General features: G+C 39.4%; 1 long non-coding RNA gene across 5 annotated transcripts; it reads right to left on the bottom strand.

Moving 5' to 3' along the window:
• Positions 1–27,459: 27,459 nt before the first annotated feature.
• On the bottom strand, positions 27,460–53,997 carry LOC148393124 (uncharacterized). 5 transcript variants are annotated; one of them, XR_015860348.1, is made up of 5 exons: positions 53,883–53,997; positions 30,463–30,535; positions 29,526–29,556; positions 29,324–29,440; positions 27,460–28,146 (listed from the first exon to the last, which is right to left on the bottom strand). It is a non-coding gene; the product is annotated as an uncharacterized LOC148393124 (long non-coding RNA). The 5 variants fall into 5 exon arrangements; XR_015860347.1 differs by lacking the exon at positions 27,460–28,146 and having other exon boundaries at positions 28,227–29,440; XR_015860351.1 differs by lacking the exons at positions 27,460–28,146; positions 53,883–53,997 and adding an exon at positions 47,924–48,026 and having other exon boundaries at positions 28,227–29,440.
• Positions 53,998–72,089: the final 18,092 nt, after the last annotated feature.

Raw genomic sequence — 72,089 nt, 5'->3', positions numbered from 1 at the left:
AAAGAATGAAAGATATTTCAAAACAGTACAGGTAGCTTACTAAAAATACAAAAAGAACAGCATCAAATAAAAAAGACACAAAAAAAAACTTTAAAAAGAAAGATTTTAAAAATGCTTTAAAACAACTCAAAATATGAGCGGAATAAAAGAACAATTTTAACATGCATTTAAAAACATTCACACGAGTCTGACTTCACTTCTGGTTAAAATTGAAAAAAAGTGTACAGTTTAAATTAAACTATATTGCATTGTATCAAAAATCATTTTATTCAAACTTCAATGAACAGGTGTACCTAATTTAGTGGGCTTTAAGTGTACTGTCTGGTGCGTCCAGACTGTTCTGGCTGGGCCCTGCTGGATAATAATTTACTCATCCTAACCGCAAAAGGCACAGGCAGACAGGCTGTAGAAAAACACAGCAGACAAACACAAGCTCCTGCCAAAACCAGTGGGGTTTGGCCTCCTGCTTTCTCTGAAGAATGAGGAAAATAGGCTCTCCCAGTGATTCACATTAAAGTCAACACAGGATCATCTAGCCTTGTCATTAAAAAGAACACACACACACATGCACATGAACACACACTGCAAAAAAATGACCTGGCATGATACTTTCCCCCCCCCCCCAACTGTATAGCTATTTCTCCAATGAAGAGTATGACCTTAAAGTTTTGCCAGCCATGATCTGTTTTGGTCAAAAAACATTGTTACTTTTCCATTTGAGTTCGATACCGTGCATTGTTTTATTCCCATTTATCGTCTTCAGTCACAGAGAGCTCAGATGAATTCGGACAAAAACCCCGGTCACTGGTCAATCACAGGTCACGTACTGCGGGCAGATGACCTTTCACACTTGTTTTCACACTAAGCGGGAACTGAACCCACGCTGCTAGCATGGAAGTCAGATAAGTGAAACTGCACCATCAGTGATTCATGCATCATAGAGTGGATATATTTATTACGTTTAATAGAAAAAGAGTTATTTGGAAATACTGAAGCAAGAAATAATAGATTCCTCCTGGTTGTTTGTCTGATTTCACCATTAGTGTCTTTTTGTATCAAATTCTGGCAGAGTTCCTATTTTTATTTCTCTTTGAGGGTGGTCACGTGAAGGTTGTCAGGTGTGAATGACCATCTTGCATAAGGAGTGGTCATGCCTGGTGGCAAATTGCTCATTAGTGGAAACTTTCCCCAGGTTGCATGACAATCTTTGAAGGAAGAGATGTCAGGATATTGTTGTAAACTGATGACAGGTGATGGCTGCAAATCTCCTCCTCTGTTTAGAGAGGGCCTTTCTAGTATAGCATGACACACAGGAGTTGGCTTCCTTCACTTCCCTCTCAAACGATTGGTCCTTTCTGTCCACAATTCTGACACAATTGTCCTCCAACGAATGTTTTTTCTCTTTGAAATGCAAATGGACTGCTGACTCTGAACCAAAGAGGGTGGCCTCATTTGTTGTGCCATGAAAATTCACAATAGAGAAGCTCCTCATTCCACTCGTCAGCAATAATGACCACACTACCAAAAACAATGCCGTACATCTAGCTGCTGGTTTAACTGCTCCCCACAACGACAATAATGAAATGTTCAGGTGTCGCCTGTGGAGCTTCCGTCTGTTCCACTCTCGATTTAGTACAATCCGTTGGTATTTCCAATTTGTTGGAGAATATCAACCGCCAGTCCAGTTTGGGGTTCTTTTCTGAGGACATGCCTGTCCATGTTGTTCCGTTCTCCTTATTATATATGGTGTAAATAGTATATCGTCCATCTCCGTCCACCTCTTTCCAAAAGAACACCTTCCTTTTAAATTGGTGCAAGCCAGAGTACCTGTCTTGATTCAAGCTGAGAAAAAAATAGTTCAAATGAAAATTTAGGGCTTGCGCTCGGCGTACAATCGTGTGAAATTTAATTTTGTGCTGGTGCAAGTCAGTGGCGGGTCCCAGGTAATGCCTCTCTGGACATATCGAGAGTTGATTCACCCCCAACCTGCCTGGAAATTTAGCAACAGAAAGTACTAAGCGCTAAAAATGAGCGTACAGTAACATACAGGCAGTTACCACTCATATTTTCCATTGGCTGAATATCAATGATGAACAATGTTTTAGGTTTCACTGAGTATCCATTAATAAATCAGGTGAATGCCTGCTGCTGTGCATGGCATACTACACTGATGAACTCTTTTTGCAAAGTCATTTCTGCAGAAAATGCGGTAAATGATTTATTAGGAATTGCATTGCCAGAGTAACAGCGCACCCAACAAATAACTGTACATGATGCGTCTGTTCGGTCAAGACAGTGTTAATATATGCACAATTGCAGAGATGTGTTTGGAATGTCACTAGAACAGTCAGTTCATTAATGCACTGCAGTTGTCATTTTGTGTTATTAGAAGCAAAGTCTCTAATTAATATATGCACCCAAGAGCAAGATCACACCTCGCCAAAGTATGAGACGGTGCACTTGTGTGCTGCATATGTATGTGTGTGTGTGTTAATGAGATAGCATTACACTTTGTTCCAAAGTGTGAACTGTGGATATGTAATCTGATTCACAGTGGAAATGAAAGGAGATTCGTATGAAATAAGTGTCCCAAAAAAAAATATTTTTTTCGTATGACACCAATGTTTTACTTCCGCGCGAGCATAAACAAACACATGTATGATCAGGAGTTGTCAGGGTGACACTTCACAAGCAGCTGCTAGGACACTGTGGGAATCTAAAACACTAATTTTCCCCAGTGGCCTTCTCCCACCTCTGCCCTTCATATGCAGACATTTCCATAAAGTGCTCCCCCTGGGGAACCAACAATAATAAACAGTTATTAGTAAATGCATTATACCAGCACGTCCCTTTTGCCCTCTTGCCTCTCCTCAGTAGCCAACCTACAAATACAACAGCTTCACCACATCTCCCAACCGAACCTGAAACAAGTGTTTGCATGTTTCTGACCCATTTCACAACAGAGCAGCATCATTGGTAAGGGAATTGGGCTAATGCTTGTAATAATGTCAGTCATTATAGCAAAAAGCTTTGAATGCTGTGTGCCTGCCAAACTCAGAACCATTTTGATTTCACGTGGTGCTTTTAGATCTGAAATATTTCCACTTTGGCTTTATTCATCCAGTTATTTTGCAGTCTCCATTTGAGTGGGCTAAATTGCTTTGATTTAAAATTCTGTTTTATCCCTGGTGATCAGTAATTCAACACCTAGTGATCAGTTGTTTGTATAATTACGGTTACCTATGGTTAGCCCTGATATAGTGTTAATACAAATAAATGTATGTTAATTTGCCAAAAGATAAAGATTTAGGGTTGGACTCATGTTCTGAGTTGGTGTTCTGTTTAAGGTTGTCACAGATTTACCATTCTAAAATCTGCAAGAACACTGTGACAGCCTCTGTTGCACATGCAGGGATGCAAACAACATTTAATTTCCATCGATGAACACACAAGCGACCTTCATGGACAAACACGGAGCAGGTGAACTGGCCAGCTGCACCAAAATAGATTGGATGAGATGGGAGGGAAGGGAATGGAAGGACAGGGGGAGGTGAAGAGGGAGCTGGGTACTCAACCAACACTTGCCATGCCTTTCCATGGTTTCTTCTAATAACATTAACATAGTTACAGCACAAGCTATTGATTACCACAATAAAGTCCCATATTTTTTTTTGTGAGTATTGATCACTTTTTCCCACTCAATCAGACCTGTGCCTTCTGAACTCTGGATGAATGTTAAAATGCACATTGAAGATCGACATCAGTGCTTTATTAGGTGTGAGAAATCGTTGAAACAATCAAATGTTCAATGCTAAAATTTGATACATAGTATGTAATATAAGCATGCAGGCACGCACAGAGGCTTGAACACTATCTCTCTCTCACTCACACACACACACACGCACACACACACACGCACACACACACACACGCATGGCGTCTCTCCCCGTGCAAGCCTTCATGTACGTATGTGGTGAGCTTCTCTGTGTGGTCTGCCAACAAAGATATACCACAGTGTCCTGTTCATGCTCTACTCGAGTGTGAGCTCTGCCACGTGCAGAAATACTCAGATGACATTTGTGATTGTTGGCGGTGTAGATTGTGGACAGAAGCCTGGTGGAGGAATTTGGAATATGTCACAGGAAAAACAAGCCAAAGACTTCTAAAACCAGAGAGAAAGTGCTGGAACAGGCCCCTTCTTCACCTCATTTTCATCAACAGTATGGAGGTGTGCAAACACGTACTAATACTAACTTGCATATATATTTTTTAATAAATAAAATAATAAAAAATAAATAATAATATAAATAAATAAGTAAATAAATAATATTATTAATAATGATAATAATAATATTATATTGGTCAGATAACAGACACTATCCACAGGAATGGAAAGCAGGGATATTCAGCCATTCATATCAATATGTACACTTGAATACTTTTTAGAGGAAGTTAGAGGAAGTGAGAGACAGATGGAAAGGGAGTGGTGAGATGCAGACCTTGCCCATAAATGAATGAACAGTGGGGAGGGGCAGAGGAAGAGTGAGAGAAGAGTATAATTTGTACCCAACTGTTCACGAGAGCAGGCTAATTACTGGCTGAACAGGGCAGGCACAGGCTGCTCATGTCAAAAAGGACAGAGACACTTTTTAACCATCAAAGTGCATTCATATCACAGCACAAAGGAGATCGGGGCCGAGGGGACTGCCAGAGAGACATGCAGTATGTGGAAATGGAGGGGGCTGGCTAATGAAAGATTTTGAGATGTATTGTGGGACACTCTCCTCAGGCCGTGCTTCTGTTTAAGGGAAGACTTAGGTACTGCAGTTGTGTGGGCAGATGGCCCGCTGTAGTTGTATTGAGAGATAAAGGAGAAGTGCAAGTCAGATCAAAATAAAAACATTGACAAAAGGTCACAATCTCTGGGCTATGACGGGGATAGTTTACCATATTTGAACTTCCGAGACTCTCACGTAAGTGTGCGTAAGTTCCAAAGATACATTGGAAAAACAACCACGAATGACTAACAAAATAATAGGTTGCATAAATAAGTAGTACTGCTATGGACAGTGGCAGAAGCAAACTATGTATGTGTAAATTTTCCATCGCTGTTAGATCATGGAGGCCAGGCACTTATTATCTTCAAGGCCACCAGACTCCTGTAGAAAATACTATAATTTCACAATTTAGATCACAGGATCTATTTTTGATAGATCTATATTTTGTTGATTAGTCATATGTACAATATCTTCTCTTGACATGACAACATTTTGGACCAATATATGAGGCATCCATCTTCATGAGCTGATGTAGGGGTTGGGTGTCAAATGTATTAGTGCAATGAAAAGTGAAACCTGTACGAAATGTCCACTAATGTCTTAAACGTGCTGGGTTAAAAGCAACCCAATTAGGGTTCAAAATTTTAAACCCAGCACTTTTAGGGTCGCATGCAGTTTGGTAAGCAGGACTACCACAGCATTCTCAGTCACAAAAAAATTATTGCTTAACCCCCAGTGGCCCCATGCTTGGACTCTGGCCTACAGCATCGTTGGAACGTTTATTAGAGAGGATGCTGAGCACCATGGGCTGTGTTCCAGGCTTGTGGAATGTACCCGTACCACAGCAGATTATAGTCTAGAGTCATCTGCATGGAATGGCTTCACATTTCTGTTTCTCATGTGTATAATCAGGAACACTTGTGTAGAGTGCTTGTGAAGTCAACATATTGTATTCTCTGTACGGCGGGTGTGCTGAATTTTTTTCTATCTTGAATGCACACCACATTTATAAAAGTGAGGTTGCGGAACTGTGAGATATGAAATAACATATAATTTATTTGCACAATAATAATTTAAATCGTACCAACACAACTGTCAATGCTTAAAATTACATAAAAACATCTTCGTATTTGCCACATGACCATTGTTAACAATATGAAATAAATTAGAACATTTACACACTGTAAAAAAATATTTTACTTAAATTGTCTGGCTGCTGGGTTAACAGAAAAAAATCGGTTAAAAAAGTTGCACCGTAAAATAATTCACAGAAAAATGTGTTTGAGGAACTTAAAATCACAAGTTATCAATAGTTTTTACAACAACCTTAATCTGTGCATATTCCACGAACGTCATGTTTATTGTGCAAACATAGACGTTACTGAATAAATTGCACAACAATGTATTATTGTTTTCATGCTTGCATCATTATACTATTATTGAGTTTTGCAGAATATTCCTGGCATCAACCGATAAATGCAATTAACTCAATTAACATCCGTATACGTTTTATATTCTGTCTGTAATGTTCCAATTTCATGGTCAAAGATATTAGCAAAAGGTGAGGGCAAAGAAAATGAGAATATGGATGAATTAACTCATTATGCCAATTCCACTTTCTCTAACAGCCTGACAAAATGCTGCTTGTCAAGTATATCGTTGTGTTTGCCTTTGCCTTCTGATCTCACCCGCTCAAACACATCCACTATCCATTATAATGCATTATGGAAATTCAGTTGTTGTTTTTTGGTGTATTCATTGAAGGTCTTATTTCGGCAAATTATGTTTCTCACTGCGCTGTTTTTACATGATTTCTTTGATATAAAAGAGTTGGGCTCGAGAAAATGGAAGAGAGGGAAGTATAGTGTTAGAGGGGGTGAAAGGAGAGTGTACAGGTCTTTATTCAAGGTTACAGCAGGCTGGAATTTGAGAAGTACCTATGATAGCTACACCTTTCAAAGGAAAATTGGCGCCGTCTACCTTTTAAGGACAGCATGTTAATGTCAAAGAGGCTTTTAGTCAGGACAGGGCCACTGAAAAGGTTGTTGTGTTACATTCATACAGCATAATGTGAATTCACATTCAAGCAAAATGCTGATGGAAAATTCTTTTTTTTTTTTTATATATGACTAAAATTTGAAGACGAGGCGATTTTACATGTGAAAACACAAGAAGTATAATATAATCCTGGACATGAATTCATTATTTATTTGGGCTTTTGGCATTGATGTACGCACAAACTGAATGGTGAGTTGAATGTTGATAATTGAAAAAAAAAATGCAAAGTACATCTTTTACTGTATGTGGTTTGATGTCATTCATTGACTTAATTTATTAAAAAATGCTTTTTCATCAATACACCCATTTACGGACATGCTTGTGCACTCCAGTTAACATTTTTGGTCAAATTGTATTTTTCATTTCTAACAGCAGGCATATACCCATATCACCAACTTTGAAGGCAAAAAGCCACTATGAGGAAAAATGTCACATCCACTTGTTTTGTTTCTTTTCAGACTCCCCTCAGTCAGGTCTTCAGCCAAGACCAATGACTCCTATTAGGGAGTGTGGCAGGCCATCTGACAGGCTAGTCAATATCCATGAGAAGGCCACTTCATTAATGATCCCTACCTGCTCAGAGAGATGAAGGGGGCAGTGAATGTAGCCTCTAACAGACCAGAGAGAAGCACAAAGTTCACATTCATCATTTTCATCCAGACACAACAAAACATTTCAAGTGCCTTAGAGTCACTGTTGATTGCCTGATAGGGGATTGGATATGCAAAATAATAAGTAAATTCATGCAATTCATGCAGAGCGGGTCTTGTACAGGTTGCTGTTTGATCAATTTGTTTGTATTTAGTTCCCCGCTTTCTATCACCCTTTGTTGAATTGTTGTCACGTCATGTCATGTTTCTTGTAGTGGTGAGTGTTTAGTTGCCTGGTGTCTCTTTGTCATTTTGAGTTAAAAAAAAAAAATCCCCGCACTGCAATTGCCTTTTATTTTATTTTTTTTAATATGCACAAAACAAAATCTGATACACCATTTTAGCAAATAAATGATTTTGGTACTGTAAGTATATTAAATAGGTGTGTCTTCACTCACACACACACACTCATATGAACACATGTAATTCTAATACACAGCCACTTGTTTTTAGTCCTTCCCGTCATGTTTTGGTGCTCATCAGCAGGTGTGCATTCTTGGCGAAAAGATGATTCTGCCCTGGATGACATGGGAGAGCTATCTGTATAATAGAATTAGCTGGAGAAGCCACTCCAAATTAACATAATATGGTCTCAAAATGTAAATTATCTTTCTGTGAAATGTAGCGTGCATGTGAATCTGCTGTCGTCCTCCTCTCTGGCTTTTATCAGTTTCACTCATACATATTCACACAGAGACAAGGGTGGACTGGCCCATGGAGGCACCGTGAGTTTTCCCCGGGCCGCACACAAAACCACCGACCTCATCCAGGGATGCCATCAGGAAAATGGGCTCCCCTGTAATTAGTTTCCTTGTAATGTTGGCATTATTATAAGCATGCATTTGTGCGTCTGTTTGTGTGAACAAAGACATTGGTGATGTGCCAAATGACATGGTCAGAGCTTCACAGCTTGTAACAATGGCTACTGGACACAATTGAACTCTGTTTTGTAATACATAATTATTCTGTTTTCTGAACAGTTTGATTTTGAAAATTAGTCGTAATGTAATTAGCCATAATTGACTAATCTTGTAGTTGTGAAATAGAAAGGTCAACAAAACTGCCCTCAGACATGGTTTGTGTTTTGTTTGTTTTGTTGTCGAGATCAGATAAACAATACCTGATAGTCATATTTGTTGTTGATGTCACAATCGAATAGAATATTGCAATACAAATGCAGGAATACATTTGGACCAGGTAGCAAGCTGATCTTGAGCAAAATGTCCTTTTCCATATTTTAGTCCCACTCCTTTGTACGTACGCACCTTCACATTTCCTGTGGCTGGTAACTATTTAAAAAAAAAAAAAAAAAGGCAGAGCCACACACACTTCTCCACACACCTCTCCACATTTTGGGTCCAAAACTTGAGAGGTGTGTGTTCCGCTGACACGTGTGAAGCTAAATGCCAACGTACCATTTAAGAGAGAAAGGGCACCAGCACATCCAACCTTTGTAGTGTGTCATTCAGCAGTGTTCAGGGCCGTTCATATATATAAAAATGAGGTCTCTTGTGTCCTAGGGAGCAGCAGCTCTCTTTCACCCCATCAGGCAAAGAAGAAGAGGCGATGTTAACAACCATTCAGACATCTGCTGAATAGAAAAGTGGGGATGACACGATTTTTTAAATTTTTTTACATTTCCTTGTTTTAATCCAATCGTGTAGAAAATAAATCTTACCTGCCTCTCTTGCAATGTTTATTCCAATGTTTTTCCCTTATTAAACCTTGCTCTTGCCTTTTTGGTAATACTTTAATGATGAACATTCATATATCGTATTTATCTATTCAGAGAGTTTGATAAAGCCCCGTTCCCTCCCTCCATCTTGGAATTACGCAGTCAAGGGAAAAGGCCACCTCTTTTGTCATTAAATGCCTCTTCCATTCATTCGCATGACACAAAGTAGTATGTCTTTTCCCACTGTAAAATGCCAGATTTGAAAGCCCTCTATTTGATTAATGTTTTGAGTAAGGTTGTATGCTACACTTAATCCAGGAAGAAATTTACAGTAAAATAAATCTGCGTAATTTAGAGGTGGCAAGGCATTTTTGCTGAGAATTTCAGTTTATTTAAAGGGAATTTTGATAGTTCTTAATGGACAAGTAATCAACTTCAGAATGTGAAGTTTATTTAAATTTTTCAAATATTTAAAGAGCGATTTAGACACCAATCCAGGTTGTAACTCATCAATTGCCCAAAGTCAGTTAAGTTGTTGAAGTTGTGAGAATTTTTCAATTGGCCTTCGTGTTAATTTACTTTGAGTCTAATGTTGCAAATTCCTCAAGGTATTTAGACCTATGCTGTCTTTTGAATTCCAGTGAAATGTTTCAGCCACTAATCTATTTTTTTGAAAAATAAAAAACATATACAGTGATTTTTCTCAATTGTATACTGTATGTATCAACTGTAGAGTGATTGAAAAAATAACCAAGGAACCTTGAGTGGTGTTTTTTTCCATCAACTGCCGTCATCCCGCATTTCAAAAACATTTTAATAGTTAAATGTAACATTTACATTCATGAGTGTTTTAAAAGACCTTGTCATGTCAGACTTGAAGACAATCGATGACGAGCTGACATTAACAACTAATCAATATTAGGGTTTGGCCAATTAGGAAGACTTCATGAGCTTGCTCACTTGCATAAATACGTGGTTTTGACTTGCAAAGTATGGCCGTGCATAATGATGGCAGCACAAGGCCATATTCGGATCACTTCTTTCATCTAATAATACTTAGCTATGGGACTTTGTCACGATCATCAGAAATACACAGCAAAGACTTCAGATTTGCTCTCTCTCAGTACTCAACACTTAACCAATCACTGCTGCTGGTCTTCAGCTCCAATATAAGAGGACTGCTCCAACTTTCCTGGATAGTTGAATCACCTCCTGATACGCTAGACTAGAGGAACCTTGAGTCATTAGTTTTAGGCTAAATTTGGACTCATCTGGTAGTTCACACAGCCCCTGAATGAGCAGCTCCGTCTGTGGTGGCGATGTTACGTTACTGGAGCCACCAAGAGAAGCTACAGTAAGTGTTGTCAAACACAGACAGCATTTGTCTACCAGGTATTTTTACTTGTTTTCAACCTGTTTGATCAATATTCAAGATGTCCCTGACCTATTTTGGATCCTATTATTGGAACAAATTCATTCTTAGCACATCCTAAATCGCAGACTAATCCTATAGGATAGTTTTATAATATGATAGTCTGCAATGTGTCCTCCAGTCAGGAATGGCGCAAAGTCAGGACCAAAAGAGCACAATTATCTTTGAGTGCACCGGGCCTTAGAAGATGTGTGTGTGTGGTGTGCTTTGCTACTCATCTTGAGTACACAACACACAAAAAGAGAAGTAAGAACATCATGTCATTTTTTTCCCCCATATTAAGAGTTGGATAGCTCATGTTTTAGGATGTTAAAAAAATAGGATGTGTGTCACTGGGTTCGCACAGGCCACTTTGGGCCTGTTCTGCCTGCTGTCAGTTCTTTTGGTGGTGGAGAAGATCAAATGCACAATGATGCATTTTTAGCACATTTTGACCACGGGCATTTTAGTACGCTCATTGTGTGGTACATTTGGTTCTTCAATAATTAATTTATTGGGCCTGACAAAAGAACATGGAATGGTAGTGCTTTCAAAAGTTCTGGGAAGCTTTTATGATGCAGTTTGCAGATATAGGAGCCACACAAACTAAAAGTTTTGTGGAAAAATAAATCCATGTGGATTGAGATTGATTTTTTTATTGTGATTAATCCATAGGAAAGAGTAACAGGCTAAACACATGACCCTAAACACATGACCTAGTCTTTTCAAAGGTTAAAAATAAACAATTAAGATTGCTGAGAGCATATTCACCCAAAATACTGATTTCGCAGTTGGTTGGGAGGTGAGTGACACCAGGTGGTGTTTGTGGACCATAGGCATCTGCGGTTCATCACTTTTCATCCAGGTCTCAATTCAGTTCTTGACTCTAGCATTTAGTCCCCAATGCCAGCAAAGGTCAGAGCTTGTGATTTATTGTTTGTCTTTTGAGACGCCATATGCAGACCTGATTTGGTCCTGGATCACAGCCAGCATCCTAGACATCAACATCTTGGCAGCAGCTGAAAGTTTCAGTGCACTTCATGAATTAAATCTATTAAGACTTTTCAGTGTCATCCATTCTTTGGCAAATTGATGGTTAACATTTGTAAATCAACCATTCTACCAGATTACAAAATTAAATCATCTGACAATAAGGGACTGAGATTTCATTTATTTGCAGAACAGGCCAGTTCTGGCAGTAGGATATCTGATAAAGAAGCAGAGATGTAAAGAAAAATAATAATTAAGATGAAATTGCACTGCCAAAGGGTGGGATTTTGACTCATGTTCTTCACTAACAATAATATAAACCAGCTGTCACCATGGTGCTGACCTTTACGATGGCCCTGGGTGACCAGCGCTTTAGCGTCAACATAAACTTGACCCCTGACATTTCCATGGCTCAGTGCAACTGCAGGCTGTGTGAGGAAAACATGGGGAGGTTAACACTCAGTGAATGTGACACTGTGACGTTGATGAAAGAGTTTTGAGATTATGATAGTGATTCCTCTTGTTGTGCACGATAGTACAGTGTTGATAGCAATCATTTGGTTGATTTTCATTATTAGGAAAGGTGCTTTAGTCATTTTATTTCTTCTCGGAATGTTACTGGCGGAGACGGCGACCATGTGCAGCACGGATTTTATCAAATTGGGGGAAAGGGGAAAGCTGGACAACAGGGAGCAACATGAGTAGCATACAGGAAGGCAACATGAGGCAACAGACAAGTAGCATAACAGATAGCAACATGGCGAGACAACAGGTAGGACAATCGTAGGAAGTGAAACAGAGGGCTGGGTGTGCGGGGTTTATATAGGGCGGCTAACAACCTGGGAGCAGGTGTGGAAATGAGCCATAGGTGTAGCCAATCGGCGTAAATGCTGCCAACAGAACGGGAGGGGCAGGAGGGATGAGCTGTCCAGAGTACAGCATTGAGACAAGTGTGACTTGTGTCCTTGCATAATTGTTGATGACTAATGATAATGAAAAAACAAAATATGCCTTCCTCAAGAGATGGCTGCAAGATTTAAGAAGCAATAAAGGTAGAAAATTCAGAAAGAATTAAACTAGAGTGATGAAACAGGTTGTGGGCCCAATGACTGAGATCGACACTGCATAACAAGAAATTAAAGTTGGTCTTCTCAAGAAATACATGAATCACAGTCATTCCTTACAGTGAAAGAAAGGGAGACTGATAAGAGCACGGTGCTGCCTACATGCACATCTTCTTGCTAAAACTCTAAAGGTCTCTCCGTTTAACCAAACTCGAACACTTGGGAAAGGTGACAGAAGGTAATAATTTAAAGAATGAATCAAAAGAACGAGAAGCATACTGACGTACTGAATAGGCAAAGTATCAAGTATGCATTGTACGAATATTGTTGGCTTTTTTATTAAACTGAGTTCAACACTTACATTTTTATATTTGTGTCATATGACCAAGATTGTTACATTTTGTATGCCACATAATTTGGTGATATTCTTGTGTTCACATTCCCTTCCGCCCCACCCCATTCACACTGCACATCAAAAAATAAAATTACTTTGAAACTAAATATCTGAATTGCCACTTTTGGAGTAAGTAGGTTCTATTCAAGCAGCATGCGAAACAAATTGTACCAACCAGCAGAGTGTAAGTTTAAAACAGTTAGCAAGCAATTTCCAGTTTTGTAAATGATTTTTTTTTTCGCTAAACAGTCAATGTCGTTGAAAAGGTGAAAGAGTTTCCACCATACTGTACACTGTAATGGAGCTTAAGGAAATTGTGAACGCCCCAAAGACACCCACAGTGTTAAATGCTAGCGTTCTTACTTTAAACATTATTCATATCCAGAATGTTCATTACAGTCGAAATGGAACACACTGCATATGCACTGACATGTTACAAACGCACACTGAAAGCACATGTCCCCGCTACCCCCTACATTGCTGTGCCAGGTCGTAAAGAGACTTTTTTATTTTTTTCTCTTCCTTCTTGACTCCCTTGTTCCCTTGACTCTGTTCGGCCCTGTTCGGTTGTGAATAAATCTCTGTAATATGAAAGTGACATGGAGGAGATTTATGAAAGTATAAGTGCCCGTTTCTGGTGGAATTTATAGTGCAGAGCAAGGGATATGCAGATGAGAGTGCAAAGGGTGTTGCAGGTACAGGCAGATGCGAGTGTGTGTTTTGTGTGTGTGTGTGTGTGCGTGTGTGTGGTATGACAAAGGGGCAGGCAACACTTAATCTTTCATGTGTTATTGTGAATGCCCTAGAAGTGGCCTAGCAACAGCAGTCGAGAGGAATGAGTGGGAGGTGTGTGTGATCTTTGCTTTGAAATCCTCGCACAGTCCAAGATGATCTCAGTGACAAAAAGTTACCTTCGGAACAGAAACAAACACCGACCGAATTGAAAATAACGATAAAGCAACAAACAATAAATTGCTGTCCAATCTCCTGTGTGGAGTTTGTAGGTTCTCCCCGTGCCTGTGGTTTCCTCGAGGTACTCTGATTTGCTCCCACGTTCCAAAAACATGCATGGTAGGCCGATTGAGCACTCCAGTTTGAATGGTTGTTTGCCTTTGTGTGCCCGCGATTGGCTGGCGACCAGTTCAGGGTGCACCCAGCCTATTACCCAAAGTCTGCTGGGATAAGCTCCAGCACACCCGTGACCCCTGAGAAGTATTTCAGAAAATGGATGGATGGATAACATTGTGGACTTTTTGTGGTTTCCAGATTTTTCAGCAAGACATGGGGGCTCTGAATCTGCCACCGACCAAGTTAGCCAGTCACCGCCTGTGAGGCAGCCGGGAGGATCTCCTGGCCGCAATGCACAGCCAACATGGGGCTCCACGTAGCAGCCAAAAAGCTCTGAGTCCCCCGTTGCGTTAGTCACCGCGGTGAATCAGCCAGGAAGATCTCCGGGACGCATCACCCAGCCGGCCACACCACAAAGAAGCTCCCTGCCCGCCGCTGACTTTGTTCACTGCCATCCATCCAGCCAGAGCAGAAGATGTAGTGGTTCAAAGAAAAATCAATGCTGCAGCTACCCTTGACCTACATTTTAATATACAATCAGTACTTTATCTGTCATCTTGAGAACAATTTTTTACCATAACGGCTTTGACCAGTGATCATGCATTCACAAACAATGTTGAATTATAAATGTTTCCCCAGAAGGCCTGTAGACAGCACATCTTTCTGTTTTTCAGTTCGGGGAAAAGTGACCAAGCTTTTTACGACTCTAGACCCAGGGCGATGTTCAGTACAGTCTCACCTCATGACTGCTTCCGACCCGCACACATGACTTGTTTAATTCTGTGGCTTTATAGTTTGACAGAGGACAACTTTAAAAAATAAATCCTAAATTTGTTTTATTTTTTGCAAACTTAAAGAATTATCAATAAAATGGTAAAATTATTTTATTTCCAACACTTGTGAAAAATAAAATCACGCTATCAGAAGTGAATTAAATACACAAGGAAAGAAAGCTTCACATTGAACAGACTGGATGCTTAAAAAAAAGTAGTAGTGAACCAGATGGCTGCTGGCTTACCGATGTTGATAAGCAGAATCTCTCTCCATAAAGCAGGTATTGCAGTCAGTCATCTGAGAATCAGCGTAATAAAATAAACCCTTTCCGTGTCGCACACAGTTCACAGAATTTCACACAGAGACCTCCTAATAGGGCCTATCTTTACACTTAATGATCGTGCCTTGTATTTGATTCATTAAACATACAAACTTCCAATGTCATTCGAAACTGGCTGTAATCACATTCATCTGTTTAAATAGAGGCATTGAGGGAGTAGGGACTAAGGATGGAAAGAAAAGGCATGCAGAGGGGAAAGCAAGATTGTGGGCATGGGTTATTGAAAGAGACGTATGTTTACTTTGGCTAAGGAAAGTGGGCACAAGAACATGCTGCGATTGGGCACCGTGATTGCAGATTTTTTTTTTTTTTTTAAACTAAACCTATTCATTGTTCATGCAAACATTAAACCTTGAATAAGTCAGTTGGGACAAAAACTGATACTGTACAAATATTTTAAAATGTCTTTGATCCGTCAAACCATCCCGGAGGAACCCGGAAGAATACATCCAGGACTGGATGAAGACCTGGAAGAGAGTCCTCGTAAAGTGTTTAAGACTTTAGGGGTATTACTTCAATGCGGGGGAACTTATAGTTTGAATTTGAATTGAGTATTTTGTGACATCATTCCTGGAACATTTCTGACACCCTTTGTGTGTATTTTTCCATTCACAAAGTTCCCAACATGGTTTTGCAGGTATATTCTAATCATAGGTTCTGGGAAATGAACACAAAATCCCCCAAAAAGTTCCAAGGGGTCCAGTCTTTTTTTGTAAACACTTTGGATAACAATTACATTGTTGTTGGTGCCCTCCTTCTCACCCTCAGAGGGAGAAGATGCCTTTGGGTGAAGAAATGCTAACCTTTCTGCTTGTTTGTGGACTCTGCTGACAGGACCAAGGGATTACAGGAGCAGGGCACTTTGAGAGTGGTGACCTCACTAAAGTTTACCCGGTGCCCCTCTCCCTACAGCTCAAAACTTCTCAGGAGAGTGTTATCTTAGACCTTAATGAGGGACCCAGTGGAATAGTTGGGATGTCACCTCAAAGAGCACACTGATGTTGAGACTTGGTCAGATGAGACAAGTGTGTGAGAAATTATTTTGTTCCGAGAGAACCGATTGGTGTCGTTGAAAAGAAATATTCTTAGTAAGTTAGTTTGTTTCACCGTGCACAGTATGCGACATACTTTTGTGTATCTCTGTAAAATAATTCACAAATTCCAGAATAGGACATTTAGGCATCTGAGTTGTTATTGTTGGAGAATGCAGAATATTGCAAAGTATTTCCTCTTCCTGACGTTTAGCACTTAGTGAAATACTATCCGGTACTGATGTTATGTCACTGATGACATTTAACAATATGAATTAACTTGTCAGTCGTGTAAATGTGGCATTTCTTCAAAGATAATTATCAAAGTCTAGAGAAGAAATGCATTTATAAATTTGTCATATTTATTGTCATATAATAATATGCAAAAGCTCTCCAATGCCCAAATTATTATTAAATTCAAATAAGCAATAAATAATCAGTAACATCAAATCTTTTGCATGGGCCATTTGCCGGATCAATCGATAGTGAAAGCGGTTTGTGCATTAATGCATTCTCATCTTTTAAATGAAAAACAATTTTCTGATTAAAATCTGTTTTTATTATACCCCTAGGTGTTACTCTATGTTTTATACTGTTTGTGCAATACTTTTTTTTCTATAAATGTTTGCAGCTCTCTCTAAACCTGTGCTATGTTGAATATGTTTGTTTTGTTTTAGAATTGTGTTTAAAGAAATGAGAAAATGCTATAAAAAATATAATTTTATGCGTGATGTAATTATAAATGTGATTTCCCATCAAATATCACAAATTGTCACCATGCCTTGTTATATTTTGTGCAATTAAAGCAAAAAATATTTTCTTAAAGACAAGAAAATGCATTTTTATTTAAATTCATTTAAATAATCAAGCCTGAATTTTGCCTATTTGTTTAAAAGAGGTGAAGAGAATGACGTCACATAAGAAAGTGGTACCATCAAAAAAAATACAGCCGTGCGTGTGCCTGTACATCTGAGAATGAGAGAATCTTAAGAGGTCCAAGATGATTTACTGCCTTCCAAGGTTCTCTGTATGCTTCTGACAGGCATTTGAAACGGTGTACCTGCTTGAACTGTACATTTCCTTAATTGCGACAGTACTTGTAACAGGGTAATTGCTAGTTCTACCTTCTGCTTCAAATATCGAAAGACTCTTTCACTCCCTCACCTTCTTGTGAAAGAACCGACGTCTAATAAAGTGCATGAGAAACATGGAATTTGTCATTGGGTGTGGCAACAGAGAAAGTAAGCCGACGCTGGAGTGACCTTCTATGACCATTGATCTACATACAACTGTGCATCAGGTAAATTAATAGAAACATGCCATCTGGAGAGGCATATAATCTTCCTTTTTTTTTTTTTTTTTTTAAATATATATGTATATATCTAACTAATGAATGAAAGCGGGTAACACTATTTGGGATATGCATAACGCACATTGCAGTAGTTAAATGTACAATGTGTTTGTGTGTGTGTGTGTGTGTGTGCGTGTGTGTGTGCGCACGTGTATCACTCAGTGCACCATCGATGGCAGCATCTGCGTCTTAGTGCGAATATCCAGCAATGAGACTGAGGCCCATCGCCCTCACATGCAATTCAGATGAGCTCTGCAAATCCAGCATGAAATTAAATTTACAACTTGGACCAAAACACCCCCCCCCCCCCCCCCCATCCTCCACTCGCACACACACACAGACAGTCTCTTCCCTCTGATGGCTGCCCTGATAACACATAACTATGTGTGTGTGTGTCTATGCATGTTATGTGTGTGCGTGTGCATGAGTGCGTGTGTGTGAATATGTTAATGCTTCCAATGTTAACTCACGTATATGTAGCTTTGCAATGTGTGTCAATATCTTGTATGGTGTGGTACATTGTTACTGATTTATATTTGCTTTAACAGCATGGCGAGTGGTGAGATTATGGATTGATGTTTCAGTTCAATGACAAGTTGAATATCAATGTTTTGGCCTGCATTGACTATGTATACATGTGTGTGAGGGAGGGGGGCAGGCGGGGGCAATGCTTGTCATCCACCTTGCTATTTCTATATTACGTACTGTTTATTGCCTTACCCTTCCCTGCTGAATAATAGAACATTTCCAACAATAATAATGATACTAATGGCTGCCAGCATTACACCGCAATCATGACCACATCTATACGAAGACGTGCGCACACGCATACACACACATTCACATTGCAGTCAACACCAAGTCCGGGCCAATCATGTCTGCCCTGGCTCTCTGCATTTGCATAAAACAATTACCCTAGGTGGACTCAGGGTTCAATGTCGTCTAGACATCATGTTTCACTGTGGTGTCATCAAGGCGTGAGTATGTCTGTATATGTTTATGAGTGAGATGGGGGAACACACTAGGTTGGTTGTAAATTAGCCAGGGTACGGTTTCTCGGGCATTGGCCGAATCGCATCGCCCTCAGGCACATTGGGCAATGGATTTATTTACATAGATATCACATAGCCACATGCAAATAAGGGAACCTGGACAGCTTCACGATGACATTGAGGAGTTGGAGGAAACCAATATTCATATGGGGGCAGAGGGCATTGGGAAGGGCGGTAAAAGGGATTGTTTGTGTGCACATATATACACTTACGATATCGTATGGATCTCGGCTCCTGTCTCCATCACCTTCTCTCCTACTAAGCTTTCACCAAGCCATTATTTTCTGCTACTGAACCAGCTGCAATCAATACACGCAACACATCGGGCATCTGATAGAGAGCCAAATTACTCAACTCAATCTGCCCCTCTGAATGACCACAACATTGGGAGCAATGAAAGGAAAAGAATGGAGAAGCTGTCAAGATATGCATCTAATTGTCCGTTAATGACATCAAATTTATTTGATGAAAGGCCACACTCATGTGGGAAGGGGTTGTTTCATAAAATAAGTTCTTGTTGGTTTGACCTGCAGGACTTAAATGTATATATAAAATACATCCATGTCTGTTATTATATTTAAATTAATATGCCATCCATTAATGGGCTTGCATGTACCAAACATAATCTAGGTGTAAAGTAATACCCAAATACCATCCTTATGTTCTATATTGTAGATTGCTTCCGTACTTCATCATGTCCATTTGTCTTAAGCTATGAAGCTCATTAAGCCCAGCACTGTCATCTTGTCTGGGACTTTTATTATAAATGACCTTGGTAACCACCATTAAATACCAAAACTAAAGAACAAGTAAGGTCTGCCATACTAAATCATAGAGTAAAAAATTAATTACAGACATGCTGCAAACTATTTACCATTTTAATGCAAAAAAATATATCCATAGTTTAATCCAGTTTTTACTAGCTCCTAATATGACATTGTTTAGGTCAGCGGTGGGTACCAATAATTAATTTTGAAAAGGGGCCACATGAAAAACTGGAACATATATATATATATATATATATATATATATATATATATATATATATATATATATATATATATATATATATAGTCTACCATTTTTAAAAAATACAGTGCATATGTATCCTAAAGTTTCAAAACTTTTATCACAGTTTCAGTTTTCAGGGGGAAAAGGCGTATTTGTTTTTCAGAATTAAGACAATGGTTGAGAAGGAGCAAGTGGAAGATGCTGGGAATTGGGGGGGTGATAATTATCCCTAGTAAAAGGGTTGCCATGCTCTGAAAGGGAGGCAGAGTGACAGGCGCTCAGGATAACAGGCCTTTGCCCTCCGCTCACAGACACACACACACACACACACACACACACACACACACACACACACACAAACAGAGCGAGAGGGAGCAAGAGAAGGGGGCAGTAGAAGGAGCAAGAGGCTGTGACATCCCAGACCCAGACTGGAGGATTAATGATGAATAAAAAGAAAAGCACACAAAGAGTTTGGGGGAACGTGGGGGGGCAAAAAAAAAAAAAAAACAGGGATCCATTTTTATTCCATTAGATGGATGAAGTGGTATTGCAAGTTAGACCTCCTAGGGGTAGACAAAACACACACACATGCACAGCGAATGTAAGTATATGCATGCTCAGATGAAAACTCAGGTCATTCCTTTCTCCTTCTATATTGCTGCCACTTTAAATGTAATAGTACTGGATAAACACTCACTCATACATAAAGCTGACGACACACACACATGGCACATGCACAAGTGGAGCATTGTGATTCAGGAGATACTTAATCAATGTCAAAATTCAATCAATAGTCCAATCCCATTAAACAGGGCTCTCCCGCTCCTCTCCTCTTCCACTCGTCTATTTCCTGTCTTCTCCCTTTCTTCTATCAATCTATTCCCCTTTTCATTGCACTTTTTCAGGGACCCAAAGTTACTGTGAATGGCAACCCGCACTATCAGGCAGGAAGACCTTAAAAAAAAAGTTCTCTCATGCATTTATAATTTTTTGGGAACTGTTAGGTTAGATGAAATGTATTAATTTTATTACAAATATTTTGCTCACATAAAACTACTAAGAACTCCCGAGTTTATCTATGGCCATTTTATTTTAGTTCCGCTCCGTACAGGAGACATCTTCATCCACGCCACCTCATTGGCTGCTCTCACAATTTTGCAACACCAACATTTGAAGCGCTTGGTATGGTTCCAGCCCCCCTCCCCAAGTTCATGGCCCCTCTTCCTACCTAATTAACAGAAATTAGTGACATGTGCCTGTGTTTGCTAGGGTTTCATGGTATGCATATTAGCATTAGACTGACAGATTTTTTATCTTAATGGAATCCTATGGGAGTGGTAACAAAATAATTATTTTGGAGAAAAACCCAACATCTAAAAACATGTTGGTTGTTCTTTCATGTCCATCCCTCCATCAACTATCTGAACAAAGAGATTCAGACAGATAGAAGAATATATAAGAAGAGTTTGAATGAAACTCTTCTTTGGATATATGACCTGTCAGCGGTTACTAGATTGTGCTTGTCCATGTTTGACCACATTTGCATGCCGGCATACCCATTTATGTGCCTGTATATTTTTGAGTCAATGTGTGTATATGCGTGCGTGTGTGTGTGTGTGACTGGGTCGCCCCGAAGCAGCAGATTTGATCTTTGCAAAGGCTAACATCTGTCGTCTGTCATTTTGGCAAGATTGATGACAGCTACCAGAATGGTAGCGTGAAGAGAAAGGGGTGAGGCCATGTCTAGGACAACATGGAAGGATGGAGATGGGGTCATAATATGGTGGATTAAACAAACTACAATACCTTGGGGTTGTCAATTGGGAACTGGTAGAGAGCAGTAAATGTTATCAGGGGTGAAGATTTGTGTATTTAAATTACTGAAGTTAGTTTATTGTTTTAATTTGATGCTGATACAAACAGCACCGAAAAGGCCTTTTATAAGTATTTTGAATGGATGGATGGATGGATGGATGGATGGATGGATGGATGGATGGATGGATGGATGGATGGATGGATGGATGGATGGATGGATGGATGGATGGATGGATGGATGGATGGATGGATGGATGGATGGATGGATGGATGGATGGATGGATGGATGGATGGATGGATGGATGGATGGATGGATGGATGGAAGTTATTAATTAAAATTATAAAATGATATATATAAAAGAACTTAAAGAACTAAAAATTCAAATGATACATTTAATAACACACACAAAACTTTACATTGCAATTATCCTTGCTCGATTGTCTTTTCATTAGGCACAATGTGTCCACGGGGAAAATTCTTGACAGCCATACACACAGCTGGCTGAAATAAAAGATGGCAGCGACCTAATTAACTCTGGGGTAGAGATATCCAAACAGACTGAGAGAGAGTGAAGTTACACCGGTTTAATGCTCAGTTAGCACAGGTCATGCTCTATGAATTATTCAAGCTGGCCTGCAGTTCGCAGAGTGAGTTTTAAGTGGACAATGACCCAGTGCGCACTCATTTAGCCTGCATCTCTGCTAACAAGGCTAAGTATTCACCGACTCTTCAGTATCCTCCACTAAGAAGCTAATGGAATTTCAATCAAGAGGATGCACTGAATGGCTTAGCATGGCTGAGCGTTTCTCCAGCCATCTACACGCGTATCAATATTCAATTAGATCGGTGAGTTTTTCAGACAGCCTTGTTAAGTAAGAACTTGTGCTCAGGGAACATTTGCAAAGGCAAAAAGACTGGTTCTAAACAGAATCAATAACTTTAATAGTTGCCTGCAACCTTCCCTGTAATCACAACCTTGTCACAGATTAAAAAACATTTCAGAAAATGTAACAGCACATAATAAAATGATGAGTTCAGTTACCTTGAGAAATTACAGGGCAAATATGCTACAGGCAAGAAAAAAAAAATCCATTCCATAACCATTTGGAAAATTGTCATGGGAAGGAATAGTGATTGTTTTACATTCACCCAAAATTTTGAATGTTTTGTATGCCACTGAAGCAGGTCGGAACACACTTGAATACCGAAAGAAAGCCCTGTAAGCGCTTCAGTCAACTGCAACCTTCCATTGGATTACTGGCGTCCGTGGTAAGGTCGTACCAGTAGGGTGAAGCTCGACATACTATTGGTCAACATTTGCTCGTCAACACAAAAAAGTAAAACTATCTCTAGAAATTGATAAATAACTTTTAAAACTTAGATTCTTATCTGAACATCTTGTGCTAGCTACAAAGTCACGACTAATCTCCATGAAATCAATGTTCATATTTGAAAAAAAAACTTTGACAAGAGTCAGATGATCGATGTCTTCAGGTTTTTGATTGGAAAAAAAAAAACACAACAACACAAGATTGGTGATTTGGCTCACAAATGTTTAGTGGCCTTGTTTTAGTGTTTAGCAAATGTCATGTGAAAAGTCTTTGTAGTATTTTGACCAAATAGTTGTTCAATTGAACGTATAAATAAAACGGTTGAGGGGCACTGGGTGGGAATAAGTTTTTCTCAAATTGGCTGATAGAAACAAAAAACACTCAACCTTGTTGAGAGAAATTGCACTTGAGAGCAATGCTACAGTAAATACTGATTCATTTGAATTCCTAATGAATAGGCGTTGACTCATTTAGAAGGAAAGGCATTGAAGGAATGTGTTGTGTATTTTTCACAGAGGTAGAAAAACAAATGTATGAAAAAAAAGAAGGTGACAAGGAGAATAATTAATTAGTTTGCTGGAGTGAAGTGTGCATTCAAATTGAAGGACACTCTGACAAGGCATGCAAGCACAAATGCTCTCGAAGGACAAGGTATGCAAAAAAAAACAGAAATCAAAGTGCAAGGTCCAGAAGGTCTGTTTTAAATGCAATTGCAAATTGCAAAAATGAACAACAGAACAATGGCTAATAGCTACGTTCAAGTCTTTCAACTGCCGGCACTTTGCCATCCCCACATAGTTCCCTTTCTTCTAAATACTGGTTACACTTGATAAATCTAACTTTTAAAATTCTGTACGTCCAAGTGTTCCCATGCATTGCCTACAAAATAAAGATGGAGCAGGGAAGGCGTCGTTTATGTTTGTGTCATTTTAAGCTTATCAGTGATTTCACTGCCATTTCTCGGTGTTATTTAGCAAGGACACAATGCACTAACACTCTTCTTAACCACATTTTTATCTTTTGATGTGACAAAGGAGATCAGTTTTGTCTCCATGTCTGCATGATTGTTTTTTTTTTTTCTCTCCACATTTGGTTTGTATTTTGTCCCATTGTCAGGTATACAGTCATGTCTTTTTGTGTCAAAGAAAGCATTGACATGACATCTTTTTACATTGGAACGGCTGAGACAAAGGCGAAACACGACATGCCTTCTCTTCCCGTCTCCCAAGAGGAAGGAGGGGAAAAAGAGGGACGGATAAGCGAGAAACGTTATGCAAATGGATTTTATAAGTCGAGTCGGGCATGTTGTCGTGACACTGTCTATATTTAAAACAGGTCACCTTAACCCCACCCCTGCTGTCTCAATGACAGACACAGAATGAGGCTGCCTTGACATCTGGATCTTCCACAACTGCGGTACCGTGCATGGACACCAATACATATACATAATCAAAGGTCTCAATGTAGCATATTTACATATTCAAATCCAAAGCATATACAGTACCTGCAATCCACGCAAAGCGTGACAATGGCTGTGATATATGTACATATGTAAAACTGGTGAGCACATTCTAGGCAGGCCAGGACCCAATCATTCCAGTGCACTGAGCAGTGAGACAAGCAGTCAGCTTCTCAGCGACCGAGAGAGGTGACAGTGGAGAATGCCTGACCCCAGCACATTCACTCGTCCCTCCATCCATTTCTCTCCTTCATCATCAGCTGCCCCCCACCCCCCGACTTGTCCATATTCAACAATCGGTGAATGCATGCATGCATGCACAGGAACCCAGACACGATGGGCCATGGAGTGGCCATGAAGAATGGCTACCATCTATTTACAACCATTTCCAAGCCCCGAGGCTGTCTACTTTTAATGAGATGGGATCGCACTGACCTGCACTACCTCTTCGTCATTGTCCTTCCTTTCATCTATTACCCTAAACCTCTATTTAAAGAATTTCTGCAGTTAACTTTCCTTTTTTTGACTTAAGATATCAATGAAGTCAACCTGGTCAGACACGGAACCAATACCTAACAACAGAGGTTTTTTTTTTTGCCTTTCTTGTCCCGTTATTCCCTCTCTTTCCCCCACTCTGTCTACTGTCCATAAAATATGCCTCGGCGTTATCTCTCCCCCCACGCAGGAGAATAATGAAAGGCAGTGGCATGACAGATTGGACATAGATGAGATTGCCGCTGTGACTATATGCACGACTCGCCTCGGCCCCAGCTTTGCATCTGAAATGGGAAAAGGGTACGGTGGAGGGTGTGTGGGCGGTGGGAGAGGGGGGCGGGGAATGTTGGGCGCTAGGGGTGACAGAAGACACGAGGGGCAGTGGGTGCAGTGGTTTGGCAGTAGAGTTGGGGGGGGGGTGGAGTGGCGATGCGGGTTCAGTGTGGCTGATGAGTTTGACATAAAAGGGGAGGCAGATCCTTTGTATGCATGTGTGGACCACTTGCTCGTACAGGCGGCGGGATCCAAAAGTGACCCTCTGACTGAATTTAAAATGACATTACATGTAGTGCTTTTATTCCCTTATAGTAGTGACATTATAATGCTGGGACATATCATCACTGTATATGACCACTAAATTGTCTGAGATGAGGCAGATTATATCTGGCAAGCACGGCCACGGATGTGAGAGATGGAAAGGCTGCCAAAATGGATGCTGCTGTTGCTGCGGGGCGGCACCGTGCCAGCGGGCAACATGTGGGCACCTGTAACCGCTACAGCCGGACATCATGCTTAGCTTAGGTGCCAGCAAATGCTGCGGCAGCAGGGGGTTAACTGGGGCTTGGGAGGGGGTGGGGGTGCAAAAGGCTGGGGGTTGCTTGGACCCAGTGCAACTGCAACTGCTGGTAATAATGGAAAACTGTATTAGGGTCTTCAATTGTTTTAACATATGCATGGAATATAACACTTAAATGAATATATGAAATATGCACCTTAGAAAAAAATATTGTTTTAATTCTGATTAGTCACATCCATGCTAAAAGAAATTACTGTGAGTTTATCAAGGGTTCAGAAGCAGAAAATTGTGTAGAAAGGTGGGGGGGGTGAGGTAAATGTGACTTTTTGGCACTAAAGTAGCAGCCGTGTTGAGGCTAAGCTACAAATGAATTTGACATGACCCAGAGTGAAGCAGGTAAACAGGCCCAACCTGCTTTGCCTGAGGTGACCATCTGGTCCGTCTCATGGCGAACCAGCCTGCAGGATGAACAAATGCACGCACACAGACACAGTCGTACCCACACTCACACACATACGCTCACAGGCTGGTGTACCTGGTGTCCCCCTCTTTGCCTGCCTGTGTTTTTGTTTTTACCTCTCAAAAGCTGACATGTTTTGGCTGCGAGCAACGGGAGGCATCAGGTAGGAGAACAAGAGAGAAAAGGAATCAACACACACGGGATGCACACACACAGACATGACTTTGTAAGACACAGAAAACATATGGCAATTCTGCACAGTGTTGTAGTCCTTAAGTGATGTTAACTTGACCTGAGGCTAAAGTGGAGAAACATTGGGCCAGAAAGGAGGAAAGAGGAAGAGGAGGGAGTTATTTGAAATTGTTGCAAATTATTGATGCACCGTTACAGACACCTGCTGGTGCAAAATGATTCTCACGTTTCCTGATACATACCAAAACACATGAAAATATATTTCTTCCGAGTTTTGTGACACACATGCACACGCACACACAACACTTAGAGTGCCAAGTTCAGATTTAAAATTACCTCTCAAGCACTGAATGACAAATTCTAATTATTTTTTTCTGTGCAACAATTTATGACACATTCACGTAAAAAAACAAAGGAAGGCACTTTGAATGAGAGCAGAAGAAAGGCTTTTCTCCTGCTATGTCTGCGGCCTCTGCCAGCGTGTTGTGACGTTCCGCACTTGATAAGATAGTCATAAAATGAAGGGTGCAAAGATCCAGGCATGGCAGGGGGGAGGGATGGGAAAAACTTAATGAATATGAGTAATCAAATTCACTATCTCCTTTTTTTAATAGAAAATCCTTTCTTTTTAGTTAATTAAAGCCAATTACTATTCTAATTGGCTGAGTCTTGCATGTCCAGTTCAGTAGCGTCATTATGAAGCCATTAAAGAAGATCCTCCGAGATAGAGGAACAGAGCAAGCATAATCAACCAATCAATTAGGATGTTTGACCAAATGAGCTTCACTTCATCATCATGTTTGATCTTATGTCCTCAGATTGGCTGCAGCTTGCTTTTTTTGCTTAACCCAATACATTAGCCAAACATTCACATTCTCTCATAATTACTGTTTTTGTGATTAGCACAGATCCACCCCCCCACAGAATAATATAGTTATCTTTTCACAGATTATCATTAAACAGATTTGTATGGTACAATTCTAAAGCTTTTTGAACTGACATTTCTAATTTGTCCCCTGACTGCAAGCATGCCAAGGCTTTCCTATGAAACAACATTGAAATATAACATTATTAAAATATAATTTTTCAGACCAAGTATGAATGGAGGCTGACAACCAGCAACATCAACCGTGATTAGCTGTATTAATTACTTAAAGATTTGTGGTGTGCAAGACTGCAAATATGCGTTCTTGATGCAATATCAAATAAATACAAGCTAATTCCTGATATGGACCAATTTCTTTTCTTTAAACTTAATAAAACATTTTTTTAAATTCTTTATTCATGTAGCATTTTCACAACGGCTCTCGTCATAACAAAGCGTTTCACAAAAACAGAAAATAACAATGCTTCATACCAGTCATTATTTAGTAGTTTATAGCAGGAAATTTTACCCACAGTGTAAATAGTGTCAGCAGGAGGATGTATTAACTGCAGGGATGTCAATTAGCTCCATTTTGTCTCCATCCCAATCAGCTTATACTTAAAGGAAATAAAATGGTCAACTGATGACAGACAGGATATTGTTTGTTGAAGGTGATGAATTACTAGAGGTAGGTCAGCAAGCTATTAAATTAGACGTATTCAATAGTCACTTGATATTCGCTCTTAATTATAATGACAAAACTTCAAGGACGCAGCTGGACATCAGCGGAGGCACCAAGTTGTGCAAATATGAATAGATTTTTATACACAATGCAAATTCGCAGAAGGCCTGAGTCTGTAAATATTCCTCGAATTAAACAAAAAAAAAAAGCAAGAACAAAGCAACAGCAAAACAGTTCACTGGTAAGCAAAGCAGTTATGTGAATTGCCACTTGTACACTGGTAGAATAACATAAAAGTCAATAGCATCTTTTTTTTTTTTTTTTACCTGAAGATCAACTTCACAGGAGTGCCAGAGTGTTTGGAGGCAGAATCGATAAGACTATCAAAGGGCAGAATCTCTACCTTAATGAAAGGAAAAAAATACTGCAGGCACTGAAAGACCACAAGAGATCGTTGTGTATCAACACGCCTCTGACTAAATATGAAATCAATTCATTACAGCCTTTATTTCTTTTTCAGGCACAGTCCTTCATGAGGCTGCACATTACCTGCTGCACCCCCCCTCCTCACTCTTGCCTCAATTAATGGTTAGACAAGCAGTGGACACTTTCCAGCGACAGAAGCAGCATAAATAGATCAAATTGCAAGGGAGATTAAAATTTATCATTTCTTTATTAAAAAGTAATGCGGGTGAATTAACTTTGAATTAAATTCTATTTGCATAGCATTACTGGAATCATCTGTGTAAATGGCTTAAAATCCCAAATGGGACATTGGGACACAGCATAATTGTAGAAAAGTGCTCCCCCCACCCTTTATCTTGGAAGCGATAATAGAGAAAGAATTAATCTGACATTATTGGAACAATGTAAGAGGTGATACTTCAATCACTTGTTGTTGTTTTAGCTTATTTTAATTTGTTTTCAAAACTTAGTTGGAAATCAAACATGAAAAAATAATCTGTTAAAATATCAAAAAAGATTGTAAGGTTATGATTATTGTTTCCATACAATTGTTTTCTGAAATAAGAATAATGGAATATATTTAATTAAATACATCCACAAACTCCTTTTCAAATGCCAGATTTTTGTGATTTAAAAAAAGTGAGATGCAGGTAAATCATTTCAAAACATTTTCTCTTTTGCCATTTATGTGATTTATAACCTGTATTACTCTTTTTCTTTTAAAAGAAGAAATCTAGAGAGGGGAGAGTAAAAACGAACCAAGTAGTTGCACCAGTATTCATGCCCTCTTACAACTTTGAATGTGGCTGAATCCAAAATGACCCAACCACAGTCAAACTTCACATCACAAACCTGCTACCACTTAAAGTGCATCTGATGACGCTCAAATAAAGTGCAGCTGTTAGAGTAGTTTTTAGACAACACAAGCCTTGGGAGGCAGAGACCTGTCAATGATCTCATTGTTCAAATGAATCACACTGGTACAAAAGAATTTCCTAGGTATTCAATCTACCATAGAGCACAATGAAAGCAGTAATCATCAAGTGAAGAAAATATTGCACAATAGCTCCAAACACCCCAAATTGAAACGACATGAAGGAATCCAGTAAGGGTACCTGCCAGTTAGGCCGACAGCCACATTGAAGTAGTTGCAGGCATTTCTGGAACGTTTGGTGCATTTGACAGCAATCTCCCATATTTCTGTCTTGAAGGCAAGATGTGTTTTTCTTCAGCTGAAATTGGAGAATTAGTCTAGTTGAAGAGTAATATGAATGCTTTCAGTCAAATGTCTTTGGGGTGATTTGGAGAGGGTCATACCCGGGAGGTTACCCGGGTAGCCATGCAGTGCCTGTTCAAAAATAAGAAGGGAAATGAAGAAACCAAAAAATGAATCAGTGTTTTTGCACAAACAATATCAATAGATGAAATGTGAACGGACCATTTAAAATATTCCATACAAACATAGTTCAAATGATTTGGTTGACCTCAAGCCTGTGTAGCACTTGAGTCTAAAAACAGGAAGATCACCTTTGGATTTAATTCACATGATGACATTCATCACAACATCCCTGTTCGGCTTCAATAACTTTTTTATGGCACAATTTAATGAAATCCTTTAGAGTGAGATAGACCAAGAAGAGAATGAGGTGCACATTGATGGGCAATTTGATTGGCACATGACTCATGGGACATACCAAATGAGAGAAGACCCAAGGGACAAAAGGAGATAAGATTAGCTGAGCATGGTGAAAAGAGTGTACCACAACTAATTCTAGACAGAGCAAAGACGGATTGGAAAAAAAAAGATTTCAAGCTTCATACTCTCATTTTAGCTTTTATTGAAATTCAATACATGTCAGCGAATATCTCTCAGTCTCTCTTTGTTTTCACGGTGGACACTCAGACGAATGTGCCCACACAGGCCAGATTGTTGTAGAAAAAAAATGCTATATGCTCCACATACACACGCATATCTGCATGTTTTCACACCCATACACAAGCACACGCATGCACACACACAAATGCACACACGCTCTCTCTTTCACTGACTCGCAGTGCTTATTTTTCTCAGAATGGAGAATGTTTTCAGTTCAATCATCACTCTTTGATACTGAGCCATTTTGCACACGCTCAGGGGCATTTACTGTACACACTGAACATGTGGAGGAAGAGGAAGGAAACACACACACACACACGCACAAAGCCCTTTTTCGCATGCATAGATCCACTGATTTTGTTTGGACTGGATGCTTACTGTAGGTTGTTGTCGTCTCGAGTTGAGTTGCAGTGTGATGACTATTGATATGGCTGGAACAGACGTGGCTATCCTGAAGTCACAGCAGACATCAGCTTATGTTAAATAGGGGCAAAGTTGGCCACAGTACTTTGAGTGTGGGAATGACAGGGTTACCCATTTTGTGCTGACTACTTGATGAAAATAACATGATGCAATTACAGTACAGTTGTTTTTCTTTATTCATCATAATTATATATTTTTAATTAAATTAATTAAAAGCATACATATGCAACATCTTCCATTTAACTTTCTATTGGGGAAGACTTTTGTTCGAAGCAGATTACAGTCCTAATAAAAAAAAAAAAGTATTTCAGCAAGCTCCTTGAAAAAAAATGTTTTTCACACAATCTCTTTAATGTGTAGAAGCTCTCTGCACTTGATTGTGCCATCAGAGGTGCCTTCCAACAATCAGGTGCTGATTAGCTGAGAACCAATAACATTCACAGTAAAAAACATTTTATTTTACAACACAACATTGCTTTACTTTTTACCTTCTTTTATTTATTTTAACCTTACACCTGCTGACATCCTTCACAAAGCTGTGCACTGACGGATATCACACACATACATATATATATATATATATATATATATATATATATATATATATATACTTAGTATTTTTTTTCTTTTACTGTTATTTTCCATTTATTGTACTGAGGTCATATAATCTGTGATTTTCACAAAAAGCATTTCTCAGAAATTCCCTGGTCTGTAATGACCATCTTTCTAACTCAGGTCGCGTTATACAGATTCTCGGAATTTGATCTGATAATTAATTGTGGCCAGTGAAGTACTCGTTCACTCAAAACATTGTTTTGACATATGATGGAATGTCCTTATTTGTATGGTTTTAGAGAGCGGCTGCTGGAAAAATGAATTCCTGAAGTAAGCGCCTTTTAAAACCTGTCTTTGAAAAACATTCTTGAAATTATATTTTATCTGCAGTATTCCATACAGAACCTTATATTTCCATTTTATTTTAAAATAACGTTTCATGCGCTTCTTGCTGCCTTTAGCTATCCCCCCTCCCGATTTCTGCTTTTTCAACTCTTTGCAACCCCTCCATAGTAGACTTTCTCTTATCTCCATCTGTTTTGGAGTACAGACAAAATCTGTACATAATATATACACACATACATGCATGCTCAAGCATATGGACATCACACACCGGCGTGCACACACACACACACACACACACACACACACACACACACACACACACACAAACACACATACCCCAAGTGTCTTGTCCTCTCTCTTTTTCACCACTTCCCTTTTATTCCCCTCCTCTCACTGCATTTGCTTGGAAAATGTTTGAACTCCTCAGCTCGCTAAGATGTGCTGAAACAGAATATAAATTAGTGCCCCCCCCTCCCCCCGATCTGTCCTAATGCTGCTGCTCCTTATGCCTAAAATGCTCTGCCCCCCCCTCCCCCTACCACCGCCAACCCCTACCCATGCATAAATGATAAAACAATACAAAAGGAGGAGAGGCCTGCTGTCGAGGCACACTTAAAAGAAGCACTGAACTCCAAGTCGGAATGACAGGATTCTAAACTTCCTCAGAGAGTGTGACTGGGGTGTGGTGCTTGGGGGGGGGACAACAATGGGAAGCAAGTCTACATGTTTATGTATGTAGAGTGCGTGGGCATGTGTGCGTATGTGTCCAGGTTCTCTACAGTATACTGTATATATTTACTAGCTATATTTGATATTGTTTTTCAATGAAGTGTATTGATGTCATATGGCTGCATTTAGTACCAGGCTTAACTAATGAGAGCTGATGGGATGCAAAAAAAAAACACCTCTCCACATTTGTTATTTAAAAGAAAAAAGACTATATTTTTAACTTGTCATCATCAAATACACAGTTTGCTTTTTTAAAATCTATGACGGTTGGTTAAAAGTAGGCTAATACCTCCTAAACCATAATGTTCTCATACTTTTGAAATCCACAGCTGGTATGTTTTTCATCAAAGATGCAAAATACGCGTAAATGAAGCAAATTATAAATGATAAAAGTAAATATGAATCAAATACACACAATGTAGTCTTAAAATAAGTAAAAATGTTTCTTTGATTTTTCTTTGCAGTGTAATTTCCCCATGCCACTCAATCCATTGCTGTATTATTTTTGCCTTAGAGTTCCCTTTTAAAACATTTCATTGCTCAGCTCTCTCTCTTTTTCTCACTCACTTACGCTCTCTCTCTCCCACTTGCTCTCTCTCTCACTCGCTCCCTGCATATGTATTAAGAGAGAATTTGTTGTCCCCAGACACCAATTTGCATTAAGTGCATGCCATCATCAGTTCAAGAGAGGCAACATCACACTGTCTTCTTTTTCATTATTTTTTTATTTTTTTTTTAACAGAGCACAGGCTGAAGCTTGTTAGGCCCATTTAGACAGATATGCTAAACATTTCCCTTCTTAAAGTGCCTTCGTCGATGAAGAGCGACGGGGGAGGGCTCGTACCCAGTAGAAATTATTGAATTAAGGACTTATCCAATCGTTTAGCAATCCCCTAACAGCTCCGAGTGAGGACTACTCGCATGTGGTGTCATCAATTAATTGTACATACACATTTATATTAGGGCTGCAAATAAAACATATCATTTCTTTTGTGTAACAAATTAAAATTAATCACAAACGTACACATCTTTTATCTGTTCATAAATGCTTTGAGAGAGGTGGGTCCTCTCCTCCAGTAACTTGAAAAAGTTCTGCTGGATGAATGGGCCCAAATTTCCACGCAACTCAGAAATTGAAGTTCCAATGAGAGCCATATCCTGTTTGACCCAACCTTGAGTTGCTCCCACCCTTACAAAAAAAAAAAAAAATTGGGGTCGTTTTTGTACTAAAATGAGGTTGTTTTAACAGAGCTTTTTTTTTTCATTCAAGGATGAACCAATCATATTTTAGATTCACGATTCTGCATCACCGCCAAGCGACCTTGGCATTTTTTCATCTTCTGATTGGTTCAGCTAACATAAACACACTCACTGCCCACCACTACTGACTACTAACAATCAACTCCAATTATTCTACCTTAAGTCTTTGAACAACTTAATTTCAATCATCTGAATAGGCCCTAATTGATACAATAATCACTCCTGAAATAAGACAGCTTGGTGTGAGGAATTCATTAAGCCAATTAAAAAGACAAAACCATTTTTTAGTCCATCTTGTGAATAGAATATCTATTATAATATAAAGTGTTGGACAGTCTTATTAGGAGTGACTATGAAAGTGCAAATGCCACTTGAGTCAAAGCCCTTGTGCCGTTTCTATCGGACAGGCAGCTTAACGTGAAGTTATTTAGAATTAATGTAATTCACCCAGGGAGATCCAAGGTCCATTGAACCTTAGATATGTCGTCTTTTGTCTGGGGGCCTGAACAATGCTCTGTGATTTTAGCAGAAGCTAATATGATTAAAGCACACTGACAATAGAAGGTGTAATTCATTTTATCATTGGGGGAATGTGGACCGGGCCAAGAGAGATGACAGGTTAGATTATTGAGGTTGCTAGGGTGCTTGTTCATTAAAATACTGCAGACAAGATGGACAGCCAAATTTCTTTTGCAAAAAAAAAAAGAAGAAAAATAAAATGACGAGAAAAGGAAAATGACAGCAATAATGTTCATTGCACTTTGTGCTAAGGGGTAGCAAAGGTGTACATTTCAGAGGAAAATGCCAGAACACAAGGGGAGAAAAGCTTCTAGTTTGGAAATACTCTTACATTTGAAGACGTTTGTGCTCCATTACTGTGCTTACTCATGGGAGGCTGGACATGTCTGTTTTTCATAAGAGTCAAAGTGAAGCTTGACTGTACCATCTGACAAGGCTTTCATCCACAGGGAGTGCCTGGCACACTCGCTAAGCTCCCAGCCAGCCAGCCACGGGAGGAATACCACTTCACATGCTTGCCTATAAGGTTACATGCCCATTAGGCCACCGCAAAAAGAAGTGTGCAATATTTACAGTCTGGATGATTAGGAATAAGCCTCGAAATAATATCAAATTCTGCTACCCATATGAAGAAACCAAGTTGGAGTGGGTTGGTGGGTGGGGGGATACAGTTTTTCTTGTAAGTGGGGGCAGAACTGACAGAAATGCAACATGGGTGGAAATTCACATGCTGCATGGAAATATTTTACTTTAGCTTTGTAGTTTATAGTTTCTCAATATGAAGTGTTTTATTTGTGCTTGAGAACACAGTGGCGAGTGTCAAATAACATTTTCATCTGGGGGGTGTTTTATTCAAATGTTAAACCAAGCTTTTGTACTTGTGATGACTTGAATATTCTAAAAAGCGGCACAAGGTGCCTCTGCTGTCGGAAAAGGTAAACGTTATGCTGTATAAGACAAAAGAAAGGTTGAAGGATATATGGAAATGGGTGACAGACAAAAAAACTAAAAGTTTTATTGCCTTTGTAAAACAAGACGTCAATGAAGTTGGTTTGAATGGTGATGTACGAACAAACCAATGAACTTTAGCGATCTTTTGCAAATTGCAATAGCTACTATTTTTGAAAATGTGTACTAGAGAGCTGTGACATAACAGTGTGGTTAATTTACATAACAACCGCGCCCACACTGAATTCATCGGCTCATATTTTGGCAAGTGCGGCCACCCAAAGCTGTGGCCCTAATCGCCATGGTGACAAAATCCATACTTGACATTAACTAAGCAATATACAGGGCAGGGTGGCCAGTGGCTCACTTGCATAAGGTAAGGGCTACTTGCTAAAAAAAAAGGCACATTTCAATTCTGAGTATTTTGTGGAAAGCGTGTCGTGTCAAAAAAATCAAGCAACAATAAAATAATGATTTTTTTGAGTATTTTGTCAAAAGCATGTCGTGTCATTAAGGTACCTGGAAACTACTTCAAATTATGTTGGTCTTGAATTTTTTTTTCTCCCAATGGACGGCACACAACATTGAGACAAAAAGCTATTTTTATATGATTTCCAAGAAGAAGAAAAAAAAAAATCAGGGATGGCGAGTATGCTGAAATGTATGTTCTGTGGGACAGCCTCATTAATAACAGTGACTGGTGAATGTTGCAGAGAACAATTGCATTGTGTGGAGAAAAGATGACAAATACTCCTCTCTTTTTTCTCTGAGACAGCTCTATCTATTAATTACTTGTATAACTTCATATATTATTCTCACCACTTCAGCTCCCAGACTTCTAATGGTGTGTTAATGTAGTTCAGTAGATGAGGCTTGACTTAAGTGATTCCTGCCTGCTTAGATGAAATATACTGTTTGTGCTTGGCGATAGTTTGACTTGATATAATGCATTTCATATATTTTGGCATTTTTATCTGACATAAAATGCAGCCTCTGGCAGTGGTGTGTCAGCAATATCTGCTTTTGAAGCAGATGCTCCATCTATAGCCGTTGTTCCAGGCTTTGTTCCTACCCCTGAAGCCAACTAATTGCTGGATTATAGTTTCAGACCTTTACATCTCAGTGCTAGCTGATAATAGTAATGGGAAATTCTGAGCTGGAAACATCTGTTTACAAAGTGTGAGTGTCATTCTGCCAAATGCTTACATTTTGGAAGGTGAAAAGCACAAAACAGACAAGAGTAAATAAGACTTTAAAGCCACATTTGAAAGAAACGCTAAAAGGGATAAAATAAGAATGAAAGGGATAACATAATCAGGATTGCACAAAGAAAGATACATTTTGCAATGTTACTGAAAATACTTTTGTACAATTACAGCATTACGTTTTATACAGATCGGTTTCAATTGTTATGATGTTTTCATTAACAACAAGAATACAAGACTATCAATTTGGGAACTAAAATTCTTTTGGGGTGTTGTTAATACTTCATTGATTATATTTTTTGTTTGATTTCAAGAATTATGACGTTTAAGATTATCACATGTAGGCACGGTGGAACATTGGTTAGCACGTCCGTCCCACAGTCCAGAGGTTCGATTCCACTTCCGGCCCTCCCCGTGTGATGTTTGCATGTTCTCCCCATGCCTGCGTGGCTGTTCTCCAGGTGCTCCAGTTTCCTCCCACATCCCCAGAAAAACATGCACGGTAGGCCAATTGAGCACTCCAAATTGCCCGTAGGTCTGAATGTGATTGTGAATGGTTCTTCATCTCGGTGTGTACCCCTGTGATTGGCTGGCAACCAGTTCAGGGTGCCCGATGACTGCTGGGATATGCTCCAGCACGCCCGTGGGGGACAAACGGTATGGATAATAGATAGATGGATGGAATGGAAGATTATCACTGACTATTTACATCTTGCACAGAGTCACAGATTCAGTCATGATAGTCTGAAGTTGACACTGTACTGCCATGTCCAAGAACTGACATCTCAGCAGAAAGTACGAACTGGAGACGAAGGCCTGGCCCGGAAAACGTGTCTCTGTGGTTGACTCTCCTGCCTCCTTCTATCCTCAGCTCCTTACAACTCTTCTTTCTACATCTTGAACCCTCCACCCACTCCTTCCATTCCCCCCTTCTACCCTTCCCCCCACACACAATTGGCTGTGGAAGATGGCTTCAGTGAGTCATCTTGGGATTGAGATCAAAGGCAAATTAAAGCCGACGTCTATGCAAAATGTAATATGGAAAACCCCCAGCTATGTCCTCACTATTGATTTTCACCCTTTTCTTCCAGGCCCACTCCCTCGCGCAGCTCTTTCTTCCCCATTTCTCGGCTTCGTATTTAGCAAAGCGCTACTTAGTGTGAAATATGAAGGGCCTAGAATCCTGTAGAACGAAAGAAAGAAAGAAAGAAAGAAAGAAAGAAAGAAAGAAAGAAAGAAAGAAAGAAAGAAAGAAAGAAAGAAAGAAGCTATATAGTTGTGGCTGTTTGCATTTTGAGTGTCTATTTTGTAACATAAGTAGTCCTGTAAATTGTGCATAGAAGCCACTTGAGGCAAAGGTTTTGATATGAAAGGAGTGGTTGTAATCTGTTACGGCCAGGCAGTTCTTAAATTAAATAAATTCGACAGGCAGTATTACTCGCATGCGCTTTAGTCATATTTTGCAAAATATCAAGTTTTGGGTGTAAGATGTAAGCGCAAGGCTAAATAGAGATTTAGATGGATGTCTTGCTCTCTGAAGTCACTCAGGCCCTGCAGGAAATTGAAATGAATTGGTAGGCCATTCGCAATATGAAAAGAGCGGAGGATTTTTTTTTTTTTTTTATATGCGAATATCTAGAATTGTGCTGTAGTCATGATTCTCGGGCATAGTGGCTTCTTCACTGACAAAGAAGCACCTTCTGCACATGCATACAATCAAGCACACACGCACACACACACGAGATGATATGCTGGAATTTACTATCTACAATTCAGATTTGGGTCTTTCAACATTACAATTAAAAAAATTCCCCGAAAAGGGGGTGGGCTTTATGTTTTGTGAATCTGCATAACTTCAATTCTATCTATTGCTAACCCAGCTGTTAATTGTGGTCGTTTGATAAATAACCACTTTTCTTATTTGATGTTAATCTTAATTGTACAGACTGTTGCAAACATTTAACCACCCTTTAAATTCATCCATTTTCTATATCCCTTATCCTGTTCAGTGATGGCAGAGAGTTGGAGCCTCTACCAGCTGACAGCAGGCGAAAGCCAGACTACCTCCTGGACTGACAGCCAGTGAATCACAGGTCAGATATAGAGACAGACTACCATTCACACCATTAGATGAGGAACGTGAACCCAAGCTGCCTGTTCACCCATAATGCCCATGCTAAATTCAATAAATTATGTATACATAGTCTTTATTGGGATCTTTTGATTTTTATATAGGATAATAATGCTCTACAGATCAGATTCAATTTAATGTGTTCAGCACTTGGGGTCCAATTTTTACCCAATGCCACAAGGATGAAATTCAAACAGCCCAATGAAAAAGTGGACAGAAAGGCGGCTATCGTGATTGAGATGTGTATGAGTCGTAAATAAGTATCTTTTGGAACGAGTGCATTTGTGAGTTTATGCACGCTTCCCCTCACTTCATTTTGTCATTTTTGCTTAAGTGCTTTCAAAGAGCTGTTTGTGAACCAAAGACAATGAAACAAAAAGACAATCTTTTTTTTTTTCCTATCTGTGTGCCAGCTTCAGTGCCCTCAGCCATTGGCACAAGGCAACAATGACAACCCATTCATTTTCCTGACGAGCTGTCGCTTCCAGGAAGACAGGTGACTTCCCCCAAGGTTATTTATGGCATTGTTGATCTCTCATTCTCTATGTCGTACCTCTGTGGTCCTATCTCTTCCTCTGTCCCATATCCCTGTAGCAATTTTCTCCTTCTATCATTGTTTATTTGCCTCTGGTTTAGAACCTTCTGTTGGTCATTAGCTGGATTTGATCAGTCTCGTATTGATAAATGAAAGCAATAGCAGGGAGCTAATTACGTAGGTTTTGACGCACACATTACTCGTGTCGCTGTCGTTAATATTCTAGCTATTATAAATTACAGTAGGTTTCCCGGTTTACAACGTCCTTGATCTATGGCATTTTTTGGGCTATGACATAATCACCATATTTACAGCAGTACCTAACAATAAATACTAGCTACACTGTTAATTGTGTTAATATCTTAGTAGTTTGAAGCACTGTGATAATTACATTTTTTCCACATACTTTTTTTTTCATTTTGTTATTATCACGTGTGTGTTTAATTCTTGGGAGGAAATGAAATGTTCGTTTGTCCACATGCATTCGTGCGTCCGCACGTACCGCAATAATTTGGAAATGAAAGCAATCAGCAGGAATTTACTTTTTTTCTGCTCACTTTTTTCAATACACAGGAATCTCAGCTAAATATCAGCAGACACAGGAGAAGTGATAAAATAAGTTCTTGCATAAGCACAAAAGTAGGAACACCTCATGTACAACCTTGTAATATTTCTATAGTTGTATTTCCCTCTATGGGATGCTTGATCAGCACGGGCCCAGAAAATCAAGTTTAAGCAAAGCCTCCGTGCACTTAGTTTGTCCGACACTTTACCTCATTCACACTTACGTACACATGTACGATTAATGTGATTTAACCTGCTTGGGTGCGCTTTGACGGCTACTCAACATGATTAACAGCCAATATGCTACCGCATATAGCCGAGCTAAAGACGTCTTTTCCTCCGAGCTGCTTCTATTTGCCTGCTCCTTAAGCCGCTCTTTGCATCTGGCTCTTTTAAGCACTTCTAAGGCATCTCAGAGGGAGAACTTTATGCACACATCATCCAGGATGCTTAGCTCAGACATAGAGGCATATCAAATGTCACTGAAATGGAGGGCTCTGTGGTAATAAGGTGTTTTTAAGGTCCTTTCAGAAAGACCAAACCCTTGCAGGTTTAGCCATTGGCTCCCCTCAACTAAAGAAACAACCTCCATCCCTTCACTTAGCTCGGAATCAGAACTTTGCAGATTGTGGGTATCCAAAGTGGAGACGGCAGACGGATTGCAGCAGGAGGTATCAGGGTTAAGAACATGAAGTCTGCTGGACCTCTGAGAAAAGCTGGGAAGATTTATTTCTCCAAAGCCCAAAGTCTTTGTAGGTTCCGATGGTCAATCCTCTTCCCTTCTGCCATCGAGGCCTCTTTCCTTCACTTCGTCTTGCTCTCCTTTCCACGCCTGACCGTTTGCAGGCATCATAGCGTACACATGCCGTAGTGTGCAATGTGGGACTGCAGCATTGCAAGCATCTGCTCAGGGCTTTTGCGTTCAAAAGATTCAATTAAAAAATAATTACCAAAAGATTAGTGGTAGTCTGGTACGACTGCACTGTTTGAATAGATGTTTCCTTTTCATCTGCTGTAATAATAGAATACTTTTTTAATTAAAAGGGGGAAAAGAGGACGCAGATCAAGAAAAAGTGGAGTAAGAAGAAGAAAAAGGCGGGCCTGCCTCAGTACACCCTGTCTTGAAGACGTTTGTTTGATGTGAAGCAAAATTAAATATTTTTTTTGATCTAACAAATTAATTTTCACCCCCATTCCACAGCACTTCCCATCCTCTCGCTTCCCTTTTTTTTCTGGAGGAGATAAAGACAGTTTAATTTAGATACCAACAGGGAGGAGGTGCACGCCTAGCCACACACAAGAACATATGCACATTTTCCTGGTCAAATGTGATGAGAGTCCATCCTAGACAAACCAAATGTTCCAACATTGCTCAGGCAGTGATATTCAAAAAATCAAATGCTAGCAGCCTGTATATTTGCACAAACTCCCAGTTAGTTTGCTTCACATACATGTGCTATCTGAAAATATTTAAAGACAGTTGTAGCCTTCTTAAAGTCCACAAAATGAAAAAGTAAGATTTAATCAAATAAAATCAATCGTGTTAATTGTTTAAAAGGCAAATTTGATCATAGAACATATTGAAAAACCTTGTAAAATAGCCTTTAAATCCTTTTGACTCTTTCCACCGAGAGCAAGATCACCGAGTGGTTTAGGTCGGTGCAAGGTACCTTGAAGGTGTAAGACCTTAAGCAATAATAAGATGAGTCGGACGGATTAGTTCAGTGACATTGGGTGTGAGCAAGAAGCTGTCCACAGAGAACTCGTAAGTGCTTTGAGTATTTTGAATCAAATCCTTTTGGGAGCCACTGAAAGGATTTGAGAGTATTTTGGAGGTTGGCCATTATAGCAGCGTATCCTGGCCAGTTTTGTTAAGGTGGTAGAAAAGAAAATTGCAGAGACCTTTCTCCACTGAAATGAATAGTAATGTCATTAGTTAAATCAGTTCAAGTCTTTCAAGCCATAAAAACACCCACATATAATTTGTTGTAATATGAAAATTAGCACTGTATAGCATAACATCCATCCCATGATATTATATTTAAATAGAATGTAAAAAAATAATGGTCAGAATGATTTAAGTTGGACAGTTCCGAACCGTCAGTCTGATGTTTGGGTTCTGGTTCTAAAGAGCAGAAACTGGCTGAATGAAGTGCTGAGTGAGAAGCCAGTATTTGATATTTATTTTTATGGTTTATTGAGTACTTTGGATCAGGTAGTTGCAGCCATCTAGTCTGCATGTGATAAATGTTTTAGCAGCAGTGAATGGCGTGATTTTGAGGGAATAGAAATTTGTTTTGATTATTATGCTGGTGTGATAAACTGTGATTTCACTCTTAAAAATGAGTCAAAGGGAGGAGGTATGATCAAGTGCTTGATGATTTGTGCGAAACTCTGTAGGTGGACCGGGTGAACCATTAAGGTGGGTTAACACATCAGATGGATTCTTGTTGAGGTGGAACGGGAGTGTAGTGACACAGCTGATTCACAAGACTGGCAAACAGTCCAGAATGTTCTTTTTTCATTTATCAGCCTTTCATCTGATAACAAGGATGAGAAACTAAATTGATGTTGTTGGAGGAAGGTAACATCATTAGTGCAGCCCCCTTCTGTTTTGGTTTACCCCCCCACGATGGTGTTTTACTCCATGATTACATCCTTCTCTCGTGTACAAGCAGAGAAAGAGGTCTCGAAGCAGGTAGAATCATATAGAGAGGTGTCATTGGCTCTATATCCCTGTGGTTTAGTTCCTGCTATGCTCTACAGCACATGGCCATTGTGACCTCGAGAAGTGTGCTCGCCCCCTCCCTCCCTTTGTCACACGCATGCTGTGTTTAGCCTGTCAGCTATGGCAGCACCTGTCAACTGCTGACCACTTCATCGGACAACCCCAGAGAGAGTGAGAGAGCTTCAGGAAAACAGCAGGGGGAGCCAACATCTGGCCTTACTATACAAAGTCTTTTTACACGTCACTGCAGAGTTAAGCGTTAATAAACACCACGATAATTGTGCATATCAATGTCAAATTTGTGTGGATTCAGTTTGCAATCTACATCACATTCGACATGTTGCGTGGCTTGCATTATAAAGGGCTTGAAGGTTTAGTGCCTTGCTCAAAGGCACATGGGTCATTTTTATCTTCTGCTGCATTTGGGTAACAAAAACGACAGTTGTTTGTATAAAGGTAGACTATATTCATAACCAAAATTGATTGTATTGCATATTCATAAAGAAAATGCATTGATTCTTTATTGGGTGACTTAAAAAAAAAGGCTTTCTTTTCTACCTGACTTTATTTTACAGGTTTTAAGTGATGTAGTGGGAAGTGGGAGAGATGGAAAATATTAATTAAGCAGGGATTGTGCGTTGACTCTGCCTTGCACATAAGACAGAAGGTTAAGCAAATGCCAGGGCAGCAGTGTCACTTCAAACAATGGCTATTAGCTTTAGAATCAGCCTTGTGTCTGCTGAGGAAACACAGTTCTTTCAGACTCCTGATTGCAATCCAGTGTGTGTGTGTGTGTGTGTGTGTGTGTGTGTGTGTGTGTGTGTGTGTGTGTGTGTGTGTGCGTGTGTGTGTGTGCGTGTGGCAAGGTTGGTGGCAGGGGTGGTTCGTGTATATAGCTGAGTGGGTAGGGGGTCATTCCATTTCAATCTGTGGTTAAATTAGCCGAAGGCAGCACGGGTTGAAACACACAATTATTGGTGCAAGTGAAGCTGATAGAGAAAGGCGAAGTAGTGACAACACTTAAGAAAAAAAAAAAGATAGTGATAGATAATGATGTTATTGAAAGAGGCGCGGCTAGACAGCAGTAGACATGGTGGGTTAGGGTGGGGGGTAAGTTGGGAAATTTTGACCGATAAAGCACAATAAAAAAAAAGCTGATGTTCTCTCCGTGCCTGTATGGGTTTTTTGTGGGTACTTCAGTTTCCTCCTACCTTCCAAAGACATGCATGGTCGGCCAATTGACCAGTACAAATTGGCCGTAGTAGAGTGTGAATGATTGTCTGTGTGTGCCCTGCGATTGGCTGGCAACCAGTTCAACTACCTGACGTGAGCAGACCCAAAATTTAAACGAGTCGTTATGGAAGCATTTACAATCTACAGCAGTTCTTCAAGGCCTGTTTAGACTGTGCTGTTTTTTTGTGACTACCAGAGACAACCTTCCCATGATACAAATACCTTATATTAAAAAATGCATGCATTTTGGAGCTCAGTATAAATGGGCATCGTTTGGATTAATACTATCATATGATGAAACAAAGAATCAAAGACTGACATTTTTATGAGAGTGTTCACTTCTCTGGTAAACAGGGGCCAAAGAGACACATCATAAAGGTAGAAATGTGTACTGCCTGAGGGTACTGTCCCAGTGACAAGTCATTGTTACCATAGGAATTGCTCACCTGAAGCAGACTAAAAACTCCTTAGACAGCTACTTTACAGAAGAATTAAATACTAATCTGCAGTAGAGTAATGGAAATGGCAAAAAAAAGTGCTGTTTAAACAAGTACAGCCTTTTTATGGTGAAAAAAAAAGCACGATGCAGAGATAACCAGAATGACGGGACAAGAAAACTTTTGATGCCATGTGGAAAAACTGTGATTGATAGCAAAAACGCAAAATGCCACTAAAAAAAGGGAACACGTCTTTTTTTTTGTTACTAGGCAGATTCTGATTAATTGAGAATGACGTAAGATATAAGGAATAGAATACCAGACCGTACAAATCAGCATTGTGTTGCAAGACGTGTGTGTGTGTGTGATCATCGTGCAACGATTTTATCCAAGTAGTCAACAAATAAGACTATTACCATAATTTATGGAACATGCACCTCTCAATTTGATGGCGTACATCTTCAAACCACTTTAATCACATTAAGACAATAAGATAAATGTTGTATCTCATTTGCTGAATTCCACATATTCATAGAGATATCTATAAATATCAGTTAATTAAGTACAGGGTGAAAACGAGGAAAAAAAATCAAATTCAATCAGGTTTTTTTCTTCGATGAAATGGCAGCTAGAAAACTGGAAGACAGAACCGTTACAGGCTACTGAAGCGATCTGATATGGAAAAGTAATTATGAAAAAGTCAATGAGATTCTTCCAATGCTCTCCATCACCTACAACCTAACATGCTGTCAACACACATGCGTAAACAAAAGCCTACACAACAGCAGGAGCTGTATCAAATAGTTAAAATAAATCACCACTTCAATGTGACAAAAAAAAGAGGGTGGAAATAAACAAACCAGCAAAGCGTAGAGAGCCTAATGTTAGGGGCCTCTTTGGTATTGAGAGAAATTACAGGAGCGTTTGATTTGCGCCGAGGTGCCATCCTGAACATATGGCATTTTAATTCTTGCCGGTCTCATCTGGATAACTCAGGGCCCCGTGAATCTCACACCACCATCAGGGAAATATGGGCACAAGTGAAATGCTTAACTGCGAAGGGCTCCAATTTCCCACCTTAATGGGCATTCTCGTCCCATAATTCCCCCACCTCCTCCTATTTTTTTTCTTTCCTTAAATCCGAGCCTTTGTTTATTTTCCATTTTCAGCCTTTTCTTGTTATTCTCTTCACTCCACCTGTCCTCGACATTTCCCTTATTTGCATTGATTTACCTACTTAGACAACGAGTGGACTCCGAGGGAAAATAGGACTCCATCAAAACACTTTTTCACATACGCACACTAAAAACCTCACACCCACATGCACCCTCATATACACACCTGACACATCGTAGAATATGAGTAGTGTGCCGAACAGGTTTGTGGTTCTTTTTTTTTTTTAATCGTCTGATGCCTTTTGTGTGGGCTGACAGCTTGAGACGAGTGACTAATAAGTCCAGGGCTGGCGCTGTCCTGCTGGGCTGAGATCACTTTACACACATGCACACATACGCTCACAGGCCCGCACTTGTCTATGTGGTTTACGACAAGTGCATGCACACACACAAACAAATTCAAAGCCACAAAAAAAGACCCCACGTCCTAACTTGGTTGCACAGCCACAGTCTCTCTCTCTCTGTGTCTCTCGCTCTTTCTTCCCAAGCACACACACATACTCACGCACACTAGCCCCTAATCATCTGGTGTCTAGCACTCCACTGGCGATCACCACTTCACCACACTGCCATCATGGGCCAATTAAGTGGCCATATATCTGTCTAACAGTCTCCTCTGGCTGAATGGACAGTGCTAGAGTAGCAGTCGTAAGCTGCGACATGACCCCCCCACTCCCCCACCACACAGGTAGCAGTCAATTTGTAGCTTAAAGCCTTGTTGCCACAACACTCCAGCATTAGTAGGACTTGTCGCACGATTGAGGATTTCTCAATGTGAGTGTGTGTGTGTGTATGTGTGTGTATGAGGGACAGATTACAAGCAATATTTATTCCCGGAAGAAGTGCGTTTTTGTGCAAGTGTAATTACCAGGACATATTAACTGTTTTGTTTTTGTGCAAAATTCCACATTTCCACGGATATTGATGACTTTATGTAACGGTTAGTTTCTCTGTGTGGTCTTTTCCATCGTGTGCTCTCTTGCTCTTGTGTCATAAAACAAACATTTCCCCTAAATTCCTTCTGGGAATGACCCAGCTGTTAAATTGGGCAGCCATGCCTTTACCCAACAAGGACAAAACCATATGACTGATGATAAAATTATCTATTAAAAAAACAGGTCATTGGCTTTACCTTCACAATTTAGCAAGATCAATTGAAAATCTTTTTTGGAAAAAAAAAATCCAAATCAGGATCTTCACTTTTTTTTTTGTCAATTCGATGCTCTACTATAAATGATCATTAAGACAACAAAGCTGGTGGTCTTTAGTGCTGTATATTTAAATGTGGAACGTTTCCAACACAATCTAATTATTTAGAACACTACACCAGCTGCAATCTACTTCATCATCGCTATATTTTTAAACATATAACCATATGCATCCTTTATGGCCCTACCAATGTCGCCCCTTCTCTCTATCTAAGGGGCCAGTAAAGGGGTGGGGGGGACAGAGACTGATGAAGAACCCTTTTGATACACTGCTGCAGGCAAAGGAAGAGGAAATTGATTGAACCTTGATGAGAATTATATCAAGGGGCGCGTTCATTTGCAGCAATAGACCTTCTTCACGCGTCGGGGAGCAGAGAGACCTGTACATATGTATGATCTGTTCTCGACTGTGATTCACACTTCAAGGGGAGCACAAGGGAATCTTCTTCTTACGTTTCCTCTGATAATACCAGTTTAGACCACATAGCTGTGAATTAGTAATAGGTGCAGAGCTTAACCCCTTGAGCGCCACACTATTTTGGGGGAGAATTTCCATCTGAAAGTCTGTACCGAAATTCAACCAGTAATTGACAACTATAATGCCAAGATGACATACAGTAAGAGCCCGCGGACGAATCGAAAATTAAGATGAAGAACTCTATATGGCGACCAGTTCAGGGTGTCTCCCGCCTTCTGCCCGAAATCAGATGGGATAGGCTCTAGCACTTGGGGATAAGCGGTACAGATAAATTGATGGGTAACTGTTAATGAATCAAAACTAAATAAAATTAGAAAAACATGATTTTACAGCATTGTGAAATTAATTTCACTCAGAATTTTACAGAACGTAAATGTGAAGCATAGCTTGGTGGTTTGATACTCAGGACCATACCATCAGGCGCATTCTGCTATCATTGTGTGTATCTGCTTTATATGTGTATGTGCGTTTCAAGAAGGGTTGTGTATACACAATGCCATCTGGCAGGCGCATCTCACACCGACTACTACAATCCCTGCGTGTCAGAACACAAACACTGGATCACAGATCCACATCACTGCTTGCATCATACGACTAAAAATAAATACACATCAAAAGCAGTACAAATTCACAGATGACTTGAGAGAACGCATTAATTGCAGGCTGTAGATGTCAATCAATTTTTTTTTTACACCCCCCCGCTGTTTCATCATTATCTTCTACCTTCATGGCGTCAATCCTCCGTCAACCTGCCCTAGAGGCTGGCCTCCAGGGACAGCAGAAATAAATCTTAAGACACTCAAAGATCTTTATTAAAGATGTAAAATGTGACAATATGTGACTAGTTGGACACTAAATAAGAAAGCTTGTCAAAAAAGTAACTGAAAGTCTTTATTCCAATAACGTTAAAGGGTTAACGTTAAATTAGGAGAGTTTGCAGGGGTGTTACGGGGTGGCTCCTTATTTTGTGACATCACAAAGTGACTCACATCTAACAACTGATTTTTTTGTTTTTAGCTGCGTCAAACTGCATGTTTGAGAAAATACGGATTCCTTGTCAAGTCTGCCTCCATGCAATTTGACAGCCACTCTGCTAGATTTGCACTGGGAATGAAAATAGAGCTCATCATCTAGAGGTGTGAATACGAGTGTGAATGGCTGTTTGTCTATATGTGCTTATAACCGGCTGGTAACCAGTACAGGGTGTATCCTGCGTCATTCCCAAAAGAAGGCTCCAGTGAGCTTAATACAATTCAGAAAGGCTAAACTTCACACTGAATGTTTAGAATTCTATCCACACAATTGCTACATCAATTCCCATTGAAAAGCATTGAAAAGTTGGTGGAAAACAAAAGCTCTCACTTACAAAGCTCAGCTGTTGCTTCTGGAGCGAGTGTTGCCCAACAAGTACTGTAAAAGGATTGTTTGCCACAGAAATGTTGCTTCAGATGGTGATGCAGATCATTTATGACATCATAATTGCTGTTTGGGTGGACACAACATGTAGAGGACAAGAGCACAAGCAGGAACAATTTAAAAGCTTTAATCATTACCATATTCATCATTTGGCTCGGCGGGAATGAAACCAATATGTTGCTAAGACAATGGTCCAACCAGAACAGATAAAAACTAACTACTAGCAGAATAATTAGAGAATGCTCCGCAGCAGGGAATACAATGCAAGAATGCTAGTAGAGACACAGTTAGGTCTAAAGCCAATAGAAAATTCACGAACGACGATTAATCATTTGTGTGACCATCCCTTCAATTGTTACTTCATGGTTAGCAGCGATTTATTAGAACCTGACCTCAGAGAGATCATCCTCGACGTACAAACTTTATGTTGCATGGAAAATGATGTAAGGGATGGACGCCCAATGTATAGTGCAGATTGCCTTGCCAAATTGCTGAAATTGATAGCTTCAAGTTGGCATAAGCCTTTGGCTTTACTACATGATTAAGTTTGCCCGTATGTGAATGCACAAGAAATCAAAATACCAGCACATGGTACTGAACTTGGTTATTATATTTGAATACTGTACTGGAAATAATTGATTGTTTGGAAAGCCCTGGTGGTTTTATGGTGTCTCACATGAAACTTGAGCAGAGGGCGCACATCTGCTTTTCTAGTCTAGACTATCTTTTGAACGTTCTCTCTTGAATTCCACTGTTCTCGCTTGAATTACGTTCTCTCTTGTGATCTTGACCAGCTCTCTTGCAACAAGTGTCTGACCTTTGTTGGTGCTCTTACGGATGTTAAGCCCTGCTCCAACTCCCGGAAGAACTCAAATTGGCTTAAGATTTTAGGACCCTGGCCACCCAACCACGACAGTGACAAGCCATCTGTCCGGAGAACCTGCAGAAGCAATAAGGCAGCTCTACTCCTTACCCTAAGGCCACGAAAACCACCTGATGAGGATTTCTTTTATGACCTATTTCTTGAGGACATTTTTAATTCCATGAACATATCTAAAAAAAATTCTCCCGGATGCACACTTTGTACAAGGCCAAATAACGTTATTGTGAAAACCCTCCACTGATGAGGGTGCACACCTAAAAATATTCACAGAACAATCTCCCTACAGCAGCGTACTGCTCAAGGCATTGCCTCTCGAATGCTGTGTAAACATTACACACATCAAGAAATTATCTTCATGCACAATAGCAGCAGTCGCAGAGGCGGGATGCGGAATCAATTTGGACTTCTTCAAAAGCTCCACTTGAAGCTGGTGGCGGGCAAGATGGAGTGGAGATGCTAATCGCCCAAAAGGTCTGCATGTAATGCCTCCCCTCCCATTCAGCCTGTCTGCCTGTGAAGCTGGGGTCTTAATTATCACCATAGGACATACATTACCAGAGCAAACGCAAATGTCATCAAAACGACAATGGGCTTACAGTTGCCGTTATTGCTGGCCGTTAATTGATCTTATCATAATCACATTATCTAATTCAAATAAGGTGCTTTAATATGCAGCAGTGGCCATTTAGGCTCTCATAATGATTCACTGAGGAGTGAAGATTCATCTCAGCTGAGAATGGAGGGTATTTGCCATGCACGGTTGCCACGACTTGCCGTGAAATAAGTTTTACTTGGGCTAGGTATTGAACCGTCACAAGCATTTGCCTGAGCTTGACTTAAGTTATGCATTTTTTTACTGAATATATGATTCAATTTTTATTTTTTTCAACCATATTAGTTGCCTTTCCACTCAGTATCACCAGATCTCCAATAAAATCAGAAACAGTATTAAGAATGCAGACAGAAGTTAATCAAAGTCTCATCAAAATAACTTCCAAGGCGTTGGCTTCTTCTAATTTCTAAATGAGATCAAAACAACAGTCGAAAACATTTAAGAATCACCAGGAAGAAACAAACAACAAAAGGACCGAGAAACTGTAATGAATGGCCAAGTAACAAACAAATGAAATAATACAAGGCGAAAATAGAGCAAAGAGGAGGGATTGAACAATCCATTGGGACATTTTTCTTTTATTGTCTTTCTTCTTTCATCTCATATAATTTTGTTTGTTTTGTTTATTCCTCCTATTGAGAGATTTGGCTACTTATGTGCTGTCCAACCAGGCGGAATAGGGGGAGGGGAACTGTGGATATTTTGTGCCTTTGTATGCAAATAGAGTGTGCTTGTCCTTGTTTGTGTAATTATACAGTATTTTCCAAATTTCCATAGTGGAAATAGGCTAAGCTGTAATTGGTTTGACAATGAGTGCAATTTTTTTTTTGATTATTGTTATTATCTACACAATACATCAAATCTAATATACACGGTGAGTCGTGCATCATGTGCAAGAATACATTTAGTTAAAAAAAATCTAAATGAAAAGAAAGAAACCTTAACTGGTCCCTGAAAGATTTACTCAAGCAGGCATTTCACTTTTTTTTTTTTTTTCTTCCATTCAAGTGTTTTCTTGTACTAGTGAACTCTCACAATTCTGGCTTCTAGTTTCAGATCAAAGGTAAAATTACATCTCTTTTCAGATGTAGGAGCTGTTATTCAGAATCCGCCTTCACACCTTTACAGCAAATTGTCCAGCCGTCTTTTCAGAAAGGTTGCCGGCACGAGAGTTGGAAGAGTTAACGCCCGAGTGGAGATGGAGGGTGTAAAAAGTCAGCTGGGTGCTGAGGCTGAAGAGTGCAGATGTAAAGCTGTGCTGGTTAGGAGGAACGATGAAGAGCGATGGCACTGGAGGGCATCTCAGGTCAATAAAGAATCAATAGGAGTGGGTGAAACTTCACAATGAGGCTAAGAGACGGTGGAGTAGACCGTGGCTGCTGAACATTGCAGGGAAGGTTATAGTACAGACAGCAATAGAATTTGTCCAGGGGTCAGTCCTTAACACTTCACAACCGGAGATCTTTTATAATTTTTTTTTTTTTTAATCGACCAACAAGAAAGAGAACTGTAGCTAACTGTATGTCCTATTTTTGCTTCCTCTCTCTCTTAAATGCAAAGACATTTGCATTCACTTCGAACATTCAACACAAAATATTTCTGGTAGAGAATACAAATGCAGTTCAATAGTGCACTAATTGATGGGTGTGCTAGAAAATTGTAATAGTGTCATGGAGCTAGTAACATTTAGCTCACCTTTTTCCTGATTCATGAAAGGGAAAAAAAAAAAAAACACCAAAAACATGTCAAAGTCACTCTTCATTAAAATTGCAGCGGATGTGTTGTGACATCCTTGACATGTTGGAAATAACGAGGCAATGTGAGAATGATAGAAAACAGACTTTGAAGTATGCTGTTGCTACGTAGAGACATCACTTGATTCCAGCTTGGACTAAAGCTACCAATTAGGAAAATAAAGATATCAATTAAGTGGCATAATTGAGATTGTGTAGATATACGAAAATGAATTTCCCAAAGGCGCCGGTCATAATGAGTTCCACAGAGGTATAAAAGGTAGCCTAGTCAGAGCCCCCAATGAGAAATCTATTGTAACACATGAACAAGGTGATCCTTTATCCTTCATCCATACTTGTTTATTCTATCTGCCTGTCATTTTACAGACTTTAACTTTGAAGGGATATGCAAAGGGCCATACTTCATCACGAGTTAAACAAAGTTGTTGTTTTTTCCAGGGATAAGAGCACACAGAATTTTAATAATGCATTTCTATAAAATTCCTATTGAAGTCAGAGAGCAGCAAGCTGGCATTAACATTAAACACGCAAACTACACGGCAGGTAATTAGTACAATACGCATCACAGTTAAAACAAGACAATAGATAGTGGAAAATCAACACATCCTGTTTGACCCTAGCACAGATGCATCAATTCATGCAGCACACCTGTGAGTCTGACCCTCAGCTATTAAAGTTCAAGGGTCGCCTGGATGGTGGTGGGCGTCAAAGCAGTGGAACAGGAACGCCTAAGGAAACGCCGTGAGATGGCATCGTACATATCAATTACAAATGTAAGCTTGCGTTTAGTTAATGATGTCCTTGCATTGATTTTTCTACAAAGCAATTAATGCAGTTGTTTGCGCTGGATGATGCCCCCATATGTACAATGTCAGAGCTTCACTCCCACACAAGTATGCGGGAAGAGCCTATGTAGAAAAACACGCACACACATAGACAATAAAGTAGTTTAGCTACATGCCCACACTTCTTTTCCGTCATGATTATCTGTCTTTAAGCAACTGCTTCAATGGGTCGGGACCTGAAATGGCTAAGGACCCTCTTTCTCCATTCTAGTGTGCCAGGAATACTAGTTTGTACGGTACTAACACCAGTAGTCATTAGACCAGGTCGAGGAGTAGTACTGGATTTTCTAAATTTGTTTCCTGAGCTGAAAAAAGTTGAACAACCCTAGCTCCATAATGCTGGAGGAGAACTGATAATGAGGAGAAGGTTGCGAGATGGAGTGCAGAGAACGGCAAAACACACAAAAGGCAGGTTTGTGTGCGGTCACACATGTTGGGAAATTACACTCGCACACACCAAAAGCAAAAGATGTACTTCTTGCCATCTATCTGAGGGTAGAATGCATTCTGAATCAAACAAGACAATAAAATACACAAACTCTTTTGAAATTCAGTATTGTTATGTGACTTGTAGTGATTGCATGGCTAAACTAGGAGGTTTTAGTAGAAAAAAAAACATATTCATAGGTAATATCTATCAATCGTAGGTATGATATTAATCGACGAATATAGTTAAATTCAACAAGTTGTTTTGGAACTTTTGCTGCAGAATCCCAAAGTTGGCTAACTGCTGTTCAAAGTTCGGTTCTGAGAGTCTGATGAATGAATGTCAGTTTAAATCAAGTAATTACTTAAATAATTGCATTGTTGATAAAAGGAACCCAGCCCTAATCTCACCAGATTGATTAATCAGATTAATTTTATGATCATGTGGGTGTAAATTCGATTGAAAGCATAATTTTTGTTATATCATTTAAAGTCAATTCAAGTAATATTATTTTCTATGCAGACTAAAGTAAACATCAAAGTACATCATGGATTAATGCTCTGATTTAACATCTGTGAAAGTTATAGGCTTGATTTTCTTCAAGACATCCTCTAAATCAGATTGTAATGATGTGGAAGGGGGGTGCTGGACAAACTGCCCTTAGAATAATGAAATGATCAATTTAATAATACTACTCGCTGCAGTCTGTGCTCCCAGTAAGTGTGGACAATTGGCCGTGAAGTGTCCTCTGGTTATGAAGTGGTCTCTGTGCAGCTCAGACTTTGGCAGAGGCCCGTCACTACACAGCTCGACGCAGCTTGCCTCAGTTGACCGACAGCCCAGGCAGATGGCCAGCAACTGATGGCCGGCCCTATTAGCATTTGGTCTGGATTAAAGCAAATGCCTGGTGCGGAGAAACAACTATCCCTGGAATGGTCTGGAATAAACAGTGGGAGAGGTGTGATCGGAGCTGCTGTCATGAGACCGATGATAGAACACGTGGTGCTGTTGGTGTTGATTTCTGCCAGTCTGACAAGTTGTCTGCACTTAGTATTAGCTCACGGCAATATCAGCGTGAGCTTCTGTTAACCACCGTTGTAGTTGTCTGCATGGAAGCTGGTCATTTGGAAATTTGGTGGTGCAATGATGTCTCCATTAGGGAAAATAAATCAAAGAGGCTTTTACTTTATATTTTTGGGTGACAAATTTCTCTTCAGATACTTGGTTATTTGAAAACAAGTCGCCACTCATTTAGTCGCAATGCCCTAGCGCCACCCACAGTCATCAGGATGAGCGGTGGCTAATTTTCTTAAGACTGACTCAGTACGCTAGAAGACTAAATATAAGTGATGCCTAACAAAAGTGCATTTTCTCTTACATAGCCTACCTCCATAAAGTCGTCATTGACCCTGTGGCTGAAGCAGTCATCCGTCGCTCCTCTGAAAAGACAGACGCAACAGTAAATTATTCTAAAAAAACAAAAAACCCGAAATCATAAATCCATTAGATTCCCGACAACGATTTCCATGGAATGCTGAAAATTGTGGCTTTGCCACTTTTAAGACCTTTAACTGCGGATTTAAGGAGCAAGTGTAAATTTTAATGATGATTAAGCCCTTAGTTTAATGAAATCTAATTTAAGATGTTTTAAGAGTCCACTGAGTGGAATTGGTAGAAGAAAAGTAGCATTAAGTGAACCAGGGAAGAGCTCCACTCGGAGAAAGTCCATGACCTGTCACGTTGTGCATGCATACGCACGCACGCACGCACGCACGCACGCACGCACGCACACACGCACGCACGCACGCACGCACTCTCGCTCACACACAGGAGCATTGCGCACGTTAATCTGAACTGATTGCATGTCCACTTACATGAATTATGGACCGTTCAAGTTGCATTATTTACTCAGTAGAATTAAAAAAGCATGCTGGGGAACTACATTTCATGACAATATCATCAAAAACAACAAACACACACACGAGCGGCTATATTATATTATATTATATTATATTATATTATATTATATTATATTATATTATATTATATTATATTATATTATATTATATTATATTATATTATATACAATATTTGGGTACAGTATATCAATACCTTACAATTGACAATTTAGTGCTTAACCTCACATGCATGTTTTGATTTGGCATAGTGAAAGAAAGAAAGAAAGAAAGAAAGAAAGAAAGAAAGAAAGAAAGAAAGAAAGAAAGAAAGAAAGAAAGAACAAGGAGAACATGCAAACTCTACACAGGAAGGCAACGTGGACTTTAGTTACATACAATAATAATAACAACATTGACACCATTAACTGGTACAAACAGCATTTGGATGTTTCCATCTTTCTGCCTTTTATGGCTTTCTAAAGCTCAAGTCAGCATGCAAAGTCCCACAGTGGGGCAGCTTCTTGCATCTCTAGATTTGCTGAAACTTTCTGACACCGAGCGCCACCTCCAGAGTCAAAATAGAAGTCCCATCAAAACAGCTTGAGAAAGAAAACAAGAAAGTGAATCTCAAGACAAGAAAAGTCTCAATCTCACAGCAACTGACTTTGCACCTATATATAGAGCACGCGGCAATTCATGTCACGTTGTTACAACGCTAATACCCACAATTGCGATTTTTGGGCTACTAGCCGGCCCTGTGGTGCGGGCCGCCGGCTCCTGAATATGCATGCTGCCGAGCACGCAGGAGAAAAGAGTGTGAGGCGAGACACAGAGGATTTGATGTTCAATAAAAGAGAAAGCCTTTGACATGGAATACGAGCGGGGCCCAGCCTCAATATAAAAGAACCAGGAGGGGAATTAGATGGATGGAGAATTCCTTCAGAAGTACAGGCAGAAAAGAAACAGAAAAGAGAGAAACGGAAAGGGTATATTTTAGTGTTTCTGAGTGTGTATGGGGCGGTGAAGTATGCAAGCAAGTGACACAAAAAAGCAAGTCGACTTGTACACACACATACACACACACACACACACACTTTGTTAAAGAGGAAACATTTCTGGACGCGTCTTCTTTGACAGTGTGGCACAAACCTACAGAATGTCATAAGCAAGTAGAGCAAGCAAGCAATATTTAAAAAGCTCAGCAGCTCTTTTCACTGCTCTTGCACACAAGCCGTCTCAAGTTCTCTTTATAAAAAAAAATAAATAAATACTATGTTTACATCCAATGGCTTTTAACTGGGCTATCTTATCAGTGACCAAGCGTGCTGTAAGGTAAGGTGAGATTTGTGTTATGTCTGTGCCCTATCAATGCAAATGTAATTTTGCAACTGACATGATTCCATAGTGTGTTTGTACGTCGGGTTGGAATCCCTCATCAGCACCATATCAGATGGAAGTGACATTTCTCGCCGATATCCGCCACCAAAATGATCTTTGCGAGATTCAGAAGGCACACTCAGAAGACTTGTTATTCCAGATTCAAGATGTTTATTTGTCATATACACAGTTAAAGACGGAGAGAGAGGAGGGGGGCAATTAAAAAAATATATATACATATATATATATATATATATATATATATATATATACATATGTGGGTGTGAAGTACACACTTGAGAAACGTGCTCTGTTATTTTTAGTATGATTCACAATGCAGTCTGTAATTGTTTTGTGTAATCATTATTTTGATGTGATTTTAATCTCAACAAAGCGCACTATGATATCTGGGCCATTTAATTAAAGGTTTCCCTTTGTTGAGCAGTTAAGTGTGGAACTGTTTTTTCTTCTTCTTGTTCTTCCTACCATCACTTCATCAATCTATTCACTTTCTGCTCAACCTTTTGCAATCTACCCATTCAATATTTTTGTATGCTCTTTTACAATGCTTCTCTCCTTCTTCATCTCTCCTTTTGTATCTATCTCTATGTTAGGATTGAGGTTTAATACAAAATTCATGGTGAATAATGTGTGTGAGGTCGTTTGCTGTTTTTTTTATGCTGCCATTTCAATGCACATACATGCATGCACAAACCCAAATACAGTCTCAAGTGGTCGACACAGAGTACTGGAGCTATCACTGTGTATTAGCTTCAGACCCATAATGCACCTTTAAGTATGATGCAGTCCTCTTTAAAGTGTACAAATGCAAACACACACCCAAAAGCGCACGGACAGTGTACACACACAAACCCGACACAATCAGATCTTCTCTTTTAATCTTGCACACCACACACATCACACTGTAAACCCATATTTTCATCAAAGAAAAATAAATGAGTATATCTATTACTTAAATATGTTGAATTTTGTTGACATGACCTGCAAATTCAGATGAATCCGAATTTTTTCATGTGCATTCTTATTGTAATTATGTTTTTAAATCCAATCAATTGTAATGTCCAAACATTACGAGTTAATGTTCAGTAAAGTTGACTTTTTAACCATCTAGTTAGAATTAGTTGTCCACGTCAAGTTTGCCTACCGTTTCACACTTATCCATCCAATTGATTGCCCTGCTTCATCTGTGACAATTTAACTGATTACTGAAAAAATACTATGACTTATTCTCAGTTGACTTTATTCCCATATTCTCAAGAGTCACACGGCTGAGCTCGGCAACTTTTAGCAAGTTGTCATCCCTGTCAAGATTTTTGTCAACACACCGGTTCTGTGAAAAACAAAAGCAGTGCTTTATGTTGTAAAAACATTTGATGGCAGGTTTTCACACAAGTGTACAGTGTGATAATAACACAACTGTCAGACAGTGTCCTGCGATTGTCTTGTAGAACTCTACTTGACCCTGTTACAAAGTTTGCATGAATATGCTTATACATGCATATGTGGCGTGCACAAGGCCTGTGGTGAATGATGGTGTGGATCAAAAGGGCCTTCAAATATGTTGTGGCTGGCCATGACAGATCAGTGGGCAACAATACACATCATGGGCCGCTGAGGACCCCCATGGATGACCCCGCATTTGTAATAAATGTGCCCTCTTAATCCAGTGTGTCATCTCAAAACAGCCAGGCCCTTCACCTCCTGATGGAGGGAGGAATTAAAGAGAATGGGCTTCTGGCTGCTCTCACTCCATGCGAGGAAAAAAAAAAAAGTGGAGACCAGCGAGATGACCTTATAAGAAGGGGCAGATGAGATCAGATGGTGATATGACAAGTCAAAGAAAGTGTGTAAAAGGCAAAATGGAAGGTGACAGAAGAAAAGAGGGCAAACATTTACTAGAGGGTGATGCACTGTGCAAAAGTAGAGACTGAGGGAGATTAAATGGTCATGCTGGTCTGAGTGTGTTTGTGTGTGAATACACAGGCCAGACTTTAAACAAAACAATTTGTCAGTAAATGCGAGCCTTGCACGATCAAATGCATGATGAGAGGAAGTCTCTAAATTTATCTGGAGAGTAATCATCCCTTTTTCTACCTGCTTTGATACCCTAAGCCTACTTTGACTTTAGAACCAAAACCAAAATCTACTTTGAAGACCTGCTTTGAGGTCCTAAACCTACGTTGAAAACATTCTAGTCTGCTAAACTATAGAAGACAAAAATGTTTTTATTTTTACGATCTGACCATCGTCAGCTATTAATCATCCAATTTCACTGTGGAATGTCTTAAATTTATAAAACTCCATTCGAGTTTCAAAGTAAATTATGAATTAGGAGTTGGGACACAGAGACAATCTTTCTAATATTAAAAAAAACAAAGAAAACAAAGTACAGTATTTATACTTAGAGAAATCTTTTCTTTTTTCATATTTTTTTCTCAGCAGTTGTTATTTGTGAAGGCCAAACTTCCTTTAAAAGATGCTCTACAATGATGAACAGTGGTGAATGGATTGTGTTTGTATAGTTTGTATGTATAGAAATTCTTATTGGCAAAAGTGGATTGTACTCACTTTATGGGTCAATACCGTTGGCCCTCAATAGAGAGAAGCAGTTTGTACTTCAACAAATAACGACAAGACAGCTCAGTTTGGCAACATTGACACTGTCAGCTATTATCACCATAAAAAGCTTAAACGTGTCTGACCTTGTACGAACAATCATGCACATACAATACTACACAAATCGACAGTACTGGTAATAACAAAAATAAATTGACTTTGTGCGATCACTTTGTTCAGCTGTCATACTATTCTATGACAAAAGCAGCTGAAAATATGTCTTCAAACAGGAATAATATGAGGATTGTATTCTATCTACCTCTTTCAAAAAAAAATAAAAAAATCTGACACAAACAAACACACATTGTTGTGCCCACCGAGACCCAGCCAGCTGTGTGTGCGCTGAAGCAGCAACTCCGCCGTTAATTATAAATCAATGGGCAACTGTAAACGTTCACAGTGCATCCTCAGCCTCACATGATTTTTTTCCGTACATGTCAACATCCATAGGCTATATAAGCCGTTTAAAGTTCAGGGGTCACTGCAATATTCATTTCTTTTTATACCAGATGGTAGACACACACCGTGCAAAACACTGTAATGATACAGCACTGATACACATAGAATACACCATTTTGGTCTGCAGACAATCAATTGTGGACTACACGCTACAGGTTGATGAATCTGCTGATGATGTGAATACTTTGAAAGTCAAGTTTTGGCCCCTCACACGGACAGTGAGCCTATATGAAGTGCTCACCCTTATTGCCATTGCCTTTTTGGGCTGTGCCGAGCCCATCCGGGCAAGCAAAAACTGAATCCAACATTTTTATTCATCAAAAAGGGGTCTCTGAGTTGTCCTTAGTCTGGATCCTGTAGTTTCTCCTCATTGGAACTTACAGTATTCCCCTTCCCAGACAGAATGTTTTCAAAAGCAGCAGATAAAACACTCCCTCAAAATAAATGTCCAAGCCCTGATCCTATTCTCCATCTAGGTTAGCCACAGGTGGAGGAGGTCACTCACACCTGCACCCAAGTTCATGAAATAAGAACACGATTCAGCGGTGAATGAGGGGGAAGGAGTGAGTATAGATATAAAATAGCTGCCTTTATTTTTTTTTCTGTTGGACCAAATTCAGAGAAAAAGTGTAAGAGGGGAAAATAGGGGGGTGGGGGGGGCAAGAAATAGAGAAGTAGGCTGCCAGCTCTGTGTATGAAGCTTCTTAAAGGCCTCAGACTCTCATGTATAATAATGGAGCTGCGATATGACAATGGTGACACAAAGCCTGTTTACAGGGAGCTGGAGGCAGCCAGGTTGAAGCTGTTTAGCATGCGACTCTGCTCAGATTTATCACACTGCACCCATGTTGGAGGCTGCTCAACTTATTACAGCGACACAGCTTTTTGTACTTTGCATTTCCATTTCACTTTTTCCTCAGCTGACACTTATGCAGATACTGAGAGAGCAAAATCAGAAGGCTTTTCTATAAGCATCCTAAAAGATTACAAGCTTGCAGCCGCAATCATGGAAGAACATTTTACAACCTTTAGTTTTATCATATTATCAATGACCCTGAAGTGACCAAATTGTATTACAAATTAACAACAATAAAAATTTAAAATTATTACAAAAATACAACGTATAATTCTTTCAGTATAGTTTTTACCTTATGCTCATGAATCCAATAAGATCCAATATAAGCGCTGGAACAAATCTGCTTTAAGAAAGATTATTTCATTATTTTTGATTGGGCAGCTAATAGCAAATCATCATTTTTACGGTATCTTTGTATTATTTTTTATTTATTATATTATTTCCATTTTTTTTATGAAGCATATTCTATAGAATGAGAAAAAAACTGGAATCGTGCACAGTGTCAAATAAAACTGTGGTAATGTCCGACATCGATGCAAATGATGCAAACGGTGCGGTAAGAAGTAAGGTAAAAAATGCACGGTAAGGTTAGGTGCTCAAGGCTTTGGTGAAAATGTCAAGCACTCGCTGCGAAGGGGAGATCAATTCCTTCATTACTCTCTGCTCCTAGACCATTACCATCATTGCATGACATTTCTGGAGCCAATTGATGGCCCTGCAGTCCATGCATTCACACAGAAAACACATTTCGTCCATCACACCATCTCTATCTATAGCTATATAGATATATAGTTTTGTCAGTTACTTTACAAATCAGTTTTAGCTGCGTGTAAAATCAAATAAAAACTATTGTGCATCCAATGTCTTTTTTCCCCCTCCTGGTTTGATATCACCTGTTCTTTCCAATGTTTTATCTTTTCCACAATCTCCTGTAACTAATTCATTTTTCATTAAAAACTCATTACCACTAAAATCTTGGCGTTTACGTTATTGCAGTGGAAGACAAAGGAATGTGTGTAGGTGTGTGTGTGTATTCGTGCATGGCGAGAGAGAGAGAGAGAGAGAGAGAGAGAGAGAGAGAGAGAGAGAGAGAGAGAGAGAGAGAGAGAGAGAGAGAGAGAGAGTAAGAGAGTAAGAGAGTGCAAGAGAGAGAGCGAGAGAGAGCAAGAGAGAGAGAGAAAATTGAAATATGAGGCAAAGCCATAAATAGATTGTGTGCTCTAATGTGATTGTCATCCAGTGGTTGCTCTTTGTCTGCAGAGAATTTAGAGCGATGAGTCCAATGAGAGTGAGATCAATGAAAGACAGGGAGAGAAGAGAGAGAGAGGGAGAGAGGGTGCTGAAAGATGAGGGAGTTGTGGGGGAGTGATGACCAGTGTGTCTGTTTATGTACATGACAGTGAAAGCGTTTGCTGAGGAAGTGGCTGCTGATGCTTATGACATTTTGTTTCATATGCAGATCACTTGGTGTTCTTCAGCATTCACAAGCTGCATGCTTATTGATGTCAACACACAGCACTGTATTAACTCACGTTCATGTCACATAAGAACCATTCTGATGTCATTTTGAAGACTTAAGAACAGGGAGGTTGTCTTTATGAAGGCTGATCTAACAGATCAATGTCCATACTTCCAGCTTTCATTTAGTTTCAAACCATTTTGCCGTCTGATCGATTTTGTTTCAAAATATCTGTTTCTTACAGTCTCATGGATCACAATTATTGCGGTTGGGGGATCCATCTTAATAGCGATGTAAAAGGAAGAAAAACCTTGTATCACATCTAAATATTATCAATTTAGTTGCAAGTGTGCTTTCAATGAAATTTTACATGACTCAGCAAAACCTCAATTTCACTGACATGCCTGTCGACAAACTGAAGCACTGTCATGACATAGATAATTTTTCTTTGTGGTAATGAACTCCAATCTTATATTTGGACACAAAACCTGCATTTACATTGTTTGGGTTATAGCCATTGTTGTTGTCAATTAGAAGCATGATTACCTCATTAGACATTACATTTAACTCCTCTCTTGACATTGAGTTGATAGAGGTTTAAGTCCTGTTAAGTAGCTGACACACTTAATTACAGAGAACATTCCTCTATTGATTAAACAATTTCACAAGGAGGATCTCCTCAATAATAAATACCTTCTATAGTGATTTTGCTTTTTTTGAACAGAGTAGACCATTTCGTTTGCCTTAAGGTCTAAGCAATGTTCAGTAGAGTCAGTGAGCAAAATGCAAACATTATTATTATTTTCATTTTCCTTGCCTACCTGGATATCTTTCTTTTGGCTTGTCAATGACAAAGCACTGAATTTTACCTTTCTTTTGGCTCTGCAATGATCATATTGATGCTCAAATGTGTTTTTATCATTTTAAAAGTGTGTTTGAAGACCATTTAATTAGTGTAAATGCTACAATATCACATGCAGATTTTATTTCTATACCACAGATTTTGGTAAAAGTGCTACAAAGATATGTAGTTCAAGGAAATCCCTTTGAAACCAAAAAGCAAACAAATTTACTGACACTGTAAGTGAGAGAAATGAATATATACCAATAGGGAATAGATACAGCATAAAAGTCAATTTCTTCTCCGAATGAATACTATGAGATCACTCACTGTTATTCCGTTAAAACAGGATTGTCTGCTTTCATTCTGATAGTGCTGCCATTTAGTATTTAAACCATCGCTGTACTGATTGATTTATTATTTCTTTTATTTATTATATTTCTTATTTATTACAGCACTGTACTACGCGGTACCTGTCGTCTTTGTAACAGAAAGGGCCCAGCCATGTTCAGCATTTGACCACCATTTAGGTAGAGACTCCTCAAAATGTACACACAAGCTTGAATGGCTGGTAACCACCTCTCTGATTGCCTATTTAGCAAGTAATTATCTGTCTTTCTCACTTTCAGCCAAAACAAGCTGATTGGCTTCTTCTCATTGTGAGAATGTTATATTCATCATAAGAACTTGAGTTTGGTGAAGAAGACCCCCTCCCAAAAAATAAAACTCACACCTCTGAAACATTGCAGTCTGCAGCAAGATATGAAAAGGGTATCAAATTTGTATTTGCCATCCTGAGATAAAACTCCTACTGTAACGAGTTTCCCAATGCATCAGTACCATTTTTCAACCAAATGAATGAATCAATAATAAATAAATATATAAATAGAAATAATAAATAAATAATGGTATTAAGATGCTGCTGCCTCTTCAATCGCAGTTTAGTTTGTTTGATGCCACCTCAACCGAAACAGTAATCTATTTCTTTGTTTATTTGTAAATCAAAGGTCTAATCAGCACTGAAGTTCCACAAGAGGGCAGGAGGATGCGGAGGCACTAAAGCCTATTTTTCAATCTAATGGCCAATTAAGATGAAGCTAAACGAGGAGGCAGGAGAGCATTGTCTAGTGCCGAACTCATCGAAACTGGAATAAAATGTCAAACTAAAACCAGGCTCCCTCTCAGTATGTATAATTGTACTCATAATATATTCGCAATCATTCAATCAATTAATTTTTACTCTGCTTGGCTAAATCTCTGCATTGTTTCTTCTTTATCACTCACATTCTAAACAGACATATTACACAAACATTTGCAGTCTGGCTTGTAAATGAAATAAGAGCCACCCCACTCCTTTTTTTGACACTACTCCTTCCCTTGAAGCCATTCTTACACACCCACACATTTTGGCTTCCTTCTCATCTTCTATTTATTTAGAAGGGCAAAGACAGTGAAGGGGGAAAAAGTGCTATAGATTTGAGCTGCACACTGTATAAATTTTGCCCTGTCTAAATGACCTAAATAAGAAATTCAATGCTGGGGGGTTCTGAATAGCACTATTTATTGAATCCAGCTATTTTGCCCAGTGCCAGCATACGCTGTGGTTTTCGACTTCACTGCAGTATTATGGAATGGAAATCTGATCTTGATGTATTTCACTCCCTTTTGACTGGAATAATCCATGGTCATTATGAGCGTTTCATTTTCTGTGGAAAGAAAACTCAGTTGGATTTTTTCTTTTATTCAATCCATGATGCTTAATATGACTGTGGTCAAAAGGTCATACATTTTATTTTTGGTCAATGCAATGCACCGGATTTTGTAATTATTTTTTTCTCATATTTTCCATTGTAATAATTAGTTTCTTCATTTCTATCCTTGTTTATAATTATGTTATAATTTGGCTCTGAGCACACTTACGTACAGTATAACCTGTGCAACAAACACTACCTGGTTAGTTCTTTTTTTTTTTTTTTGTCAGTTCTTGACCAAAATATGCCGTGCAATGATTACAAGTACATTTTGTTAGTTTGATAGTGATTATAACATTTGGACATGGACAAAGTACAGAAGGTGATTGGATATCATTTTTTCATACGGCCATTTCTTTCATGAATGGGCGCACAATGGTGTGACCTTTTTGAAGATCAAGGCAAACTGCTGAACACCATCCCTGTGTGCCTGTCATTTGCAACTTGGATATTGACATCTTACATTGGAACCTCGGGAGATCCAACTGGCAGATTTATCCTGTGGTGTGATGCATATTTTCAGGTGCAGGTTGAAGTCTGTTAAAGTGTTAAGGCCAATCATTTTGAACTTCAAACTGCATCTCTACACACTGCAGTGGATGCCAATTATCCATTGTGTTTCCATATCAGTTTTTTTTTAAGTATTTATATTCAAGGGGTTATGATTACCACGTGGCAAGAAGATGAAGATAGTCGAGCCCTCCCGCAGCTCCAGGCGATGATACATCCTCTTGTTTTTCTGGCTTAACAATAAAAATCAGTGCTGTCAGGTCTCCAGGCTTTGGAAATATCTTCCGTTGTCTTTAGCTTTCAGGTTAACACGGAAATATTTCCGCCATCATGGTCAGTGTTCTTGCCAGCATCACCTCTGTGTGGAAGTGATAGTGAAATGGACGCCCACATATGCCAGATTGTTAGAGTAGCTTGAGGGTTTAACTTTGCCATGAACATTTTCACATAAGCTCATATCAAAACTCATTAGGGAGAAAAAGGGAGGGCGAGTACTTGTGTCAGCTGTCCAGCCCTGTTGGAAAAGGCCAACCAGGCTGAATGTGACAGGTCAGTGAGCAAGACTAGCCAAAGGCTTGGGAGGGCAAATGGAAACATACGCTGCATTTGTTTGCCAGTCACAACCTCCAAATATGTTGTTTTCAAAACGCGGCTAGTCATCTGATGTAAGTTGGAAAAGATTAATCTCGGAAAATTTTGCATTGTGCTTAGGTGGCTGGCATGAGAAAAAGAATGACAAGCCGGGCTTATCAACATTTTTCTTCAAGGCAGCAACCTGTATTATTCAGAGCAATGTGTCAAAACATACTTTATGTTTTGAGTGAATACATACAAACCAGCTGGGTACTGTCGAGATGCTTGTCTCACAATGGAAAAAAATAGATAAGACAAATATTTACTTTCAAGTATACGTCACATAAGTAGCAAAAGATCCCAGCAGGTATGAATTGACTTCGATTGTCTTTATTCCTGCAATAAATGAAGCATGCAATAGAGAAATTATATAATATAAAGCCACACAAACTTTAAATGTATACTATCTTATTAAATGTATTTAAGCACACATCTCAATTATTCACACTTATTATTTTGTGAACATATAAACATACATAAAAAAATGGATAGAAAACACTGAACATATTTCAGCCTCTGTGTCTAGCTATGTGCCTTTTAGAGGCGGAGCCTGGCGGGTTAGCATGTGATGTCTGCGTCTGACTGTCTGAACATGAGCTGTCGCTGACAGCAGCTTCTGAGTGTGCCACTCTATTTCGTGTGAAAATTGGGATTTCACAGAGAAGGTCATTTGTCGGACATAAAATCGAGAGATTTACATTGTCATGGTCATGTCACGCGACTGAAGGCAACAATATCAATGAATGTAGCAGAATCTTATCGTCTTATGACAATACACAGGACATTTGAAAAAGTATTGTCTTGCGTCTTTGCAATATTATTGTTTGTGTCATATGTATTTGATGACATTGTGTGCATACAAGTCTGAATTATTTTCCTCTTCAATTTCATGTCATCATCTATAGTGCATGTTATGTCCAGAACAGAGGGGGTAATTGAGATTTAGAATAACACCAGAGAGCAGTAGATAGCAATGCATAATGAAACACCAAACTGGATCGTATGCTAAATAGAATGACATGAATATATGAGACAACCTCCGCCGTCTTCTTCTTGACTACAATACTGTACACACACAGACATGGACACACTCCCAAAGTGTAGGCTGATTGAGAAGGGCACGGTCGAGACATGTGCGCGTGGTTTGGCAGTGCAAACGTACACATGATAAACTGCATGTAGGACTGGGCAGGGATGGTTTTGTTGTTCTGTTCAGTTTTGCAAACACAATCAAACACACACAAGCAAGAGGTCAGAGAGCCCCAGTGGCATGAAAACTGGCAGGCATACTTCTAGTGTGCTCCAACAAGCCAGCATGGTTTTCTTTACCACATTGCCAATATGCTTCCCCCTCCTCGCACAAACACACACACAGCCCACTGGTTTTCCTTTGTCCCCTCCAATCATCCATTATTGTAAGCCCTCACAGGCATTGCAGACAATGAGAAGTTAAATGGGAGAAAGTGAGCTAATTTGTGGACATGTGCTTTGTTAGTGTTTCAATAAAAATTCTCTATCAACATGACGATTACATAAGTACAACAAAGAGGTTTTTGGCGAAACCTCAATCCCGTCTCCCTGGACACGTCCCTTTAGAAATTCTGCATGGGATCATTGGCTAGGCAAAAACAGGAATCATTTGGTAATTTATGTTGCTTGCACAGATCTTCTCTTATGAAATCTTGTAGACTTATTTTCATTGCCGTAAAGTTCCCGTCAATACACCTGTTTGGCCAACATCGATGAAGTTTTCTGGAATTTGCAGAGGCAATTACAATCTCACTGAATTTGTGGTATGAATTTTGGTTGCTTTTTTACAAACTGCTTCTTTCGGCATAGCTCGCTAAAAGGAACTGACTCCTTTCACATCCAAGTGTCTGCTTGAAATTAATCATTTCCAAATTGTATTTGAAAGTAATTTTTGATTTAAAAAAAAATACATATTTTGCAAATGTAAGTTTTAAATCAGAGGTCACCGACCTGTTTGAAACTTAAAGTTTCGGGACGGATTACTGCGAAGGTAAATTTTTGTTTAATTCGTCAAAATGTTACTCATTAAAGTAATTTTCGGACTATAAACCGCCATTTCAGATGATAATTGGATATTATAAAATCCCATCACTGGTGAGTTTTTTTTTAGGAATAGGACAATGTTGTCCACCAAGATGAAATAATTGATATTATAATTCATGACATCACATATCTATGCTCAAATTTGACCCACATTTTTTTTTTTACTGGGTCTCTCATATTCTTCTTCACCAGCCTTTCTGCACGCACACACTTTCTAGGCCGGGGCAGCTCCTGGCATTCACTTCAGGCTTTTGGCTTGTAGAACTCCTTGCACTGTGGCACATAGACACACACATGCACACATTCATAAGACCCTTTTCATCAAGCCTTTATTGTCCCAATCAAAGTTCTGCCTTCCTGACCTCCTTTAATATTGAACACTGCAAGATGGTACACGGGTTTGCCTCAGTCTACACAAAAAAAGAAACTTGGATGCTTGTGTGTAGCAGTGCATGGGCACGCACGCTTCCACTGAAAGGAGAGTTGGATAGCTGTGAGTCGCCCATGACACCAAACTTAATTCTCTGAAGCGAGGCTGTGGATAAATATTTCAAGGTCATTCTGTTTGCTCTCTGTTGTCTTCTTCCGGGACTGTTGACTATAATAGGAATATATGCATGCTTAACTAGAGGCTTTAGAAGAGAATTACCCTTCCTGCTGTTTCCCTTCTGCCCATAGTCACAGGCTAAAAGATGAAAGATGTCTTACAGTGGACAAATAACCATGTGTTGGAATCTAAACTACAGTAAACACAAAGCCATGTAATGTTTATTCAATTCATACGACAAACTCTCCAAACCCACCTCTTGTTATTTTATTTTTTAGTGAGGGGGTTCAGTTAGTAAATTGGTCAATATTAGTCAATTTCAAGATATTTTTTATAATGGTTATGAATTTATTACATGATTTTGTCATGCTGTGTGCATTCCGGAGTCCTCTACCCTTGCAGACAGAAAAGTCGTCAGCAGATCTTCTAATGGTTATGCCCTGCTTTCTCTATCACTTGAGCTCCTGTTTTTTTTTCCTCAATTTTAAAAATCAAATCAAAGAAGTGCCAAGCTCTTCAAATTGAGACAAATAGGGAAGAAATGTGACACCAGGAGGAACTCATGAGAGAGTGCTAAGATATGCAAGACTTCCAAGATAACAGTGAGGTTCGGCGAGTGTGAAATAAAACAAATTCCAATGTCCACCATGCATCATGCTGTTTCTGATGTTTCCAGTTTGGATATTGGGTTATTGGGTACATGCATATTTTTTGTATCATTAGCATATTTGGTGTTGGAATAATCCAAAGGTAATTAAAAGTAATCAAAAATCTCATTTTTAACATGTAACTCATAACATTTTGAATATAATACTATAAATAACTACAATAAATTTTGTAAGCAACCCTCGCGAGCTTGCTCGTAACTAATAACGATAATCTTTTTTTTTTCCTTCTCCAAAGTTAGTAAAGACAAAATATTGTGAGAACAAAACATTCTGAAAGAAATTCATCATTTTGTCAGCCAATGTAACGTAATGAAGTTGACACTAGTGTCCACTCCATTAAGTTGGTCGGCATGGATCATTACAGGCTGTGTTAGAGGACAGCCCAGAGCAAAGGATCTCTCATGATAAAATCACAAATGGATGCATGTTTATTAAAAAAAAAAAAAAAAGCAACAACTGTCTACGAGCATTGACGTATATTAGCTCTTGGTGCTCTCTTCTACCGTGCTGTCTGTACTACACAATCATTCATCGATGTGTGGTTATGAATTTGTGTGAGCACTCCATTCTAAATAGAAAGCACATTCTCCTCCATAATCTGTAAATATTTCAATGATCCTTTGCATATGCAAAGCCTTCCTAAGCTACTATGTGTAGCTGCAGAAATGTGTGTGTTGGAGCAATATGGCAGCAGCTTCCATTCTGCCTCTCAGCTTGTCAGGGAAATATAATTTGCGCCTTCAGTGCTTTTCACCTGGCTCATATGCAGCATGCAAATTTATTTCTCTAATAATCAGAGTGTGCGACGGCCCTCCTCCAGGATTGATGACAGCATTCCCGAGGCCTTGCCTCCACCCCGGACCACAGTAATAACACCACCTCGCACACACACACAAATACACACATCCATATGCACACTCTGACATGGAAAAATTGTGTTATTTCTACACAGAAAAAAACGCCAGGGTATTTGTCCTGCTAGACATTATAATGGGCTGGTGCATCGTCAGATTGCAATGTCATTTCAAAAAACCTTGAATACAAATAATGGGCAGAAGGGGGGAGGGGGGGAGCGGAGGAAAGGGGAGCAGGGGCACGGAGGATAGATGGTACGTTCCCTAATCCAGTGGGCTAGTTATCCTTCATTTCAGGTAGAGAAGTGTCTTGGTGACACACACACACACACAGACACACACACAGAGAAAAGAGAAACATGGCTCACTTATTAAAATGAAGTGTGCTGCATTGTGCAGAGCTTGCTGCTTTCTTGAGACTCATCCCTTTTCTCCCCCTCTTTCACCGTTAATTAATCTTCGAGATCTTTTTTTTTTTTTTTGCATCACTCGTTCTCTCTCAGCCCTCCCTTGAACCCCGGCGCTCTGTTTTTATTCAAAGCAAACAGTCTGAAATATGGATACCAGAAAAGTATTAATTATAACCCCGTGTGTGGGTGAGGATCTGTGTGCGTCTGTGTTTTTTTTTTTTTTTTTTTTACTATGGAAGAAAGAGAAGGTGAGAGTGAGAGAGAGGAGGAAACAATGTGCCAGCGCCACCACCCACTGCCTGGATCTGTCACAAGTGCCTCGGAAGAGGAAGAAACAGTGGGTGGAGGGAGATACATGTGGAGATGGTGTGAAAGACAAAAGGGAGGAAAAGCATGTGTTGTCACGTGTGTATGTTCTGCTCTAAATTTGTTCCACCTTCTGCAGACTGCGAGTCCATTCACCTGCAAACATTGTGTCTCAATCACGTGGGGTCACACCAAACCTTCACCGAGCATGTCATTGTGCAACACAAAAGCAGGTTAACTCCAGCAAGGAGTCGGAACCTTGACAGGCTGCCACTGTTGGTCACTTATCTTTTTAATTAACTTTTCACTCCTCCACAGCCTCAATGAACACTCACTGATCTTCCCCTTTTTTCATTTTTCGCTCAATTTAATGAAATGTCTATTACAGTAAAACCTCGAATTTAATGAAACCTTTAAGTCAATTAACACTGGACAACACTAAAGTTTCATCAGAGAGTTTAATCAAAGATTTACCTGTTGCTGAACTTGTGATTTTAATTTTTTTTTTTTTTGTCTGTGAGATGGTCCAAATCGCTCTTTGAGTATTTGTTAATTTTAGCTTGTACATTGTCACACTTCATCAGAATTCCATTACATGCACCGCAAACACATGAATTGCCAAAATGGAAAACAGGATGAAGAAGCCCTGCTTATCGTGTCCCGCCCCGATTTCAACCAAGAATTTAGAATATTTAGAATATACACTTCCATTCTTATTTTGTTCCAGGTACCGACAGTAGATCTAAAAAGATTCATTTGTGTTTGTATGGAAACCAAGTACTGTAATGACAGTTTTTCATATATTTAATATGCACATGCTTTCAATTTTTCCATCACAGCGTAGCCGTAATTTAAATGACTTATTTTATTTATAATTTTAAGGTTAATAGTCAACAGTTCAGAGTTAATCTTTTTCTGGTCTGCTTTCACACAAGGCCATGTTTCTCTACTTTTCTTTCATAACGCAGAATGGACAGCTACTTTACTCTGACATTGTGAACCTCCCTCTTTGTATTTACGATTGATGTGTGTGGCTCGCTTTGTGTTTATGCCGTCATCTCCTCAAACATTCACATTTTTCTGCAAAAGGGAGAAACGTGTTTCAAATGAATGAAGGTGAAGAGCCGCTGACCCATATGCAGTTGTGAGGGTGTAAGGTCTACAGGGGTCAAACCATATACTGTAGAAACACTGAAAAATGTTTTTCTTTTTTTTTTCTCTAATAGCTAGTCAGGTATTTCTTACAGGTTTACCAGTCAGACTGAAAGTCATACAATGAAAGGAAATTAGAATTTTGTGTTAAAATGCAATTTGCATTTCCACGCCAAAGGTCAAATAATTCTAAACTGTTTATGAAAGCAAGCTGTTGTCAATAGCAAAGGATGACACTGAGGAAGCCTTCAAATATTTTTACAGGCATTTTGGATTGAGGATGTTGTATTGCCTGCTTTTATGTACACTGAGAAAAGTATATAAGAGCTGCAATCTGTTTTTTATACTAATGGTTTAAAAATATTAGTTTGCTTTATTTTGAGTGTAACTTCTATTCATGGCTAAATATATTTTCTTTTACTTCAGTAGAGTATGAATGTACAGTGTCCCTGTTCCTTAACTGTAATTTTGAGTCGACATTCACTGACAGTGTGTGTGAATTGGCTTGGTGAAGGTTTTACTCTTGAACTGCCGATGCAAGAAGTACCTGAAAGCGGATTCAGGGGAATTGACCCCAAAAAGTGGAGTCACCAAACCAACCTTGTTTGGAGGACAATATAAACACTTATTCCCCATTGCAGAATTCCCTGAAAGCCGAAGGTTATATGTGTCAGTCACACGCGGTGAAGATAAGACTTTTATATCTTCAATATCCCTGCAATTTTAGATGTCACGTGTTAAGATAAGCGCTTGTTTGGAGTTCCTTGTGTATGAGATAAGGCTCACAGAAAGCGGTCAGTCCACTGGTCATCGTTCTAGAGTATAAGACAACTCACAAGTGACCAATTAGGTAAGAAACTGCAAAGGGGGCACAAGGGCGGATAAAGGTCTATAATTGGCTGTGAAGAGCCAGTGTGGCCGGGGTTTCGTTTCTATGAGGACCTGAGAGAGGACAGCGCTATTAATATCAACGTTTGCCATCTTTTTGCTCCTTCGGAACCAAACAAAAATACAACAAGAGCTGATAATTCACAGAAGACACAAATTTCAGCTCTCACTTCACAGTGTTTTTTTTTTTTTTTCCAGTTAATGTGTCAACTAATTTTCATTTTTGTTGTGATAATATGAAAGTATATAATACAAATTAAAACAAATTACAGAAG

The sequence above is a fragment of the Syngnathus floridae genome, chromosome 9 (assembly GCF_059516105.1).
Source record: "Syngnathus floridae isolate MCC-2025c chromosome 9, RoL_Sflo_1.0, whole genome shotgun sequence".
NCBI lineage: Eukaryota > Metazoa > Chordata > Actinopteri > Syngnathiformes > Syngnathidae > Syngnathus > Syngnathus floridae.
This window is presented reverse-complemented; position numbering and strand designations above follow the sequence as displayed.